Below are 70,998 nucleotides of genomic sequence, written 5' to 3' on the forward strand. Positions count from 1 at the left end.
CATCGGGGTCTTGGTCACCTCCCTGACCAATGCCCTTCTACCCCGATTGCTCAGTTTGGCTGGGCGGCCAGCTCTAGGAAGAGTCTTGGTGGTTCCAAACTTCTTCCATTTAAGAATGATGGAGGCCACTGTGTTCTTGGGGACTTTCAATGCTGCAAAAATGTTTTGTTACCCTTCCCCAGATCTGTGCCTCGACACAATCATGTCTTGGAGCTCTACGGACAATTTCTTCGACTTCATGGCTTGGTTTTTGCTCAGACATGGATTGTCAACTGTGGGACCTTATATAGACAGGTATGTGCCTTTCCAAATCATTTCAAATTAATTGAATTTACCACAGGTGAACTTCAATCAAGTTGTAGAAACATCTCAAGGATGATCAATGGAAACTGGATGCACCTGAGCTTAATTTCGAGTCGCATATAGCAAAGGTTCTGAATACTTATGCAAATTAGGTATTTCTGTTTTTATATTTAACAAATGTGCAAACATTTCTAATGTTTCGCTTTTCCATCATGGGGTATTGTATGTAGATTGCTGACAATTTTGTTTAATTTATTATTTAATCTATTTTAGAAATAAGGCTGTAACCTAACAAAATGTGGAAAATTAAAGGGGTCTGAATACTTTCCAAAAGCACTCTATGTGTAAATTATATATATATATTTAAATATTTCATGAGTTTTCTTATATCTCCTAGATAAACGACAAACACTTAAAAACCTTGTTTCTAATTATAAAATGTTTTGTCTTTTTTTTCATTTATGAATGTGTTATTTAACGTGTTTCTCTGGGCTATAGCTGTAAGCCAGATTCAATATTTTATCAAATTACTTATTTTTATACCTAAATTTCAAATCAAATAGCTAAATGATCCATAGTATGACCGTCTTAAAGAAATTTAGAACACCACAACCACAACCCTAACCTTGGTTTACGCTACTTTTCTCTTTGGCTCCTCCCTTTGACCCAAGGTGCAGGAGTCCGGCTCAATTTAACACTGAATATGCTCATCCAATCCATGTTGATGGATTGTGTTTATGTTTCTTAGCCACACTCATAGAAATAGAAAGTCATAGCAGTAGAAAGTTTAATGAACATTTGGTTAAATTATTTATTAATTCAAGATCATACAGGCTTTGCAAAGAGGGGCAGTTCTTCCGTTCAACAGTTACATCTAGCACACATAGTGATACATTTTATAGATAGACAGGTCATACGTAAGATCATAGTCCAGATATATGCAAAAATTGTAGATTTTCACATTTGTGCTTTACATCAAGTAAATACACCAATTATCACTCAATCTATCAATGAAATTCTGGTTAGAATGGATTTAGATATGGCCTTAACCCTTTCATAATCATTGCACAACACCTTACACATTTAAAATACATATTTGTTTGCCCCAAACTTGGAGATTATGATAGTCAGTCAAAGATATTAAAGCTGAGATCTGCGAAAGGTGAAACAGTGCAATGTTTTCGGCGCATTTGTTATTGTTTTGATTTTGAGACAGAGGATATGAGCATCCAGCATTGTGGTAAAAAAAAAACTGCCGTTCCATCATGATTGCATTACAGAGGAGACTGGTGGGAGGAGCTGTAAGAGGATGGGCTCATTGTAATGGCTGAAATTGAATAAATGGAACAGTATCAAACATGGAAACCATATGCTTGACTATGTTCCATTGACTCCATTCCAGCCATTACAATGAGCTCATCCTCTTACAGCTCCTCCCACCAGCCTCCTCTGCCATGCAATGATGTCTGAGGGGAAAAAAACAGTGTTCATTGTTTGAAGTAACTTCTTTGTTGTTGTAATAGAGCAAACAAGACGTTTCACCGATAAGGATTCCAGCTTTAACATTGTAACAATTTTCACACACACATTCACACATTACAGTATGTGTACACGGTGACTACCACAAGTCCCCAGCTTTTTTTCAGTCTCTTAAAACATTGTACACAAATATCACATAAATGTTATATTTCCTTTTGATATATTTACAATATCTTACAGCTTTCAACACAACCAATAAATAGGCTTAACTTTTATAGAGATTGGACACAAATTAACGTCTGATGTTCTCCTTAAACCATGTCGGTCCCATCAGAGTTTGAACAGTGATATGTTTGTGAGCTGCTGTGGCTGCTTCTGAGTAAAGACATTGAAAACAAATGTCCTGTGTGTGTCCATTGGCCTGGCTCTGTGACTGATCAGTCCTCTCTGCTGATGTCACTTGTATTCCCTGGCGACACGGACTGGAGCAGTAGTCAGAGAGAGAAAGGCCTGGAGGAGAGTAGCTCTGTGACAACCCAGATAGCTCCGTGACAACCCAGCCCACATTTTTACACAGGGTCTCTCCAGAAGTAGTCCAAGTGCAGGGGTCAAGAGTCACAGGGCAGTCCTCCAAAGGCCTGAGTGTGCAGAGACTGTTAGATTTACATCGGGGCCTAGAGAGAGATGTAACTGTTAACCTATCTTTAAGTGTTCTAAAAATCATAAATCAAGGAAATCACAGCAGATGATCAATTGAAGGAACACTCAACACTTGAAATACACATGTAATTGCAAACAGCCACACTGCTTTCAGTACAGGTTTAACAAAATTAACTACTTACCTGGAGACATGGGTACTCTGTGTCTTAGAGCTAGGTTAGCATTAGCCTTTAACAGTTGCACTGATCTCTGCCCTGTGCTGAGCCAGCCTGTGGCGACTGGCGAAGCTGCCTCACCGTTGTGTCACCATACTGGATCCCTGAGCCCATCCGTTCCGGGTCTAACTCACCTACAGATGAGACACATCCACATATTAAACACATTAGAAAATCAATGAATAGATATACAGTACAGTTCACAGTTCCACAGTTCAGTACAGTTCACACACAGTTGTCAATTTAAGTCATGTGAATGCATTTTTTACATTTTTTATTTCACCTTTATTTAACCAGGTAAGCTAGTTGAGAACAAGTTCTCATTTGCAACTGCGGCCTGGCAAAGATAAAGCATAGCAGTTCGACACATACAACCACACAGAGTTACACATGGAATGAACAAAATATACAGTCAATAATACAGTATAAAAAAAAGAAAACAAAGTCTATTTACAGTGAGTACAACTGAGGTAGGATAAGGGAGTTACGGCAATAAATAGGCCATGGTGGCGAAGTATAGCAATTAAACACTGGAATGGTAGATGTGCAAAAGTTGGATGTGCAAGTAGAGATACTGTGGTGCAAAAGGAGCAAAATAAATAAATACAGTATGGGAATGAGGTAGATAGATGAGCTGTATACAGTTGGGCTATGAGCAGGTGCAGTGATCTGTCGGTTGTAACAGTGTTTCCTAGCCTCAGAGCAGTGGGTAGCTGGGATGAGGTGCTCTTATTCTCCATGGACTTTACAGTGTCCCAGAACTTTTTTGAGTTTGTACTGCAGGATGCAAATTTCTGTTTAAAAAAGCTAGCCTTAGCTTTCCTAAATGCCTGTGTATATTGATTCCTAACTTCCCTGAAAAATTGCATATCACGGGGGCTATTCAATGCTAATGCAGAACGCCACAGGATGTTTTGCATGCAATTCCCTAGTGCAAAACATGGCTCCTCGTGCAGCTATTAGTAAGAAGTGAGTATAAGTGTGTGTGTTATTACCTGAATCTATCTTGTTGAGGATAGTGCGACCACATTTAAGGAAGGCCTCCTCCACATTCTCTCCTGTGAGGGCACTCGTCTCCAGGAACATCAGTTCTGTTTTTATAACAACAAAGAGAGACAACATGGATAAAAGGACCAATCTCCTTTATCTATAGTCACAAACATCACCAGTCTTTAAAGTCGCAAACATCACTTGTCTTTAAAGTCGCAAACATCACCCGTCTTTATAGTCACAAACATCACCCGTCTTTAAAGTCGCAAACATCATCCGTCTTTAAAGTCGCAAACATCACCCGTCTTTATAGTCGCGAACATCACCCGTCTTTATAGTCGCGAACATCACCCGTCTTTATAGTCACAAACATTACCCGTCTTTATAGTCACAAACATTACCCGTCTTTATAGTCGCAAACATCACCCGTCTTTATAGTCGCAAACATCACCCGTCTTTAAAGTCGCAAACATCACCCGTCTTTATAGTCACAAACATTACCCGTCTTTATAGTCGCAAACATCACCCGTCTTTAAAGTCGCGAACATCACCCGTCTTTATAGTCGCAAACATCACCCGTCTTTATAGTCACAAACATCACCTGTCTTTATAGTCACAAACATCACCTGTCTTTATAGTCACAAACATCACCTGTCTTTATAGTCACAAACATCACCTGTCTTTATCGTCACAATGGGGCGGCAGGGTAACCTAGTGGTTAGAGCATTGGACTAGTAACCGAAAGGTTGCAAGTTCGAATCCCCGAGCTGACAAGGTACAAATCTGTCGTTCTGCCCCTGAACAGGCAGTTAACCCACTGTTCCTAGGCCGTCATTGAAAATAAGATTTTGTTCTTAACTGACTTGCCTAGTAAAATAAAGCTAAAATAAATCAATAAAAAGTCGCAAACATCAACCGTCTTTCGAGCACTACGCAGGGTCAAATCAAATTATATTTGTCACATGCGCCAAACACAACAGGTGTAGACTTTACCGTGAAGTGCTTACTTACGAGCCCTTTCCCAACATTGCAAACTTAAAAACGAAGAAGATTTACTAATAAAAATTGAAAATAGTAACACAATAAATAACAATAACGAGGCTATATAGAAGGAGTACTGGTACCGGGTCAATGTGCAGGGGTACGAAGTAATTGAGGTAATGTAAGTAGGGATAAAAGTGACTATGCAATCAGGATAGATAATAAACAGATTAGCAGCAGCGTATGTGGAGTATGTGAAAGTGTGTGTGGCGTCAATATGCATGTGTGTGTGTGTGTTTTGTGTGAGTTATTGTGTGCAGTGAGTCCAGTGAGTGTGCATTGACTCAGTGTAAGAGAGTCAGTGCAAAAAAAGAGTCAATGCATTAGTCCGGTTAGCCATTTGATTAACTATTCAGCAGTCTTATGGCTTGGGGGTAGAAGTTGTTCAGATGCCTTTTGGTCCCAGACTTATATAGTCATCAGGCTACATTATCACAATGCATGGTCATTAGGCTACATTACCGTTCTCCTGGGCGAAGCGGGCCGCCTCAAGGAAGGTGACCTCTCTGTCAGCCTCCAGGTCTTTCTTGTTCCCACACAGGATGATGACGATGTTTGGACTGGCCAGCGTTCGAGCGTCTGTTAACCAGTTGGTCAGGGCATTATACGTTTCCCGACTTGGTTACACAGACAGATAGACACAGAGGTATAATTATGTTTAAAATTCACTGACATGGCTGCAACGGAATAAAGTGATATTATGAACTGTGACTGTTGACTTGGAATTGGTCTAAATCAGAGTCTTACCTGGTGATGTCATAAACCAGGAGAGCCCCTGCTGCCCCTCTGTAATAACTGCGAGTCACTGACCTGAAAGTATGGGGGGGAAAGAGTCAGAGCAGACTCTTAGAACATCCACAAATACTATCTCATGATCTAATATATTATTATATTATTATTATTATTATTATTATTATTATATATATTAATCCAATCTATCTGATGATCTCATCCCAGTCATTTGAATGTCTCTCAAATGACCCCAGTAACAACCTCTCTCCGATCAAATGAACATCCTGCTGAGATAACATTAGACAGTCATGCACAGATAACATGCTTCCTGTTAATGTGCACTATTTAACTTATTTTAAATTAAATGTTTATTTAACTAGGCAAGTCAGTTAAGATCAAATTATTATTTACAATGACGGCCTACCCCGGCCAAACCCTAACCACGACAACGCTGGGCCAATTGTGCCCCACCCTATGGGACTCCCAATCACGGCAGCTTGTGATACAGCCTGGAATTGAACTGGTAGTGACGCCTCTAGCATTGAGATGCAGTGCTTTAGACCACTGCCCCACTCAGGAGCCCAGTAAAGCTACCTACCGGAATCGTTCCTGTCCAGCTGTGTCCCAGATCTGCAGCTTGATCGTCTTACCGGCGACCATCACCACCCGGGAGCCAAACTCCACCCCAATGGTGTGGCTGGAGTCCTGCTTGACTACATGGTACAGAACAGAAAACACAGTACAGTACAGACACCATAGTTAATTACACTCTCTGTTACATTTGGTAGAGGAGCATTGCTGTCATCTTTCATGTTGTGTGATACAGCTTAATGTAAAAGTAGAGTAAACTTATCCAGAAACCTGGTAGTGAATACCATTACAGTACCCTACGTTAACATTACAGTACCATGTCCGTGGGGGCAGTGATCTTTAAGACATGACCTCTTTCTGGAAGTTCAACATAATCACTATAATAACAATTTGACTTACACTTGTTTTCTATAAATTGATGGAGAAGACAGGATTTCCCTGATCCTGCACTTCCAATCACCAAGAATTTAAAAAGGAAATCTGGAAAAGAATAATGGGGGGAAAAAATCAATAATACATTTACTACATCACACGACGACAGACTGACCACAAGGCGGAAGCCATGAGCAGGGTGTTGTTGAAAGCCACGAGCAATGTAATTAATTTTCTCACAATTTAAACAGAAGCAGTGGTTAGGGTTCCTGGCGACGACTGATAAAGATTTAGAAAACTAGATGTTGTAAGTAATGGTTGACAACTTGCTATAGGCGGCTGTCTAGCTTGCAAGCTTCATCTTGTTTCTTGTCCCAGACGAAAGAACGGACATTAACGTTAGGAGACAGTGAAGCCAGATATTGCTTTGCTTACCATACGTTTCTGTCATTTCCTTTGATGTCTTCAAGCTCTTCAAGTGCCGCAATGTCAATTACAAACTATTTTCTTATCAAATATGAAGACTATATTTCACAAATTGGCATAAATCCCATTTAATCAGAAGAGTTCATCTAATTTACCATCCAAGACAGAGGCATAGGGTTGACAGGACGTGATGACGAAAATTGCAACGCTCTTGCTACGTAAAATTATTTGTTTACCGAGGTTGTAACAAGTTACCACAGTCACAAAGTCAGAATTGTATATCGTTAAAATTCATAAAAACAAAAAGTAGCTTTTTGGTATTAATTTAAGGTTACGGTTTGGCATAAGGTTAGAAATGTGGTTAAGGTTAGATTTTAAATCAGATTTTAAGAACATTCATTGTAAAATAGGCGGGGTTTATGACTGTGGCTGTGCTAAATAGTGACGACCGTTTTCAGAGAGGTGTCAAGATAACTGTGGTGCATAATCTTGGACATAGCTTCTGTTGCCTGTAGCTGTTTGATCTATATTTTACGCTGACTCAACCTGTCAGTTGCAATACTTTTGATGATAACATGTATTCAGCTATTATTTGTGGATCATTTAGTTATATTAATTGCTACATTGTAATTACTTCGTCACTCCGACCTATTTATTGCCTTACCTCCCTAATTTTACCTCATTTGCACACGCTGTATATAGACTTTTCTATTGGGTTATTGACTGTACGTTTGTTTATTCCATGTGTAGCTCTGTGTTGTTGTTTGTGTCGCACTACTTTGCTTTATCTTGGCCAGGTCGCAGTTGTAAATGAGAACTTGTTCTCAACTGGCCTACCTGGTTAAATAAAGGTGAAATAAAATAACAAAAAATATTTCTGATAATTATTTAGGCCTACATAATCATAAAATGTTGTAGAATTATTTATTTTTATGAATAATTAAACTATATAGCCTAATGTGCATGTGTGTTTGTCTGTCTATCTGCCTGTCTGTCGTCTTTCTGTCTGTCCTCATCCTTTGACAGTGACATTCTGAGATGCCAAAAAATATGAATTAATAGGAGCCGTTAAGAAATTGTGAAACATTTATTCAACAATTTAAACAAAAATCCCCCCAAAAGTTTGCCACTTTTGAGTAAGTACCCATTCACCCATTCTCACACTTACTTTGAGAAGTACCCATTCTCACACTTACTTTGAGTAAGTACCCATTCTCACACTTTGAGTGTACTCTCAAAGTCAATTACAGTTTTGGGCATGTGGTTAGATAGCCAGTATTCACCCTGTGTTGTCTTAAGATGGCATGTGTTATGTGGTATAAAAACAAATATTTGACTCATGACAAGGCAAGCTTGTTGTCTTTTAGATTTAAATTTTAAAAATCCTCCTGACTTGACCTGGAGGCATAAGTGAGCGATTTCCTCTTAGATAGGCCAGCTGTAAAGTCGTAATTGGCTATAATTTATTTTAAAAATGAACAAAAACAAAAATGTACTTTTTGGTCTTAATTTAAGGTTAGTGTTAGGCATTAGGGTTAGCAGTGTGGTTAAGGTTAGGTTTAAAATCTGATTTTATGACTTTGTGTCTGTCAGCTAGTGCCTCGAGAACAAGATTTGTGACGAAGAATGATGCATTTGTCTGTAAACATCTTCAGTAGGCCTATATGTACCAAGACCAAACATTGGATTTGAAATCTTGCTTCCAAGATTTCAGACACCACAAAAAAAATGGAAATATGGAAATATAAAAGCACCAGTAGCCTCCCAAATCCCCCCCCCCCCCCCCCCCGCATGTACCCCAACTCCCCTCGTCAGAGTTGCCTAGCCCCTGATCCCAGGTGGCATGATAAGATAAGAAGTATGAGTGACCCCCCTCTTTTCCCATAGATCCCCCTCTCTCTGTCTCATCACTTTGACTTGAGTTTGTGTTTTGGGGCCGGGGTGGGAGTGGGGGTTGTGGCAGATGTAGTCGCAGGAGAGGGTCTCAGTTTACTGTACAACATCTTAAACCTGCAAAGACAAAAGGGATCCTTTCAAAATGGGGAAGTCAGTGTTTTTTTGAATGGCGTCAAAAAATGACATACATTAAGAGATATTTGTAATGTGGCTAGCAAAGGTTTGTTGGGTTATTGTGACATGAATGTTCTAGAACAGGATATTAAATGTCCCTGTAGGGTTTAGTGATAAAATTAGCCATATAAAAGATGAGAACAGTCATATCAGTCATTTGAACAGGCTTGTGCAGCACTTACAAGTTTTTGATTTTCCTCAGGAGGCCTCTGACCGCTTTGCTAATCCTTTTCATTCGCCCCTGTCGTCCAAACACGTGTAGATTAGACACAGTCCTTTGTTTGCGGCTGTTATGTGGATTACATTATAATAATCTCTCAACAACTAGTCTATGAACAATAGGAGCTCACTGCCTCACCTGCATTTGTTTGTAGAACAGAGGAAGAGAGAAAACACAGATGACACCTGCGAAAGAGACAGAGAAGGAAATCAGATCAACAAACTATGTTCACGTTATTATTTACAGATCAGAGCAGTTAGGGGAGTTTCAAGTATGAATGAAACAGGACTTATTAGGAGATAATTATCAGATGTATGAGGATGGTTCTGTAGGACCGTGTGGTGTAAGACAGTCATATAGACAGGTGTTGAGTGGATTAGTAGGGTCTCACCAACTATCACCAGGGTCAGACCATTGGTCGTGATGCCCATATAGGTCAACACGTACAGCAGCACCACAAACTGAAAACAGAGCAACAGCTTTTTAGATTGGCATTGTTTGGCAACATAAGCAATAGCATGTGAGCTTATGAAGCAATGATTATGTTTTGTTGATGTATTGTTTAATGTTACTGATGTAAGAGCTCAGGAGAACCAGTTATGTTGTCTGATTCAAGTGCTGGTGATTATGTGACTTTGACTTCTACCTTCCTCCATAGTCCCCACACACATTTGAATTTGTATTATTTATGGTAAAAGGCAGCAGCTACTCTTCCTGGGTTCCAGCTAAATTAAGGCAGTTATACCATCTTTAAAACATTACAATACATTCACAACAGATTTCAGAACACATTAAGTGTGTTCCCTCAGGCCACTACACGACTACCACATATCTACAACACAAAATCCACGTGTAGGTGTGTGTATGTTATTGTTTCTGTGTATGTATGTGTCTGTGCCTGTGTCTGTGTTTGTGTTGCTTCACAGTCTCCGCTGTTCCATAAGGTGTATTTTTATCTGTTTTTTAAATCTAATTTTACTGCTTGCATGAGTTACTTGATGTGGAATAGAGTTCCATGTAGTCATGGCTCTATATAGTACTGTGCGCCTTCCGTAGTCTGTTTTGGACTAAGGGACTGAAGAGACCTCATTACGGTATAGTACAGTAATACACTGAATTTTCTCTTAGTTTTCTGAGGGACATTGGTAATGGCCTCTGACCTTGATGGAGTCCATGATGCTGTCGATGAAGAGCAGGCGTTTGATCTCTGTGATGGCGAAGGCCATCATTAGCACGACCTCCTCCACCACCAACACAGTCTCCTCATCTGTCAGAGAGCTGTCGTCTCCTATATAAGACCTAGTACCACACACACACAGACACATGCACAAACACATCATCAAACAAATACCTAGTTTCAAGAAGAATGTTCTACCAACAGATGCACAGAGCCATTCACAGATGAATGTTGGTTTTTCATGCTCCAATGATTACATATTGAGGTTGAATCATGTTTCTCTAAACTACAGCATTATAACTGCTGTAAACTGTGCTTACTGAAAGGGGTGCACTCCTTCAGGGATCTTCCGTATCAGCTCTAGGAGTTTGTAGTAGAGGCGTAGGGGGAAGGTGAGACACATGATGGAGATACACAGGTAGGACAGCATGGTGACGGAACTGAGTTGGAACAGGCTAGCCAGGCCTATCACCAGCCCTGTGACCACCAGCCCTGTCTTCCCCACATCCCGCCAGTAGATCAGGTCCATTACTGCAAAGAGACAGTGAGAGGATGGAGCGGCTATAGATAATTAAGACCATTATTTATTCATTCATTAATAAGTGGTGGAAGACAATAAGTGAATGAGATGGAGAAATAGATGAGTCGTAGAGATTAACAAGTGACTTCCATTCTGTGAGGATTTTTATTTGTAGTATTTTTGCAGCCACCATTTCAAACATCAGAGTCTGTTGTTCCTCATTGGATGATCTTAGAACAGACTCTGAGCAGCCAAAGAGAGAAAGTTCTGGGTCAAGTTCAATGGCCCTCTCATTTACCTTTGAATACCAAAGATGTTTCTCCAAAAATGATTGAGTAGGGGCAGAGCCAAAAGAGATGAGTTAAAATGAACCCTCTGAGGCTTTGCATTTGTCACACAGCGGGGAGACCTGGGGGTAAAGTCTATGCAATTTGGTTTTGGAGTAGTGAAGTCTATGCATGACTTTGTATTGTATCAATTGATATCTGCTATTGATGGAACAGGAGTGAATTCTAGAAAGGGCTTCTCCCCATAGATCATCTGAGATCTCAATATTTAACTATTTACTCCATGTCTCCTTGAAATGACTAGTAAAAGCCTCTGTACAGTTGGAAAAAAGGAGACTAACTGAGATGAGGTGTTTTGAATTGGGGGGACGCTGTAGCAAATCATACAAAATAATGTTGTACAGGGAGGGTGTCAACATTTTGAATTTTCCCTTTGATATAGTGTCTGACTTGTAAATAACAGGAAAAAACGTGAATGGAAGAGTTTGAATGTATTATTTAATTCAAATCGAATTTTATTAGTCACATGCGCCGAATACAACAGGTGAACAGTGAAATGCTTACTTACGAGACCCTAGCCAACAATGCAGTTTAAACAATATATGAATAAGAATAATAGATAAAAGTAACAAGTAATTAAAGAGCGGCAGTAAAATAACAATAGCGAGACTATATACAGGGGGGTATCAATACAGAGTCAATGTGCAGGGGCACCGGTTAGTTGAGTTAGTATGTACATGTAGGTATTAAAGTACATGTAGTTATTAAAGTGACTATGCATAGATGACAACAGAGAGTAGCAGTGGTGTAAAGAGGGGAAGGGGGGGGCACTACAAATAGTCTGGGTAGCTATTTGACTAGATGTTCAGGAGTCTTATGGCTTGGGGTTAGAAGCTGTTTAAAAGCCTCTTGGACCTAGACTTGGCACTCCAGTACCGCTTGCCACGCAGTAGCAGAGAGAACAGTCTTTGACTCGGGTGGTTGAAGTCTTTGACAATTTTTAGGGCCTTCCTCTGACACCACCTGGTATAGAGGTCCTGGATGGCTGTTTGGCCCCAGTGATGTTCTGGGCCATTCGCACTACCCTCTGTAGTGCCTTGCGGTCGGAGGCTGAGCAGTTGCCATACCAACCAGTCAGGATGCTCTTGATGGTGTAGCTGTAGAACCTTTTGTGGATCTGAGGACCCATGCCAAATCTTTTCAGTGTCCTATGGGGGAATAGGTTTTGTAATGCTCTCTTCAAGACTGTCTTGGTGCGCTTGGACCATGTTAGTTTGTTAGTGATTGGACACCAAGGAACTTGAAGCTCTCAACCTGCTCCACTACGGCCCCGACGATGAGAATGGGGGCGTGCTCTGTCCTCCTTTTCCTGTAGTCCACAATCATCTCCTTTGTCTTGATCACGTTGACAGAGATGTTGTTGTCCTGGCACCACACGGCCGGGTCTCTGACCTCCTCCCATTAGGCTGTCTCGTTGTTATCGGTGATCAAGCCTACCACTGTTGTGTCATCGGCAAACTTAATGATGGTGTTGGAGTTGTGCCTGGCCCTGCAGTCATGAGTGAACAGGGAGTACAGGAGGGGGCTGAGCACGCACCCCTGAGGGGCCCCTGTGTTGAGGATCAGCGTGGCAGATATGTTGTTACCTACCCTCACCACCTGGGGGCAGCCGGTAAGGAAGTCCAGGATCCAGTTGCAGAAGGGAGGTGTTTAGTCCCAGGGTCCTTAGCTTAGTGATGAGCTTTGAGGGCACTATGATGTTGAACGCTTAGCCTTAGTCAATGAATAGCATTCTCACACAGGTGTTCCTTTTGTCCAGGTGGGAAAGGGCAGTGTGGAGTGCAATAGAGATGGCATCATCTGTGGATATGTTATATTCAAATTGGAGTGGGTCTAGGGTTTCTGGGATGATGTGAGCCATGACCAGCCTTTGAAAGCACTTCATGGCTACATACATGAGTGCTACGGGTCGGTAGTCATTTAGACAGGTTACGTTAGTGTTCTCGGGCACAGAGACTATGGTGGTCTGCTTGAAACATGTTGATGAATGATACTAATTGCTTATTTATGTATAACTATTCAATTGTGGTCAGACACTTCTCCATCCATTCAACAAACACCTTATCAGACCGAGATGGAACAAAATAATTATTAAAGAATATTACATTTAAGTCATTTAGCAGACGCTCTTATCCAGAGCGACTTACAAATTGGTGCATTCACCTTATGACATCCAGTGGAACAGTCACTTTACAATAGTGCATCTAAATCTTAAAGGGGGGAGGTGAGAGGGATTACTTATCCTATCCTAGGTATTCCTTAAAGAGGTGGGGTTTCAGGTGTCTCCGGAAGGTGGTGATTGACTCCGCTGTCCTGGCGTCGTGAGGGAGTTTGTTCCACCATTGGGGGGCCAGAGCAGCGAACAGTTTTGACTGGGCTGAGCGGGAGCTGTACTTCCTCAGTGGTAGGGAGGCGAGCAGGCCAGAGGTGGATGAACGCAGTGCCCTTGTTTGGGTGTAGGGCCTGATCAGAGCCTGGAGGTACTGAGGTGCCGTTCCCCTCACAGCTCCGTAGGCAAGCACCATGGTCTTGTAGCGGATGCGAGCTTCAACTGGAAGCCAGTGGAGAGAACGGAGGAGCGGGGTGACGTGAGAGAACTTGGGAAGGTTGAACATCAGACAGGCTTCGGCGTTCTGGATGAGTTGAAGGGGTTTAATGGCACAGGCAGGGAGCCCAGCCAACAGCGAGTTGCAGTAATCCAGACGGGAGATGACAAGTGCCTGGATTAGGACCTGCGCCGCTTCCTGTGTGAGGCAGGGTCGTACTCTGCGGATGTTGTAGAGCATGAACCTACAGGAACGGCCCACCGCCTTGATGTTGGTTGAGAACGACAGGGTGTTGTCCAGGATCATGCCAAGGTTCTTAGCGCTCTGGGAGGAGGACACAATGGAGTTGTCAACCGTGATGGCGAGATCATGGAACGGGCAGTCCTTCCCGGGAGGAAGAGCAGCTCCGTCTTGCCGAGGTTTAGCTTGAGGTGGTGATCCGTCATCCACACTGATATGTCTGCCAGACATGCAGAGATGCGATTCGCCACCTGGTCATCAGAAGGGGGAAAGGAGAAGATTAATTGTGTGTCGTCTGCATAGCAATGATAGGAGAGACCATGTGAGGTTATGACAGAGCCAAGTGACTTGGTATATAGCGAGAATAGGAGAGGGCCTAGAACAGAGCCCTGGGGGACACCAGTGGTGAGAGCGCGTGGTGAGGAGACAGATTCTCGCCACGCCACCTGGTAGGAGCGACCTGTCAGGTAGGACACAATCCAAGCGTGGGCCGCGCCGGAGATGCCCAACTCGGAGAGGGTGGAGAGGAGGATCTGATGGTTCACAGTATCGAAGGCAGCCGATAGATCTAGAAGGATGAGAGCAGAGGAGAGAGAGTTAGCTTTAGCAGTGCGGAGCGCCTCCGTGATACAGAGGAGAGCAGTCTCAGTTGAATGACTAGTCTTGAAACCTGACTGATTTGGATCAAGAAGGTCATTCAGAGAGAAATAGCGGGAGAGCTGGCCAAGGACGGCACGTTCAATAGTTTTGGAGAGAAAAGAAAGAAGGGATACTGGTCTGTAATTGTTGACATCGGAGGGATCGAGTGTAGGTTTTTTCAGAAGGGGTGCAACTCTCGCTCTCTTGAAAACGGAAGGGACGTAGCCAGCCGTCAGGGATGAGTTGATGAGCGAGGTGAGGTAAGGGAGAAGGTCTCCGGAAATCGTCTGGAGAAGAGAGGATAGGGTCAAGCGGGCAGGTTGTTGGGCGGCCGGCCGTCACAAGACGCTAGATTTCATCTGGAGAGAGAGGAGAGAAAGAGGTCAGAGCACAGGGTAGGGCAGTGTGAGCAGAACCAGCGGTGTCGTTTGACTTAGCAAACGAGGATCGGATGTCGTCGACCTTCTTTTCAAAATGGTTGACGAAGTCATCTGCAGAGAGGGAGGAGGGGGGGGGGGAGGATTCAGGAGGGAGGAGAAGGTGGCAAAGAGCTTCCTAGGGTTAGAGGCAGATGCTTGGAATTTAGAGTGGTAGAAAGTTGCTTTAGCAGCAGAGACAGAGGAGGAAAATGTAGAGAGGAGGGAGTGAAAGGATGCCAGGTCCGCAGGGAGGCGAGTTTTCCTCCATTTCCGCTCGGCTGCCCGGAGCCCTGTTCTGTGAGCTCTCAATGAGTCATCGAGCCACGGAGTGGGAGGGGAGGACCGAGCCGGCCATATCAGGGTGTATACAGAGGTATCAGGCACCTTATAAACATGCTTAATCTGGTTTAGAATTCTTCTGGTTCATCTGGTTTAGACTTTCTCAAAACAAAGTTGTTGCCTGTCAGTTTGTTTGGGCACTCTTCTTTAGAGAAATGCAAGGCTGGAAGAGAGGAATGTTACAGACTTGACTTCCATATGTAGCCACAGGGGGACGGACATCCATGTCCAACTTATCAGGAAAACACAGTTCCCAGTAAGTTCATGTTTAAAGATGGGTAGGCTAGTTTCCTTGGGCTTTTCCAAGTGAGCATTACAAATACAATGTTTTTTGTAACCCCAGACAAATGGCAAGATTGGTGAGTCTAATGTCTTAAAATATGAAGAGGTAAGAAACATTTGAAGATTCTGGCAAAGCTACGGGTACCTGGGAAGAGAAAAACATGTTATGGCATTAATGTGCGCCGTCATAGAAAGAGGAAATATTATCCAGCTCTCTATTTTGTTTTAGCTTTGCAACCTGCTCACTTTAGTTAAACTTGAAGATGAGCTGTGGATTTCTAGGTATTTTTGGTACCAGGTAAGTTAAGTGGTCATGCACCACTTTAAATGGTATCCTCTCTAGCTCACTTGCTGTAATATTATCTGAGATACACGTGAGATGCTTTCCCACACTTTATTGAATAGCAAGATAGTTTGCCAAATGAATTGATTAAGTCTAGTAGGTTAGAGACGGATGCTACTGGGTCCGAGAGGTAAGGAAAGCACACCATCTGTGCATAACGAAATGAGGCTTTCTATGTTTCCTACTTGAACTTTAAGATCTTGGATATTAGGATGATCCCTTATTTGTATCGCTAGGGGTTCAAGGGCGACAGCAAAGAGCAGAGGACTGAGTGGATAGCCCAAAGGGACTTGATTTGTCTCTGTTGGTCAGAATAGAGGTTGTTGGACAGACATAAAGCATTTTGACCCAGACGATAAATGAGTCGCCAAATCCGAACCTACTGATTGCTTGAACTTGTATGACCATTCTATTTGGTCAAACGCCTTTTGAGCATCTAGCGATGTAATAGCCCGCCTTGAAGCCTTTCCCATGATTTGCATATAGACTGTTAAGCAGCCTACGCACATTAGAAAAATAGAACCTGCCGGAGATAAACCCTGTGTCTGATCCGGAGGAATAATGGCTGTTACATGTTTGTTCAACATATTAGCAGGCACTTTGGTCGAAATTAAGCAATGCTATAGGTCTATATTTAGCAGGATCTGTTACCTCTCTGCCTTTATTTAAATCTCTCTGCCTTTATTTAACATAAGGCAAATATTGGCTTCATACAATGATTTAGTCAAAAACTTAGTATCAAGATTTGTTCTGTCTGTATCGATAGTCTAAGAGTTTAACCACGTGTGGAGGCAAACTGGTCTGGTCTCAAACCTTGGCCCCCTCGTGGTGAGGTAAACTGGTCTCAACCTTCGTCCTCTCTGGAAATTGAGAGATACATGGTCTCTTGATAGTAAACCCGGGTGGGAATTTTATTTGGAAGAGCAGAAAAGGGCCTATCCGAGGATGCAAGACCATAACTGTGCTCATGTCCGGTCCTCTGATTTAGTTAATTTAGTCCTCTGATTTAGTTAAACTAAGGGAATTGGAGTTTCCTTCATTAAACAGTCCAAAATCACATTACAAAATTTCACAAACAGTATCATCCTCCCTCATTCATCTCATTCAACAATTAGATGTAAGCCTCATATCTGAGGCTATTGTATAAACAATGTTATGGTAATGTGGCCATATTGTCTCCCATGAGTTTCACAAAATTGTACCAAATGGACCAGTTCGTAGCTGGATTCTTCGCCGATCTTTTATACCGTCTCCAGAACATAAATGTTGTTCGGACCTCAAGTTTTGTGAGGTGGAAGAAATTCCTTTGTTCTCTATATGAAAACTCACTATCTCTCTACACTGTGGCCATGAGGAGATCATCTCCTCCAGGAATGTACGACCTCTCTGACCACAGCAGCCTGGGTGTAAGAGACAGAGAGAGGGGGATGGTGCTCATTGTACCCAAAGAGGGCAACATCATGACAGTGCTCTCAAGCGGCTAGATGTTCTTTACCTTTCAGCCATCATATTTACCACCAATGCTCCTTATAGGACACATCACATCACTGCACTCTATACTCCTCTGTAAACTGGTCATCTCTGTATACCTGTTGCAAGACCCACTGGTTGAAGCTTTTTTATAAAAATCCTCTTAGGACTCACTCCCCCCTACCTGACATATCTACTGCAGCCCTCATCCTCCACATACAACACCCATTCTACCAGTCACATTCTGCTAAAGGTCCCCAAAGCACACACATCCCTGGGTCGCTCCTCCTTTCAGTTCACTGCAGCTAGCAACTTGAACGAGCTGCAACAAACACTCAAACTGGACAGTTTTATCTCAATCGCTTCATTCAAAGACTCAATCATGGACACTCTTACTGACCGTTTTGGTTGATTTGCGTGATATATTGTTGTCTCTACCTTCTTGCCCTTTGTGCAGTCATCTGTGCCCAATAATGTTTGCACCTTGTTTTGTGCTGCAAACATGTTGTGTTGCTACCATTTTGTTGTCATGTTTGTGTTGCTACCATGCTGTGTTGTCATGTGTTGCTGCCTTGCTATATTGTTGTCTTAGGTCTCTCTTTATGTAGTGTTACAGAAACCCATGTACTGTCTTTATGGTTCTGTTCACAACACATCAGTTCATAGGGTGGTGAGGCGACACACACACACACACACACACACACACACACACACACACACACACACACACACACACACACACACACACACACACACACACACACACACACACACACACACACACACACACACACACACACACACACACACACACACACACACAATATACATTAGACAGTAGAGAGTTCAAATGCACAGCAGATCTGCAGTGAAACTGACATGTCGTTTCGGTGACAGCTGAAACTTCCAGTGAGCTCACTAACACCAGTGTAAATTTAGAAGGCAATTATCTGATTACAACCAACATCCATGAATGTTTCATAGATAGAGCCGAGTTCCCTCCTATCCCCAACCATTGACCCTAAATACCCAACAGCTGTGCCCATAATGATTCACCAACATTCGCCAAAACAGATTATATCTTAGTCATCACTCCTCACAGGTATGTAAGAAGAAAGAGGCTTGCTAAACACCATTCTGTCAGCAACTAATTTTGTTTTTGTTGTCTATCCCTATCTCCACCAACTGTAGCTCTCTATCAGAGAACTGATTAGAATTAATCTTCCTGCCCTGTAATTCTCCACCTGCCCAGTAGTAGAGCCCCTCTCACTGGTCCCAAACCAGCTGGAGACCTCAGCCCATACACAAAAGTCAAGTCTACCTAAGACCAAGTCACATATTTACACCACCTTACCTTTGATGGCCATTTTAGCAGCTGATTGCTGTGCAAACTACCCACCCCACTCGCTTCCTCTTGCTGCTCGCTGCTCTCCTAGAACCCCCTGCACTCCTATGGTCCTCGCTAGGATCTTTTTTTGGCCCTACCAGCCCCGTCAGCAGTATAGGGCCTTGCTGGCCTAATTTTATCCTGCCAATTGGATACCCCCTCTTTAAGGGCACACAGGCACACACACAGCCAGACACTTGCACATTCACATAACGTGGGGAACCTAAGACGTCTGCATGTTTTTAAGTGTAGACAGTTCCTTAGTCTCCAGAGAGACCCTTGGTTCCTTGGCCTGTCTGTTATAGAAAACAAGATCCCTAAGCCAATCATAGGAACAGGTTTTCAACATAGGCCTATCACTCTACCAGAGGTCAGTATTTATGTATAGGCATTTAATCCTTATAGGAGTTACGGGTTGATTGATTTTAGGATGTTAAGAATACATAACCCATATAAAACAAAGCCCTTATGGTCGTTCGTCTTTTCAGTTTGATGCAGCTAGCAACTGGAACAAGCTGCAACAAACACTCAAACTGGACAGTTTTATCTCAATCTCTTCATTCAAAAACTCAATCATGGACACTCTTACTGACAGTTGTGGCTGCTTTGTGTGATGTATTGCTGTCTCTACCTTCTTGACCTTTGTGCTGTTGTTTGTGCCCAATAATATTTGTACCTTGTTTTGTTCTGTTGTCTGTGCCCAATAATATTTGTACCTTGTTTTGTGCTGCAACTACGTTGTGCTGCTGCCATATTGTGTTGCTACCATGCTGTGTTGTCGTGTGTTAATGCCAAGTTGTCTTATAGGTCTCTATGTAGTGTTGTGTTCTCTCGTGACGTGTGTTTTGTTCTATATTTATTTATTAAATAATCCCCTTTTGGTAGGCCGTCATTGTAAATAAGAATTGGTTCGTAACAGACTTGCCTAGTTAAATAAAATGAAATGTTACATTCATACACAAAAGCACTCTCGTGAAGACAAAATAAGATTCCCCTTCATCATTGTGTATTTTTCTATTACAAAATTACAAATGAAATAAATTATATATCATGTGTTTGCAAAAGTATTCAGACCCCTTTGATTTCTACACATTTTGTGTTTATCATATATTTTTTGATAAATAAAACATTAATAACTAAAATATAGTAGTTGCATAAGTATTCAGACCCTTTGTTTAGGCAAGCCTAAATTAGTTTAGGAGTAAAATTCAGCTTAACAAATCACATAAGTTACTTGGACTCACTCTGTATGAAATAATAGGGGATGACCAACTCCTACCTCTGTCCCCCATACATACAACATCTGTAAGGTCCCTCAGTCAAGTATTGAATTTCAAGCACAGATTCAAATACAAAGGCTTTTCGAAAGCCTCATAAAGGGCAGTGATTGGTGGATGGGTAACAATAACAATTCAGACATTGAAGATCTCTTTAAGCGTCGTCAAGTTAATATGTATGCTGTGGATTAAACCACCCAGACATCAAAGATACAGGCATCCTTCTGAACTGAGCTACAGGACAGGAATGAAACTGCTCAAGGATGTTACCATGAGGTCATTGGTGACTTTAAAACAGCTACAGAGTTCAATAGCTGTGATGGGAGAAAACTGAGGATGGATCGACATTGTAGGGACTCTACAATCTTGACCTAAATGACAGAGTGAAAAGAATGCAAATGTACAGAATAAAAATATCCAAAACATGTATCTTGTAGGCAATTAGGCACTAAAGTAATTAATGAGGGGGTGGGGGGGGGGGAACAGCAAAGGAACATGCTTTTTGGCCTAAATGCAGAGCCTTATGTTTGGGGCAAATCCAACAACAAATCACAGAGTAACTGCCTCCTTATTTTCCCAGAGTGTTGGTGGCTGCATCATGGTATGGGTATGCTTGACATTGGCAAATACTGGAGAGTTCCCAGATTAAAAACAAAACAGGATGGAGCTAAGCACAGGCAAAATAGGAAAACCTGCTTGTCTGATTTACACCAGACACTGGGAGAGGAATTCACCTTTCAGCAGGATAATAACCTACAACACTATGCCAAATTTAAACTGGAGTTGCTTACCAAGAAGACAGTGAATGTTCTTGAGTCACCATTAGTATAATAATTGAGCCATGTTGTGAAGGAGCTGGTCCCAATGCATTAGGTTTTATCTTTACCTTGTCAGCTCAGACAGGATGAGATAATAGGGGAGTTATGAACAAATGTTTTTGTTCCGTGGTGGCCAAGTTACAGATTTGACCTGTGCTAGAAAATCTATGGCAAGACTTGAAAATTGCTGTGTAGCCATGATCCCCAACATCTTGACAGAGCTGAAAGAATTTTTAAAAGAATGGGCAAATATTGCGCAGGTGACACACACACACACACACACACACAAACACACACACAACACACACACACACACACACACAACACACACACACACACACACACACACACACACACACACACACACACACACACACACACACACACACACACACACACACACACACACACACACACACACACACACACACACACACACACACACACACACACACACACACACACACACACACACACACACACACACACACACACACACACACACACACACACACACACACACACACACACACACACACACACACACACACACACACACACACACACACACACACACACACACACACACACACACACACACACACACACACACACACACACACACACACACACACACACACACACACACACACACACACACACACACACACACACACACACACACACACACACACACACACACACACACACACACACACACACACACACACACACACACACACACACACACACACACACACACACACACACACACACACACACACACACACACACACACACACACACACACACACACACACACACACACACACACACACACACACACACACACACACACACACACACACACACACACACACACACACACACACACACACACACACACACACACACACACACACACACACACACACACACACACACACACACACACACACACACACACACACACACACACTTTTCCTTCCCCTTTGGCATTAGAGTATTTTGTGTAGATTGTAGCACAATAAAATGTGAAGAAATCCGAGGAGTCTGAATACTTTTGCAAGGCACTGTGAATCTCACAAATAAAAATGTTTTGTGATAACTTGTGAAAGAGAAGGGTTAATATCACCAGCTTAAATGTCCTCCCATTAATTATTGCTTAAAATGACTGCTAGAGCTGCCCAGTGACACGAGATGAGCTAAATAACATCTATACTCACTTCGAGGCAAATAACACTGAAACATGCATGAGAGCATGAGCTGTTCCGGACGACTGTGTGCTCACGCTCTCCGGAGCCGATGTGAGTAAGAAATTTAAACAGAATATCATTCACAAGCCTGCAGGGCCAGATGGATTACCAGGACGTGTACTCCGAACATGCGCTGACCAACTGGAAAGTTTCTTCACTGACATTTTCAACCTCTCCCTGTCCGAGTGTAACGCCAACATGTTTCAAGTAGACCACCACAGTCCCTGTGCCCAAGAACACTAAGGTAACCTGCCTAAATGACTACTGACCCGTAGCACTCACATCTGTAGCCATGAAATGCTGGTCATGGCTCACATCAACACCATTATCCCAGAAACTCTAGACCCACTTCAATTTTCATACTGCACCAACAGATCCACAGATGCAATCTCCATTGCATTCCACACTTCCCTTTCCCACCGGGACAAAAGGAACACCGGTGTGAGAATGCTATTCATTGACTACAGCTCAGCGTTCCATACCATAGTGCTCTTAAAGCTAATCACTAAGCTAAAAACCCTGGGACTAAACACCTCCCTCTGCAACTGGATCCTGGACTTCCTGATGGGCCGCCCCCAGGTGGTAAGGGTTGGTAACACATCCGCCACGCTGATCCTCAACATGTGGGTGCATACTCAGTTCCCTCCTGTAATCGCTGTTCACCCATGACTGCACGGCCAGGCACGACTCCAACACCATCATTAAGTTTGCCGATGACAACTGGTAGGCCTGATCACCGACAATGATGAGACAGCCTATAGGGAGGTCAGAGACCTGACCACGTGGTGCAAGGACAACAACCTCTCCCTCAACGTGATTGTTACGCACGCCTCGAAGGGAACACACTACCCTGCTACAACTCAACGTGAAGCAAAAGAGGTATGGACTGTAGGTGCGAGTAAGGATGACAAGGCAGAATTTACCACTTACTAAGAATTTATTCCTTCACACGGTAATATGGGCTGGACGGAACCAAAGCAAAGAAAGTAAATATCAAAGCCCCCTCTCCTCTTACCTGCCTAACCACTACTTACCTAATTTAGTACCACCTGGTGCACTAACCAAAATCCAGGGTGTGGTCCGCCCAGGTCTTACCTAGTGTGCCTAGACAATGAATATACTACGGGTATATGTATGCCCGTGGGCCTCTTGCCTAAGCACTCCCTAGGTGCCTTCCCCTTTCCCCCCTGGGAACAAATTAAACAGAATGTTAAACAATCCACTTCACAACAAAACTGAGAAAAGAACTCAGGCCATTAAAGAAGCTCTAACAAAGCAACAAACACAGAACATAACAAAGCTGCTACCAACAACTAACATAGTACATACCAACAACTAACATAGTACATACCAACGACCAACATGCTATACCCCCTCAGCCCTCAACCTCCTCTCTCAGCAATGATCTATATCACAATCAATCTCTCTGCAATGATCTCTCTTCTGAACAGAACACTGACTTTTATATAGCTTCAGAAGTAATGGATAATTGGCGACAGCTGCGTCTTGACGAAGGGGCGGGGTCAGCTCTCCAATTAGCCATGGAGTCGACCAATCAGCTGCTTGGGGAGAATTTAGGAAGCCGTCTCCTGAAACACACACTCAAATACACAAGCTATAACACAGAAACTGGGGAACGTAACAGTGATCAAGACAAAGGAGATGATTGTGGACTACAGGAAAAGGAGGACCGAGCACTCCCCCATTCTAGTCGACGGGGGGCTGCAGTAGAGCAGGTTGAGAGCTTCAAGTTCCTTGGCGTCCACATCACCAACAAACTAACATGGTCCAAGCACACCAAGACAGTTGTGAAGAGGGCACGAAAAAACCTATTCCCTCTCAGGAGACTGAAAAGATTTGGCATGGGTCCTCGGACCCTCAAAAGCTTTTACAGCTGCACCACCGAGAGCAGCTGTGGTTGCATCACTGCTCGGCCTCCGACTGCAAGGCACTAAAGAGAGTAGTGCGTACGTACGTCACCGGGGCCAAGCTTCCTGCCATCCAGGACCTCTATACCAGGCAGTGTCAGAGGAAGGCCCCTTAAAACTGTCAAAGAATCCAGAGAATCCAGCCACCATAGGCTGTTTTCTCTGCTACCGCATGGCAAGCGGTACCGGAGCGCCAAGTCTCGGTCCACAAGGCTTTTAAACAGCTTCTACCCCAAAGCCATAAGACTCCTCCTCAGCTAATCAAATGGCTACCCAGACTATTTGCACCCCCCCCCCCCTCTTGATCGCTGCTGCTCCTCTCTGTTATTATTATAAGTGCATTGTCACTTTAATAACTCTACCTATATGTACCTCGATGCCGGTGCCCCCGCACATTGACTCTGTACCGGTACTCCCTGTATATAGCCCCGCTATTATTTACTGCTGCTCTTTAATCATTTATTATTCTTATAGCTGACTTATTTGAGGTATTTTCTTAAAACTGCATTGTTGGTTAAGGGCATGTAAGTTAGTATTTACCTGTTGTATTCGGCGCATGTGATAAAACATTTGATTTGATTTGAATCAATCAAATCTAGTCTACACCAGGGTTCAGTATTTATTTGCATATGAATAATGGGTATGAATAGTGTCAGGCAAGTTCTAAATGAATACTGGCCAAGGCCAGAGCTAAGTGCGTCATTCACAGATTCAGCTTAAGGCAAAGTAAAACACAAAAAATGAACCACCGCATGGCTCATAATGGGTTTCAAAGGGAGCATCAATGCATAATGTAAATTAGCCTTCTTTCGCTCTCTCTTCCTGTCTCTCTCTTTCCCTGCCTCCTTCACTTCCTTACTCCCAGTCCCTCCCTCCCTCTCTCCCAGTCCCACCCTCTCACATGCTGTCTGTGCTGCTATTATAAAAGGCTGACACTCCTCTAATCTGCAGGCGTAGAAGCTTGATAATCCAGACTCATTAAAGGTTGAGATTAGCAGAGAGCTGGAAGGGGAGGAATGAAAATCATAGGCACAGATAGGAAGACAGGCAGGGAGAGAGGGAGAATGACAGTGCATGCATGACATGGATGAGCTATGCTGCTCTGGGATTGGTGAACATAAATAGCCAAGCAATCACAGAGGAGGCAGTGAAAATAACAAGGCTATCGAAAATATGGAGAATGAGGAAGAGCTATGAAAAAAAGATAGAGAAGGTGAAATCAAAAGACTACAGAGTAGAGGCAGCGCTAACAAAGACAGAGAAGGTATAAAAATGGCAGAGAGTGCAGATCAGTGAGATTTCCAGAGAAAACAGGAAGAGAGAAGAGAGAGAAGGGGGTGAGCAGCTAGAAGCATCAACACAGAGAAAATACGTCAGCCAGACCAACAGCATCAACCTGGGCACCCATACGCTGAGAGGCCTGGAGCAACGGGCCTATACAGGCAGCACACAGCAGGGCACAGGCCTAGCCAACGGCCCACAGGAGGGAGAGAAGACGCCCAGTCCACACTGTCAGCTGCTGTAGCCATGAGGACTGCACGGAAGGGGAGCATGGAGATGCCTGCATTTGTCCGGCAGCTGGTGAAGGAGACAGAGAAGAGGGTCAGCTCCTTCTTCAAAGGAGGGGGGCATGGAGGGGCAGGGCACACAGACGGGGAAAGAGAGGAGGTGATCCCCAGCCCCTACCTAGACCGTCCCATCCTGGACAAGTTGACTGAGGAGGGATGCTCCTGCTGGGGCCTGACCTACGCTCTGTGCAGCATGCAGGGCTGGAGGGCAAACATGGAGGACTACCACAACTGTGTGCCTCAGCTGGGCGCAGGGCTGACAGACTGGAGCTTCTTTGCTGTGTTTGACGGGCACGCGGGAAACAACGTGGCACAGTACGTTTCACAACACCTGCTGGATCAGGTCCTAGCTACAGGTGAATTTTTTTTGACAGACTTATCATGTTACTTACCAGACAGTTTTATCTCTTAGTTTAAAAAGATGCTTGCTTCAAAATAGATGCATGAACAGATCTTGAAACAATGATGGCTCATTCGAGAGCAGATATTTATATGCAGCATTATACTCTTAGGAGTAAAGCATGTGACTCCTCAAATATGCATTGAATAGTGTGTTAGAGAGAGGTTTATACCTGGTAATAACTATAAAAGATCACTACATTTTAGAATAATATTACTGGTGACTGCCATTTTATCTTGCCAGTGTTGATGTGGTTATATAAATTATGTATATAAATGAATAACACCATTTAAAATTATACTGCCTGTGTGCACTGTGAACTAACTTCCTGTGTGTACTTACTGCTTGTGTACTTACTGCCTATTTATGCTTACTGCATGGGTGTACTTACTGTACTGTCTGTGTCTTGTAGGAGGGATCGGGCCAGAGGACCACCCTGATCGAGTGAGAGGGAGCTTCATAGATGGCTTCCTACACACAGACAAACACCTGCTGACTGCAGCCCGCCGTGAGGGCTGGGAGCGGGGTGGCACCACCGTGACCTCCACACTCATCTCACCACGATACATCTACTTCGCCAACTGTGGAGACTCGCGTGCCATGCTGTGCCAGGCAGGGCAGGTGTGCTTCTCCACTGAGGACCACAAGCCCTACAGCCCTCTGGAGAGGGAGCGCATCGAGAGCGCCGGCGGCTCCGTGTCCCTGCAGCGCATCAACGGCTCCTTGGCCGTGTCCCGAGCCCTGGGGGACTTCAGCTACAAGGGGACAGTGAACCGGCCGCCCACCCAACAGATGGTGTCTCCGGAGCCAGAGGTGTGTGTGGTGGAGCGGTCACCCGGGGATGAGTTTCTGGTGCTGGCCTGTGATGGGGTGTGGGACACGGTCTCCAACGAGGAGCTATGTGCCTTCATCCAGAGTCGGCTGCGCGTCTGCACTGACCTCAGAGATGTCTGTTCCCAGGTCATTGACCTCTGCCTCTACAAGGTCAGTACTCATGGTCATAGATCACCTGTAGATCAGTGCATGTGGACCACATCAGTGACCTTTATAAATAATCCCTACATGTACATGTTGGAGCATAAGTGTATCAATTCGCTGTCAAAATGTGGATGCACTTTCCTTAATGTAGACAGGGCAACATTCTCTGATCTGGTTAAACATGAGCCACACGGACATGTTGTTATTTAAACAATCTGTGATTACATTATTTTAGTAGAGGCTTTATTTTCTATTTCATCATCTTAATCCTGTAAAATAATCATCAAATCAAATCAAATGTATTTATATAGCCCTTCGACAATCAGCTGATATTTCAAAGTGCTGTACAGAAACCCAGCCTAAAACCCCAAACAGCAGGAAATGCAGGTGTAGAAGCACGGTGGCTAGGAAAAACTCCCTAGAAAGGCCAAAACCTAGGAAGAAACCTAGAGAGGAACCAGGCCATGTGGGGTGGCCAGTCCTCTTCTGGCTGTGCCGGGTGGAGATTATAACAGAACATGGCCAAGATGTTCAAATGTTCATAAATGACCAGCATGTCAAATAATAATAATCACAGGCAGAACAGTAGAAACTGCAGCAGCAGCATGGCCAGGTGGACTGGGGACAGCAAGGAGTCATCATGTCAGGTAGTCCTGAGGCATGGTCCTAGGGCTCAGGTCCTCCGAGAGAGCGAAAGAAAGAAAGAGAGAAAGAGAGAATTAGAGAGAGCATACTTAAATTCACACAGGACACCGGATAGGACAGGAGAAGTACTCCAGATATAACAAACTGACCCTAGCCCCCCGACACATAAACTAATGTAGCATAAATACTGGAGGCTGAGACAGGAGGGGTCAGGAGACACTGTGGCCCCATCCGATGACACCCCCGGACAGGGCCAAACAGGAAGGATATAACCCCACCCACTTTGCCAAAGCACAGCCCCCACACCACTAGAGGGATATCTTCAACCACCAACTTACCATCCTGAGACAAGGCCGAGTATAGCCCACAAAGATCTCCGCCACGGCACAACCCAAGGAGGGGGGCGCCAACCCAGACAGGAAGATCACATCAGTGAATCAACCCACTCAAGTGACGCACCCCTCCTAGGGACGGTATGAAAGAGCCCTAGTAAGCCAGTGACTCAGCCCCTGTAATAGGGTTAGAGGCAGAGAATCCCAGTGGAAAGAGGGGAACCGGCCAGGCAGAGACAGCAAGGGCGGTTCGTTGCTCCAGAGCCTTTCCGTTCACCTTCACACTCCTGGGCCAGACTACACTCAATCATATGACCCACTGAAGAGATGAGTCTTCAGTAATGACTTAAAGGTTGAGACCGAGTTAGCGTCTCTCACATGGGTAGGCAGACCATTCCATAAAAATGGAGCTCTATAGGAGAAAGCCCTGCCTCCAGCTGTTTGCTTAGAAATTCTAGGGACAATTAGGAGGCCTGTGTCTTGTGACCGTAGCGTACGTGTAGGTATGTACGGCAGGACCAAATTAGAGAGATAGGTAGGGGCAAGCCCATGTAATGCTTTGTAGGTTAACAGTAAAACCTTGAAATCAGCCCTTGCCTTGACAGGAAGCCAGTGTAGGGAGGCTAGCACTGGAGTAATATGATCAAAATTTTTGGTTCTAGTCAGGATTCTAGCAGCCGTATTTAGCACTAACTGAAGTTTATTTAGTGCTTTATCTGGGTAGCCGGAAAGTAGAGCATTGCAGTAGTCTAACCTAGAAGTGACAAAAGCATGGATTAATTTTTCTGCATCATTTTTGGACAGAAAGTTTCTGATTTTTGCAATGTTACGTAGATGGAAAAAAAGCTGTCCTTGAAACAGTCTTGATATGTTCTTCAAAAGAGAGATCAGGGTCCAGAGTAACGCCGAGGTCCTTCACAGTTTTATTTGAGACGACTGTACAACCATTAAGATTGATTGTCAGATTCAACAGAAGATCTCTTTGTTTCTTGGGACCTAGAACTCTGTTTTGTCCGAGTTTAAAAATAGAAAGTTTGCAGCCATCCACTTCCTTATGTCTGAAACACATGCCTCTAGCGAGGGCAATTTTGGGGCTTCACCATGTTTCATTGAAATGTACAGCTGTGTGTCATCCGCATAGCAGTGAAAGTTAACATTATGTTTTCAAATTACATCCCCAAGAGGTAAAATATATAGTGAAAACAATAGTGGTCCTAAAACGGAACCTTGAGGAACACCGAAATTTACAGTTGATTTGTCAGAGGACAACCATTCACAGAGATAAACTGATATCTTTCCGACAGATAAGATAAACCAGACCAGAACTTGTCCGTGTAGACCAATTTGGGTTTCCAATCTCTCCAAAAGAATGTGGTGATCGATAGTATCAAAAGCAGCACTAAGGTCTAGGAGCACGAGGACAGATGCAGCGCCTCGGTCTGATGCCATTAAAATGTAATTTACCACCTTCACAAGTGCAGTCTCAGTGCTATGATGGGATCTAAAACCAGATTGAAGCTTTTTGTATACATTGTTTGTCTTCAGGAAGGCAGTGAGTTGCTGCGCAACAGCCTTTTCTAAAATCTTTGAGAGGACTGGAAGATTCGATATAGGCCGATAGTTTTTTATATTTTCTGGGTCAAGGTTAGGTTTTTTCAAGAGAGGCTTTATTACTGCCACTTTTAGTGAGTTTGGTACACATCCGGTGGATAGAGAGCCGTTTATTATGTTCAACATAAGATGGCCAAGCACAGGAAGCAGCTCTTTCAGTAGTTTAGTTAGAATAGGGTCCAGTATGCAGCTTGAAGGTTTAGAGGCCATGATTATTTTCATCATTGTGTCAAGAGATATAGTACTAAAACACTTGAGTGTCTCTCTTGATCCTAGGTCCTGGCAGAGTTGTGCAGACTCAGGACAACTGAGCTTTGAAGGAATACGCAGATTTAAAGAGGAGTCCGTAATTTGCTTTCTAATAATCATGATCTTTTCCTCAAAGAAGTTAATGAATTTATTACTGCTGAAGTGAAAGCCATCCTCTCTTGGGGAATGCTGCTTTTTAGTTAGCTTTGCGACAGTATCAAAAAGGAATTTCGGATTGTTCGTATTTTTCTCAATTAAGTTGGAAAAATAGGATGATCGAGCAGCAGTAAGGGCTCTTTGATACTGCACGGTACTGTCTTTCCAAGCTAGTTGGAAGACTTCCAGTTTGGTGTGGCGCCATTTCCGTTCCAATTTCCTGGAAAGACATCAAGGAATCTTTGTGTTGTCTGTGAATTTATAGCACGACTTTTGATGTTCCTTGGTTGGGGTCTGAGAAGATTATTTGTTGCAATTGCAAACGTAATGGTCCGATAGTCCAGGATTATGAGGAAAAACATTAAGATCCACAACATTTATTCCATGGGACAAAACTAGGTTCAGAGTATGACTGTGACAGTGAGTAGGTCCAGAGATATGTTGGACAAAACCCACTGAGTCGATGATGGCTCCGAAAGCCTTTTGGAGTGGTTCTGTGGACTTTTCCATGTGAATATTAAAGTCACCAAAGATTAGAATATTATCTGCTATGACTACAAGGTCCGATAGGACTTCAGGGAACTCAATGAGGAACGCTGTATATGGCCCAGGAGGCCTGTATAGGCTGCATAGATTTCATGACTAGAAGCTCAAAAGACGAAAATATTTTTGTTTTTTTTGTAAATTGAAATTTGCTATCGTAAATGTTAGCAACACCTCCGCCTTTGCGGGATGCACGGGGGATATGGTCACTAGTGTAGCCAGGAGGTGAGGCCTCATTTAACACAGTAAATTCATCAGGCTTAAGCCATGTTTCAGTCAGGCCAATCACATCAATATTATGATCCGTGATTAGTTCATTGACTATAATTGCCTTTGAAGTAAGGGATCTAACATTAAGTAGCCCTATTTTGAGATGTGAGCTATCATGATCTCTTTCAATAATGACAGGAATGGAGGAGGTCTTTATCCTAGTGAGATTGCTAAGGCGAACACCGCCATGTTTAGTTTTGCCCAACCTAGCTCGAGGCACAGACACGGTCTCAATGGGGATAGCTGAGCTGACTACACTGACTGTGCTAGTGGCAGACTCCACTATGCTGGCAGGCTGGCTAACAGCCTGCTGCCTGACCTGCACCCTATTTCATTGTGGAGCTAGAGGAGTTAGAGCCCTGTCTATGTTGGTAGATAAGATGAGAGCATCCCTCCAGCCAGGATGGAGTCCGTCACTCCTCAGCAGGTCAGGCTTGGTCCTGTTTGTGGGTGAGTCCCAGAAAGAGGGCCAATTATCTACAAATTCTATCTTTTGGGAGGGGCAAAAAACAGTTTTCAACCAGCGATTGAGTTGTGAGATTCTGCTGTAGAGCTCATCACTCCCCCTAACTGGGAGGGGGCCAGAGACAATTACTCGATGCCGACACATCTTTCTAGCTGATTTACACGCTGAAGCTATGTTTCATCCTAACATCGTTGGTGCCGACATGGATAACAATATCTCTATACTCTCTACACTCGCCAGTTTTAGCTTTAGCCAGCACCATCTTCAGATTAGCCTTAACGTCAGTAGCCCTGCCCCTGGTAAACTGTATGATCGCTGGATGATTCGTTTTAAGTCTAATACTGCGGGTAATGGAGTCGCCAATGACTAGAGTTTTCAATTTGTCAGAGCTAATGGTGGGAAGCTTTGGCGTCTCAGACCCCGTAACGGGAGGAGTACAGACCAGAGAAGCCTCGGCATCTGGCTCCGACTCGTTGCTTAAAAACCGGTTGAAAGTTTCTGTCAGATAAACCATCATGTTAATGTTACTACTTCACTTCGGCTGTTGGAGGTCCTGACAAACCACGTCCAGATAAAGCATCATGTTAATGTTACTACTTCGCTTCGGCTGTTGGAGGTCCTGACGAACCACGTCCAGATAAAGCATCATGTTAATGTTACTACTTAGCTTCGGCTGTTGGAGGTCCTGACAAACCACGTCCAGATAAAGCATCATGTTAATGTTACTACTTAGCTTCGGCTGTTGGAGGTCCTGACGAACCACGTCCAGATAAAGCATCATGTTAATGTTACTACTTAGCTTCGGCTGTTGGAGGTCCTGCGAACCACGTCCAGATAAACCATCATGTTAATGTTACTACTTAGCTTCGGCTGTTGGAGGTCCTGACGAACCACGTCCAGATAAAGCATCATGTTAATGTTACTACTTAGCTTCGGCTATTGGAGGTCCTGACGAACCACGTCCAGATAAAGCATCATGTTAATGTTACTACTTAGCTTCGGCTGTTGGAGGTCCTGATGAATTGAGGGAAAAAACAAAAATATAAACGGTTATTAAAAAGTAAAAACCGTAAAGTTGTCAGGTAGCAAAGTAAGGTTGGCAACAAAACGCACAGCAACACTTAAACGAGTCTGCAAGTTGTGACCGGAAATGGCGTCAAAAATGGCGATAAGAAATAAGATCATTGAGGATATACCAGCAGGTTTAGACAGACTACTTGGAATTGAATATGTGGTGCCACAAGACCTTTACAAACACATACACACCAGCACACACCCATTAAACACATACTCTGTGTGTACACAAGCTAAGTGAGCTTAGCTGGGCTGGCTTGTGGTTGTATAACAGTGTTCTAGTTTAGAGGTGCTACCCAACAACCTGACAATGTCACAGTTTCTAACCCTCTCACACACTTCACCACACTTCACCTTAGTAATCATTTCGAGAATCAGTTCAGTTCTGCATGAAGGAGGAAGTAGGCTATTCATGTTCCTGAAAGGAGACACAGTGCTTTAGCTTTGCTGTGTGGACGGCCAGTGTTAAACAAAGGCTAAGGTTGCCTACAGCATTGGTACATTAGACTTATATTGGCCCACTCAGGTCACATCAGGGAAGCCAATGCTGCTTGCTCACATTTTACGGACAGACACACATAATCTAAAGCCAACACAGTCACCAACGGCTAACATCAGTCACTGAAAACAGCTACCTGTGGCTAACAATCTATTCTAACACACCTACTATCAGTTGAGAATGGGTGACCTCTTCGACAAAAGGGGCTTTATTTCGTAAGGATCAGATGAATACAGAAGAGAAGTGGTCGTAATTGGAGGTAAAAGGTCACTACTTAGCACCTGCCCTCAGAGCAGGCATCTGTTGTAATCCTGCTAGTAGCCTAGTAAGCCTTGTTTGGCACTCACCTGATTTGGCACTTGACCAACAAGAACATCTACAGCGCAGGTGATTTTCACCATTATCATAATGGTTGGAAAGATTATCCTATCACACACTCTGTTCAGAGGTCAGCATGGTGGTCCTGTAGCTCAGTTGGTAGAGCATGGTGCTTATAACGCCAGGGTAGTGGGTTCAATCCCCGGGACCACCCATACGTAGAATGTATGCACACATGACTGTAAGTCGCTTTGGATAAAAGTGTCTGCTAAATGGCATATATTATTATTATTATATTATTATTATTATTATTATTAGCATACATCACTAAGATTCACTAATAACAGTCAACCCTGTCTACAAACGTAAGACGTACTCATGTCAGGTCTGTACTGTACCCTAACATGAGGTCATCTCCTAACATGAGGTCATACTGTAGCTACTAATCTTGGTTGGCTTGTTCTCCTCTGCAGGGCAGTCTGGACAATATCAGTATCATCTTGGTCTGCTTCCCTGGTGCCCCCCAGCTCTCAGCAGAAGCAATACACCAGGAGGCAGAGCTGGAAGACCTGCTGGAGTCCAAAGTGGCAGGTGCAGTGATGTGGCGGTCGTTGTGTGCATACTTATATTCCCCCACTTCAGTTTATCCATGAGTTTACAACAGGATTTACACTGCTATAGTTAATTGCCCCTGATCATTGTTTTTTTTGTAACTACTGCCTTCTTCCTTTGATAGAGATTTATGAGGAACTGAGTACTCAGGGGAAGGAGCCTGACCTGTTCTCTGTCCTCACTGTTCTGGCAAACACTGATGTCCCAGGCTTACCACCTGGAGGCGGTCTGCAGAGCAAGTAAATTCATCTGAATGCATGGTGCTAAAAGTTCATTACAGTACAAGAGGTACTAAATAACAAAGTGCAGTAAGGATCATCTGAGTAGAGAAACTGCTTGTCCTTAAACCTGTTTCCTGTGTGTTGCAGAAGGAACTGTATCATCTCCGCCTATTACGAAAAGAAAGAGGCACACAATCCTACTACACCTAATGTAAGGGCTTGTATTTATATCAAACTGTCTCAGTTACTATACCAAAACTATATAATCTCAGACTTTGTCAGAATGTATGCACAATCACCTCACTGCAGTCTACATTTTTCTCCAGGGGCTTGGTGGTTCTGAGAAGCTTGTCTAGGTTCTGTCGCTTGGGAAACGTCTCTGGAAGACAGTCAATGCCAAAAAACTGTTTTCATTATGTGGCAATTCAACAAATCACAAATGGAATTTTGTCTCTCATCCCTCACGCCAAGTAAAATCCTGATGTAACAAGTACAATGCAATTTGTGAAAGCTGAAACTATAGATTTTATATTTATACAATATGGGGAACATTTTATTTTATAGGACCTGGCGCTTTGAAACACAGAGATTCTGGCTCAGCAATATGATTCAGTAGTTGACAAACCATCTGATATACAGTGGGGAGAACAAGTATTTGATACACTGCCGATTTTGCAGCTTTTCCCACTTACAAAGCATGTAGAGGTCTGTAATTGTTATCATAGGTACACTTCAACTGTGAGAGACGGTATCTAAAACAAAAATCCAGAAAATGATTTTTAAGTAATTAATTTGCAATTATTGCATGACATAAGTATTTGATACATCAGGCACAGAAACCTTTGTTTGTAATTACAGAGATCATACGTTTCCTGTAGTTCTTGACCAGGTTTGCACATACTGCAGCAGGGATTCCGTCTCTCACAGTTGAAGTGTACCTATGATAAAAATTACAGACCTCTACATGCTTTGTAAGTTGGAAAACCTGCAAAATCGGCAATGTATCAAATACTTGTTCTCCCCACTGTATATTCATCCAATATTATCTATAACAATGTCAAATTCTAAAAACATTTATTTACGTATTTCAGGTTGATGTTTAGTTTTAAGAGTCATCAAACCTCTCTCTCTCAGTCCTGTGTTTGGTATGATTTGCATGACCTGTACTGTGCTGCATTACTTACCTTGATGACATTAGTTTTAGCATGTTACAGTGATATGACATATGACCAAGACAAACCCAAGAATGGTCAGTAGATCCATGAATTTGTTAATATATTATCAAATGTGATTTAAATCTGTATGTGATTTAGTTACATACTGTTTAGACATTACATGTTCTGACTGTTTTCAGACAGAATAAAGATTATGTGATTAAGAACTTGTTTAGGATTTACCAGGGAGCACCACAACATCCAGTTATATCTCCATCATGCAGATACTCAAGCTACTTATTTATTATGAAAAAATATTTTATAGTTTATGTGATTAACTGATATGCAAGACCATTAAATGTTTTCGTGTAATAAATTATTACTGACGTACGGTAAATCACAGACAACGAAGAGACTCCATTTTATTCATGTCCACTAGGAGGATTTGTTTCTCTAGATAAAATAAAAGTGTTCAGCACATTTCTCTTTGAAAAAAATGTGTAATGAACAGTGGCGATTTTAGCATGTAAATCTTGGTGAGCCAAACTCAACATTTTTAGTTGCCTGCTAGCAAAGCCACTACACAACACTAAATAATAAATTATAGCACTATAATGGAGAAAAACGGTGCCCACAAACCTTTAGGGCCTACATACAGTGGGGCAAAAAAGTATTTAGTCAGCCACCAATTGTGCAAGTTCTCCCACTTAAAAATAATAGAGAGGCCTGTAATTTTCATCATATGTACACTTCAACTATGACAGAGAAAATGAGAAAGAAATCCAGAAAATCACATTGTAGGATTTTTAATAAATTTATTGGCAAATTATGGTGGAAAGTAAGTATTTGGTCACCTACAAACAAGCAAGATTTCTGGCTCTCACAGACCTGTAACTTCTTTAAGAGGCTCATCTGTCCTCCACTCGTTACCTGTATTAATGGCACCTGTTTGAACTTGTTATCAGTATAAAAGACACCTGTCCACAACCTCAAACAGTCACACTCCAAATGGCCAAGACCAAAGAGCTGTCAAAGGACACCAGAAACAAAATTGTAGACCTGCACCATGGTTGGGAAGACTGAATCTGTAATAGGTAAGGAGCTTAGTTTGAAGAATTCAACTGTGGGAGCAATTATTAGGAAATGGAAGACATACAAGACCACTGATAATCTCGATCTGGGGCTCCACGCAAGATCTCACCCCGTGGGGTCAAAATGATCACAAGAACGGTGAGCGAAAATCCCAGAACCACACGAGGGGGGGGGGACCTAGTGAATGACCTGCAGAGAGCTGGAACCAAAGTAACAAAGCCTACCATCAGCAAGGGCATTGAAGATGAAACGTGGCTGGGTCTTTCAGCATGACAATGATCCCAAACACACCGCCCGGGCAACGAAGGAGTGGCTTCGTAAGAAACATTTCAAGGTCCTGGAGTGGCCTAGCCAGTCTCCAGATCTCAACCCCATAGAAAATATTTTGGAGGGAGTTGAAAGTCCGTGTTGCCCAGCAACAGCCCCAAAACATCACTGCTCTAGAGGAGATCTGCATGGAGGAATGGGCAAAAATACCAGCAACAGTGTGAAAACCTTGTGAAGACTTACAGAAAATGTTTGACCTCTGTCATTGCCAACAAAGGGTATATAACAAAGTATTGAGATAAACTTTTGTTTTTGACCAAATACTTATATTCCAACATAATTTGCAAATGAATTCATTAAAAATCCTACAATTTGATTTTCTGGATTTTCTTTCTCATTTTGTCTGTCATAGTTGAAGTGTACTGATGATGAAAATTACAGGCCTCTCTCATCTTTTTAAGTGGGAGAACTTGTACAATTGTTGGCTGACTAAATACTTTTTTGCCCCACTGGTAATCTGTCCCAACAGCATAGCTTTTCTTTCAGCACCATGGAGTGAATCCTTACCACCGCTACACCTGGCTATTATCGGAGACGTGTCTGTCAGAGAAACAGTTCATTCAGCTTCACTTACTGCTTTAAAAAAAACATAGCTGATGATATGACTGACTTGCTTAAACAAATGTGGTTACTACTCACTCCTTGTAGATTTGTGCAAGTCGATAACCCTTATGAAAAAGATTGCAGTAATAGTGCAGTATAATTGCAGTACAACTTCAGTTAGAGTGCAGTATGCTGCAAACACTGCATCCAAAATAAGTTTTATTGCAGTAATTTTGCAACTGCAGTTCAACTGCAATACACTACAGTTATTCTACAATTACTTTAGCCAACTTTTTTCTACAATTACACAGCCGACTGCAGTTGTTGCACTTTTACTGCAGTTTTAATTTGTAAGGGCATTCTCCTTAAATAAAAATGAATGCCAAAATTAGTTTTCACTTTTGAACCATACACAAACATTATTACATTTATTTTCAGTAAATTCATAAAGTTTATTATTATATCATTAACACTTAGCTCTAAGTATAAGCAATTGCAAGCAAAAGAGCTGCGACAATGTAGGACTATTCGTTCAGCACTTTCAAAATGGACATGACAGAAATTCAGATAGATGTTAGTTCAGATAAATTCAGCGAGATGTTGAGGCCTTAACTTTGCTCTTCTTTAAGTCACCACACAGAAAGAAAGAGAGAGAGAGAGGGAGAGGGAGAGACTGTATTTTATTAGGCCTATGTAGTCTAAAAAGGAAGGACAATACAATCACGAGAATCCACTTTTATATACAACATACTGACGCTGTCACGACTTCCTCCGAAGTTGGTGCCTCTCCTTGTTCGGGCGCCGTTCGGCGGTCGATGTCACCGGTTTTCTAGCCTCCACTGATCTACGTTTCATTGTCCATTTGTTTTATCTTTATTGTACACACCTGGTTTCCAATCCATTATTATTTATTCCCTATTTAACCCTCTGGTTCCCACATGTTGTTTTGCGTGTTTGTTCTGTGTTTAGCAGTCGATACCATTTTGTGAGCTGGATTGTTTTCCCTGCGTGGAATTTATTTTGCTGTCTTCTAGAGTAAAAGTGCGTTATTACTCATCCTGTGTCCTGCGCCTGATTCCGTCCCACCTGCTGCACATTGACCCTTTACAGCACAGCGCACAGACAGCGCATTGCACAAACCTAACAACACTCGAAATATCAACTGGAATTACATTGGTCTATTACTGAACTTTTTGCTGAAAACAAATATTTGAATGGAAAGAGTCCCTGGCAAACATGGTTACAGACCCAACAACATTATATAGTATCGCCTTCTCGTCAAGAAAAGCACATGAGCTAATTATAATACACAAAGAAAGCAAAACAATGAAAAATGATGAATAAGTTACTAATGAGATAGACCTATATAAGCAATAGGCCTATATCAACTGAGATGTACACACTATGGCATAAGGGATCGATGAGCGTATCAGAGGCAATCCGTCATTTCGATTAAGACATTAATGAGCGAGCCAAGATGGACGTAGTCAATATAACTATTTGTTCAGCACTTATGAAATGTACAGTGACAGATTTCAGAACAAGGGACATTCTTACAGTATTCTCCCTTTACACCAAGTCAAAACCGTAGAATAAATAAAGGGGGCATAAAATCAGACAAAAAAGCTCTTACAATATTTAATTATGACATTTCTCTAAAACAGGCTATAGGCCAGGAGCACAACTTTCACTGGGGATGGGGGGACATGTCCCCCCCCCAGTTTTATCATTGGAATGTGATACAAAATGAGGCAATGGTGTGTGGTCGCGTAGGCTGTTTGGAGTGTTTATCCAACTGGATAAACAATAATAATGATAATTATTATTATTATGCCCCCCACCTTTAAAATCCAAATTGCACCCCAGCTATAGGCCAAATTTGACGTCCAAGAGAACAGTAGGCACATGGACTACTAACAGCTTACTATGCAACATACTGTATGCTTAGTATTTCTTTCTTAGCTACAGTATACGTTTTACATCATTTATGCAGCAGCATACAATACATTTTGGGACTCCGTTGTTGTGCTGTCCTTCTTGTGGGAATATTTTGTCATCAAACTTTGTCTTCAACTTCTGGCATTCTCTGGATTTATGGTGCTTTCAAGACAAACTGGGAACTCTGAAAAAAACAAAGTCGAATCATGACGTCAGTCACCTTCAGGTCGGAGCTCTAGAAAGAGGCCCGAGTTCCGACTTGGAATTTTGAGTTGGATGACCGTTCAAAACGTATTTTTCCAGTCGGAGATTGTTTTTTTCCAGAGTTCCCAGTTGTCAAGAACGCAGCAGAAGTCATGCTGGATTGACAGCATGGCCAATGTATTCAACCTTTTCTGGCCTATGGTGTTCCGTGTGAATCCTTTTAAACTTGGAAAAAAGACCCTTTCAGACAGATGTTTTAAATCCTTAACCCCGTTTGGACAACACACCCTCTCCACCGAATAGCAGGCAGGTGGGAAAAAATTGTGATTGATTTTTGCAACACTTGCCGTTTTTTACATTTATTTAACTAGGCAAGTCAGTTAAGAACAAATTATTATTTACAATGACGGCCTACCCCAGCCAAACCCTAACCCGGCTGATGCTGGGCCAATTGTGCGCCGCCCCACGGGACTCCCAATCACAGCCAGTTGTGATACAGCCTGGAATCGAACCCGGGGTCTGTAGTGATGCCTCTAGCACTGAGATACAGTGCCTTAGACAGCTGCACCACTCGGGAGCCCCAAGTAAGCCACTGATTCCTTCCAAACCACTCATTGTTGAATTTGCGATTTCTGATCTGTTATGTAACGTTCATGTCCAATGGCCGATGAGCACTGATACGTTTTATCTATAATTTCTCTTCATATGACAAGGATTGAAAAGGATTTGCCAGTAGATTGTTGACGTGATTCATGATGATGACTGCTTGTCTAGCTTGATAGCTAAGATTTTGAAAGTATGATGTTATGATCAGTCCAATCGAAGCTTCAGGAAATATAACATGATTTGACGGAATTTAACTGTGGCCAATGACCTTGAGCTTTCTTCGATGGCCACTTCTAATTTAAATCTATGGCAGCACCCAAGGGGGCTTGAACTGCCTAGCTCTCCCTGTAGATCCTGCGATGACGTAGTGTCCCAATGAGTGACAGAACACTAAGTCAATCATGGCGCAGCTAGAGAAGATTACCATCGCCTACACTATGTATTTTCCGCTGATTGCCCATCCACCACAGAAAGCACTGAGCTTGGCTGAAACACCTTTTTGGAGCTGCCTTACTCAAGAAAGCAAGAAAGAAACCTTGTTTGTATGTGGCTTTAATTTTACATTGTTTGCAAACTGATATTTGACAAGAATGAATGGCAAAATAACATGCAAAACAGCCAACCAAAAAATATTCACATATATAAATATATATTTTTTTTAGCTAAATAAGTGGGGCTCAAACAGGCTCAAACAGGCTCTGCCCTACCTGCCCTGAATGACTGGTTGCCACTGGTAATGAACAGTGGTGGAAAAAGTACTAAATTGTCAAAGTAAAGAGACCTTAATAGAAAATGACTAAAGTAAAAGTAAAAGTCACCCAGTAAATGCTACTTGAGTAAAAGTTTAATAGTATCTGGTTTTAAATGTACTTAAGTACAGTGGTAGAAAAAGTACTCTATTGTCAAAGTAAAAAGTAAAAGTATTAAGCAAACCAGACGGCATGATTTTCTTTTTTTGCATACGGAGAGACACGGGCACACTCCAACACTCCAACACTCCAACATAATTTACAAACGCAGTATTTGTGTATAGTGAGTCCGACATATCAGAGGCAGTAGGGATGGCAATGCGTTATATTGATAGGTGCGTGTATTGCACCATAATCCTGTCCATCCTGAGCATAAAAAATGTAATGAGTACTTTTTGGTGTCAGGGAAAATGTATGGGAGTAAAAACTACATATTTTCTTTAGGAATAAAGTGGAGTAAAATTGAAAGTTGTAAAAAATTGTCATGTTTTGTCATTTATTATCTTGTCTTGTCCCTGTGCTTCCCATTCTATTCGTTTCCCTCTGCTGGTCTTATTAGGTTCTTTCCCTCTTTCTATCCCTCTCTCTCCCCCTCCCTCTCTCACTCTCTCGCTCTCTCTTCTCTCTATCGTTCCGTTCCTGCTCCCAGCTGTTCCTATTCCCCTAATCAATCATTTAGTCTTCCCACACCTGTTCCCGATCCTTTCCCCTGATTAGAGTCCCTATTTCTTCCTTTGTGTTCCGTTCCTGTCCTGTCGGTTCCTTGTCTAGAATTCACCGTGCTGTGTTTGTGTATCGCCCTGTCGTGTCGTGTTTTCCTCAGATGCTGCGTGGTGAGCAGGTGTCTGAGTCTGTCAGGTTCAAGTGCCTTCCCGAGGCAACCTGCTGTTCACCTGCTGTTCAAGATCGAGTCTCCAGTTTGTCCTCGTCATTTCGAGTGAAAGTTGTGTTTTTTGTTTGTATTTACTTTACTGGATTAAAGACTCTGTTTTCGCCAAGTCGCTTTTGGGTCCTCTTTCACCTGCATGACAGAAGGAACCGACCAAGGAATGGACCCAGCGACTTCAGACGCTCGTTACACTGCCGTCGAGATCCAAGGAGCCATGCTCGGCAGACACGAGCAGGAATTGTCTGCTGCTCGCCATGCCGTGGAGAACCTGGCCGCTCAGGTTTCCGACCTCTCTGGACAGTTCCAGAGTCTACGTCTCGTGCCACCTGTTACTTCCTGGCCTGCCGAGCCTCCAGAACCTAGGGTTAATAACCCACCTTGCTACTCCGGGCAGCCCACTGAGTGCCGCTCCTTTCTCACGCAGTGTGAGATTGTGTTCTCTCTCCAACCCAACACATACTCTAGAGAGAGAGCTCGGGTTGCTTACGTCATTTCACTCCTTACTGGCCGGGCTCGAGAATGGGGCACAGCTATCTGGGAGGCAAGGGCTGATTGCTCTAACAAGTTCCAGAACTTTAAAGAGGAGATGATTCGGGTTTTTGACCGTTCAGTTTTTGGTGGGGAGGCTTCTAGGGCCCTGGCTTCCTTATGCCAAGGTGAACGGTCCATAACGGATTATTCTATTGAGTTTCGCACTCTTGCTGCCTCTAGTGAGTGGAACGAGCCGGCGCTGCTCGCTCGTTTTCTGGAGGGACTCCACGCAGTGGTTAAGGATGAGATTCTCTCCCGGGAGGTTCCTTCAGATGTGGACTCTTTGATTGCTCTCGCCATCCGCATAGAACGACGGGTAGATCTTCGTCACCGGGCTCGTGGAAGAGAGCTCGCATCAACGGTGTTTCCCTGCTCCGCATCGCAACCATCTCCCTCCTCTGGCTCAGAGACTGAGCCCATGCAGCTGGGAGGGATTCGCATCTCGACTAAGGAGAGGGAACGGAGGATCACCAACCACCTGTGCCTCTATTGCGGAGTTGCTGGACATTTTGTTAAATCATGTCCAGTAAAAGCCAGAGCTCATCTGTAAGCGGAGGGCTACAGGTGAGCGCAACTACTCAAGTCTCTCCATCAAAATCCTGTACTACTTTGTCGGTCCATCTACGCTGGACCGGTTCGGGTGCTACATGTAGTGCCTTGATAGACTCTGGGGCTGAGGGTTGTTTCATGGACGAAGCATGGGTTCGGAAACATGACATTCCTTTCAGAGAGTTAGAGAAGCCTACGCCCATGTTCGCCTTAGATGGTAGTCATCTTCCCAGTATCAGATTTGAGACACTACCTTTAACCCTCACAGTATCTGGTAACCACAGTGAGACTATTTCTTTTTGATTTTTCGTTCACCTTTACACCTGTTGTTTTGGGTCATCCCTGGCTAGTATGTCATAATCCTTCTATTAATTGGTCTAGTAATTCTATCCTATCCTGGAACGTTTCTTGTCATGTGAAGTGTTTAATGTCTGCCATTCCTCCCGTTTCTTCTGTCCCTACTTCTCAGGAGGAACCTGGCGATTTGACAGGAGTGCCGGAGGAATATCATGATCTGCGCACGGTCTTCAGTCGGTCCCGAGCCAACTCCCTTCCTCCTCACCGGTCGTATGATTGTAGTATTGATCTCCTTCCGGGGACCACTCCTCCTCGGGGTAGACTATACTCTCTGTCGGCTCCCGAACGTAAGGCTCTCGAGGATTATTTGTCTGTGTCTCTTGACGCCGGTACCATAGTGCCTTCTTCCTCTCCGGCCGGGGCGGGGTTCTTTTTTGTTAAGAAGAAGGACGGTACTCTGCGCCCCTGCGTGGATTATCGAGGGCTGAATGACATAACGGTTAAGAATCGTTATCCGCTTCCCCTTATGTCATCAGCCTTCGAGATTCTGCAGGGAGCCAGGTGCTTTACTAAGTTGGACCTTCGTAACGCTTACCATCTCGTGCGCATCAGAGAGGGGGACGAGTGGAAAACGGCGTTTAACACTCCGTTAGGGCATTTTGAGTACCGGGTTCTGCCGTTTGGTCTCGCCAATGCGCCAGCTGTTTTTCAGGCATTAGTTAATGATGTTCTGAGAGACATGCTGAACATCTTTGTTTTTGTCTATCTTGACGATATCCTGATTTTTTCTCCGTCACTCGAGATTCATGTTCAGCACGTTCGACGTGTTCTACAGCGCCTTTTAGAGAATTGTCTCTACGTAAAGTCTGAGAAGTGCTCTTTTCATGTCTCCTCCGTTACTTTTCTCGGTTCCGTTATTTCCGCTGAAGGCATTCAGATGGATTCCGCTAAGGTCCAAGCTGTCAGTGATTGGCCCGTTCCAAGGTCACGTGTCGAGTTGCAGCGCTTTTTAGGTTTCGCTAATTTCTATCGGCGTTTCATTCGTAATTTCGGTCAAGTTGCTGCCCCTCTCACAGCTCTTACTTCTGTCAAGACGTGTTTTAAGTGGTCCGGTTCCGCCCAGGGAGCTTTTGATCTTCTAAAAGAACGTTTTACGTCCGCTCCTATCCTCGTTACTCCTGACGTCACTAGACAATTCATTGTCGAGGTTGACGCTTCAGAGGTAGGCGTGGGAGCCATTCTATCCCAGCGCTTCCAGTCTGACGATAAGGTTCATCCTTGCGCTTATTTTTCTCATCGCCTGTCGCCATCTGAGCGCAACTATGATGTGGGTAACCGTGAACTGCTCGCCATCCGCTTAGCCCTAGGCGAATGGCGACAGTGGTTGGAGGGGGCGACCGTTCCTTTTGTCGTTTGGACAGACCATAAGAACCTTGAGTACATCCGTTCTGCCAAACGACTTAATGCCCGTCAAGCTCGTTGGGCGTTGTTTTTCGCTCGTTTCGAGTTTGTGATTTCTTACCGTCCGGGTAGCAAGAACACCAAGCCTGATGCCTTATCCCGTCTGTTTAGTTCTTCTGTGGCTTCTACTGATCCCGAGGGGATTCTTCCTTATGGGCGTGTTGTCGGGTTAACAGTCTGGGGAATTGAAAGACAGGTTAAGCAAGCACTCACGCACACTGCGTCGCCGCGCGCTTGTCCTAGTAACCTCCTTTTCGTTCCTGTTTCCACTCGTCTGGCTGTTCTTCAGTGGGCTCACTCTGCCAAGTTAGCTGGTCATCCCGGTGTTCGAGGCACTCTTGCGTCTATTCGCCAGCGCTTTTGGTGGCCGACTCAGGAGCGTGACACGCGCCGTTTCGTGGCTGCTTGTTCGGACTGCGCGCAGACTAAGTCGGGTAACTCTCCTCCTGCCGGTCGTCTCAGACCGCTCCCCATTCCTTCTCGACCATGGTCTCACATCGCCCTAGACTTCATTACCGGTCTGCCTTTGTCTGCGGGGAAGACTGTGATTCTTACGGTTGTCGATAGGTTCTCTAAGGCGGCACATTTCATTCCCCTCGCTAAACTTCCTTCCGCTAAGGAGACGGCACAAATCATTATCGAGAATGTATTCAGAATTCATGGCCTCCCGTTAGACGCCGTTTCAGACAGAGGCCCGCAATTCACGTCACAGTTTTGGAGGGAGTTCTGTCGTTTGATTGGTGCGTCCGTCAGTCTCTCTTCCGGGTTTCATCCCCAGTCTAACGGTCAAGCAGAGAGGGCCAATCAGACGATTGGTCGCATACTACGCAGCCTTTCTTTCAGAAACCCTGCGTCTTGGGCAGAACAGCTCCCCTGGGCAGAATACGCTCACAATTCGCTTCCTTCGTCTGCTACCGGGTTATCTCCGTTTCAGAGTAGTCTGGGTTACCAGCCTCCTCTGTTCTCATCCCAGCTTGCCGAGTCCAGCGTTCCCTCCGCTCAAGCGTTTGTCCAACGTTGTGAGCGCACCTGGAGGAGGGTGAGGTCTGCACTTTGCCGTTACAGGGCACAGACTGTGAGAGCCGCCAATAAACGCAGGATTAAGAGTCCAATGTATTGTTGCGGCCAGAGAGTGTGGCTTTCCACTCGCAACCTTCCTCTTACGACAGCTTCTCGTAAGTTGACTCCGCGGTTCATTGGTCCGTTCCGTGTCTCCCAGGTCGTCAATCCTGTCGCTGTGCGACTGCTTCTTCCGCGACATCTTCGTCGCGTCCATCCTGTCTTCCATGTCTCCTGTGTTAAGCCCTTTCTTCGCACCCCCGTTCGTCTTCCCTCCCCCTCCCGTCCTTGTCGAGAGCGCACCTATTTACAAGGTACATAAGATCATGGACATGCGTTCTCGGGGACGGGGTCACCAATACTTAGTGGATTGGGAGGGTTACGGTCCTGAGGAGAGGAGTTGGGTTCCGTCTCGGGACGTGCTGGACCGTTCACTCATTGATGATTTCCTCCGTTGCCGCCAGGATTCCTCCTCGAGTGCGCCAGGAGGCGCTCGGTGAGTGGGGGGTACTGTCATGTTTTGTCATTTATTATCTTGTCTTGTCCCTGTGCTTCCCATTCTATTCGTTTCCCTCTGCTGGTCTTATTAGGTTCTTTCCCTCTTTCTATCCCTCTCTCTCCCCCCCCTCTCTCACTCTCTCGCTCTCTCTTCTCTCTATCGTTCCGTTCCTGCTCCCAGCTGTTCCTATTCCCCTAATCAATCATTTAGTCTTCCCACACCTGTTCCCGATCCTTTCCCCTGATTAGAGTCCCTATTTCTTCCTTTGTGTTCCGTTCCTGTCCTGTCGGTTCCTTGTCTAGAATTCACCGTGCTGTGTTTGTGTATCGCCCTGTCGTGTCGTGTTTTCCTCAGATGCTGCGTGGTGAGCAGGTGTCTGAGTCTGTCAGGTTCAAGTGCCTTCCCGAGGCAACCTGCTGTTCACCTGCTGTTCAAGATCGAGTCTCCAGTTTGTCCTCGTCATTTCGAGTGAAAGTTGTGTTTTTTGTTTGTATTTACTTTACTGGATTAAAGACTCTGTTTTCGCCAAGTCGCTTTTGGGTCCTCTTTCACCTGCATGACAAAAATATTAATAGTAATGTACAGACCCCCCCCCCCAAAAGACAACTTAATGAAGTACTTTACACCACTGGTAATGGTAATGTGGTATGGTACAGGAAAATGGTAAAGAGAACTATGGATGAACAAGGTCATGCTTGAGGGAAATATTTGCATAGGTATGAGGGGGCCCGAACCAGTTAGGCACTGTGAAAATGAGCACAGAATATTGGCAAAACGTAGCTCACTCCAGATTATTGTGGATGTCACACTTTCATCCCATTTATTGACATAAATACCTTTCCCAGGGCTAGATTATATTTGATGAAAATGAATAGGTTTTGTTTTCCCTTTTACAGCTCTCATACTGTGTGTCTGAGGGCTTTCTATCTAATTAATGCAACACAATTCAACTGTGATACATATTCAACAGGTTCTCTACCAGAGGCCTAGACATTAGGTGACCGAGGATGCATATACATAATATGGATAAATATCTATGTTCACTGATCCCGGATACCACCCCATACAAATCCATTGTGTTGTGGTGGAGCTCAGGATACATCTGCAAAGCTCTCATAAATCAGTGGGTCTTCTCAAGAGGCCCTCCACGTCTCCATACTCCACACAAAGCCTGATTGCATTCAGCATTGTATTTGAGCCAATCACTTGAGCATTTCAAACCTATCTCCAGACAGACGCTGTTTAAATGAAAGGCATCTGTCCATTGCATCTCACCACTGAACCAAACAGGAACATTCAAGCAGTGTATTAATAGGAGATCAGTGATCAATGTTCCGTCAATTTTTTTTCGCCACTGAGCAAATTTCAGGTCTGCTGAGCACAAACTTGAACATTGTGAGAATTCTGTGCAACTTTTGGCGTGCATTTACTTCTTTAAGTTACAGTTTTAACAGTGGCCAAGTAGGCTACTGTGGCTATTTGTTCATAATGTAGGCCTACCAGAGTGGCCTACCATCAAAAACAATGGAGAAATATGCATCCCATAACATGGTTGTTCAAAGTAGGCCTACATTCCATAAGATTTTTGAAAAACATGCAGGGCTTGACATTAACCTGTTTATCCACTTGTTCTTCAGACAATGTGACTGAACAGTTGTGTTTGATGCAAGAAACCACTTTACAAAATAAAATTAATTGTTATTCCCATACCATTATTACAGAGAATCAGACAAATTATGCTACCCTCTTCCTATCGATTTAGCTTATTCAAGACCGTCTCAAAATATAACACTGACCCTTTAAGCTCTTCACCTGACTTGATTTTCAAAGATGGCTAGAAATGCACACATTTTGGAAGCAACCACTCCCAAATGATTGACTAGGAATTCACTATAACTCGGCTAATAACTCACAAACTAGCAAAGAATATGAACAAATGTGCGCAGGTGGCTACACAGCTCTCGCTTTGATCTCAAAACAAGTGCATCTACCCACAACCCTCATGCAGCCAATATGTCTACTGCAGCTCTGATTGGTTATGGCACAATGGCCTGCGGAGAGTAGGGGCCTCTGTCATGCATGTCAATGCAACAGAATCCTACTCCAATGCGTGCTGCCTACAATAACATCTCTTGCACAGTTAGCTTTGCATAGTTCATTTTGTTTCGAAATGTTACATTGAAAGTGGCTAATATTGCGTTGATTTGAGCACAATTCCCACAGCAGAGCGAAACGTTGATAGTGTTAACAGAAGGGGAAAACTCTAGAAAGTTGAGAAAAGTTCAATCTGTGCGGCAGTCTGAGGGGAGCTGTGCACCAGTGCGCAGTTTAGAGGGACCATTGTCAGTGATCATCATGAATGTCTGGCATTCTGAAAAGCTGTCAGATGGAATAGAGGTCTGCTTTGGGCTATCATCATGTCTAGAACTAAGAACCTAGCTACCCTCAACATGAGTTACATTGAAAACGAATGAGTTTTATGTGAATATATTTACATTTGGCAAATATGTATGTCCAGCTGTAGCATCCAACTGTTATGTTTCACTACTGTACTTTGATCTACAAACAAGGCTAATTCTGAGGATGAAACATCACTAGTTTTCTAGGAATAACAGAAGAGGATCCAGCATCCAGTCTACCATTCGGTAATATTACAATAACCCTCAGAAAACAGTGCTTTATTTCTGTGAGTTAGTATGACTGGGGCCAGGTGTCATTACCTGTCCACACTGGTCTCCTGCAGGCGGTTGTTCATGATGGCAAATGCGCCCACCCCTCCAGAGAAGCCATTGTGACGAGGAACGTGGCTCTGACGGGGGCCCTGGTGGGCTGTCTCACACAGCTGCTTCTGCAGCAGCGCCAGAGACACCTTATTGGACTCTGTGAAGTCATTCACCGAGATCATCTCCCCAGAGAGACGCCGGCCTCCAGCGACCCCGTCCACCCCCATCCCAGCATCTGTCTCGCTGTTACACACTGTCTCCACCGAGGCATCTGTGTAGCGGTGTCGCCTCACAGGGGGGTGGGATGGGGTGGGCTGCACAGCGTTGCGTTTGAGCTGCTGCTGGCGGAGCCGTGCGGGTGGAGGCCTCAAGCCGGCGTGTTTGTTAGGGAGGCAGGGGCAGCAGAGCCGCCGGCAGAGGCCCCTCTTAGGGCAAGAGCAGGGACAGCGCCGGCCTGGGCAAGCCAGCCGGGTCAGGATCCAGTTGAGAGTCTGTTTGATGATGATGGAGATAACGTTGAACAGGGAGTAGATGCAGCACACGCCCATGAGGATGAAGAGACAGTTGCCCAGGCGATAGGCATCCTGGGCCTCATAACGCTCCCTCTGGCTACTCACCAGGTCCCCGAAGCCGATAGTGCTGAAGGCCACAAAGCAGAAGTAAAGGGAGTCCATGTAGCTCCAGTCCTCCATGGAGCAGTACAGAGAGGAGGCACTGCAGGCGATCAGCACAGACGCCACTCCCAGAATCAGCATCACGTAGTAGACAGAGGGCTTCCAACCCTCCAGACTGTCCTCCTCACTGCGGGGCTCCCCGACCCCAGACACAGGCCCTACCCCTGAGCGCCTCATCCTCCGCTCGTGGCACCAGCGCATGATGTAGGCTAGCATGGTGATGATCCTCTCCAGGAAGAGGTTGAAGAAGAGGATGGTGGCGGCACAGCCGATGAGGCCGTAGAAGATCAGGAATATTTTACCAGGGATGGTAGCTGGGGTGTTCATACCAAAGCCTGGTGGGAAAGAGTACAAAAGAGAAGGGTCAATGTGCCAATTGTTTGTCAAATAAGTGCCTTTACATTCGTTCTTACTTAGCACTAGATGTTGAGATGATAAAAGATGTGGAGTGGCTATTGATATAGGTCTTTTCATTTCATACTATGAATGCAATTTATATTAGAGTAAGGGATCATCATTTTACAGTACTGGACACTTTATGTTGACAAACTCAAAATAAGAGAGACTGAATGAGTCATGAAAACAGAAGCTGAGAGAAAGAAGGGATGAGATGGAAACATTAACAATGTTCAGTCATTAGTAGTGATCGTATAACAAAACACTAAAGTCCCAGAAATGTAAATTGACCTCACATGCCCAGATGTACATTGAAATTGAACTAATTTGACAAATAATGCCTCGGAGTCTCGCCGATCATCAATCTAATCCCGTCCCAGCTTCCTCTCCTCTCTCTTGTCATCCCCTTCATCTACTCAAATAAATATTCTACATTATACTGTGTATCTGTTGAAACAGTTGTGTTCAGTTTGCATCTACATGACAGCAAAACTCTTTGCATCTTAAATACCCTGACTCTGACCCTCACACAGAGCAGCTGTCCAACTCACCGATGGTGGACACAACCGTGCCGACAAAGTAGAAGGCTCCAGAGAAGTCCCAGCGGGGCCTAAGAGCGTCCACTCTGATCCCAGCCCCATTGGCCTCTTCATACTGTCGCAGCAGCGCGTGCAAGGCTCCCAGGCTTACCTGGTGACTCAGGGTGAAGTTGGCCAGCTGCTGGTCCCAGAGGTGGTGGGCACGTAGCTCAGAGGGGCGCTCCAGGGCGGAGAACACAGCCGCCCCACACAGCAGGTAGAGCAGGATAAGCCCTGCCAGCAGGCAGAAGCGGGCATTGTCCTCATTGAGGGGCGGCCGGGGGCAGCAGCCTCCACTCCGTTTACGAGCCATGAGTGCAGCTAGCCCAGCACAGATACAACACCGCACTAACATACACTGCCTGTCTGAGCCTGCCTTATTTACACCGCTCACTACACACACATCACACACACCAAACTACAGCACAAACACAAAAATACAAGCTTAACATACCCTAATATGCTAACAAAAAAGTGGGTACCCACACAGAGAACCTACACACACAGCTGCCCCCCGATGCCAGGGGATGTTGGTGGTTGATCCATCCAGAGCGCTCTCAATGTGTTGTAATGTCCTGAGTGGTCATTCACCTCTATGAGTTCTGAATCTGATGATGTGCCCACTGATAGAAGAGGACTCCTGACTGTATGGTCACAGTTTATGACTATGAAATCCTGAACTGGTCTGTGAACAAGATACAGGTACTACTGGGTAATTAACTTGGTATTGGAATTGTTTTCAATCAACAAGTAGAAATCCCCTTTTCGATCTTTTCTCAAAATGTGTATATTAATTTACTGACATCTGTCTTGTAAAGTAAAACTATCATGAATCGCTAGAGCTATTTACTTTCCCTAAATATCAGAGTATCATCAAAACCTACACCTCTCATATTTTTATTTTTTTACACGAATTGCTCAAAGCTTTTCGATAATTCACATCACATATTATCTGAATAATAAAGAGAGACAAAACATACCTGATTTTTGAGATCTTGATTAATCCGATAATTTCACACTTTATTCAAACAGTTTTTGCACATGGCCATGGTGAGACTTGATCTGCGGTTTAAGGTACCTGCACTGAGCGTGCTTTTCCAAGGATCTGATGATCAGTGACCATGTATGTGTAGTGAGTAGTGAGATGAGAGCGAGAGAGAGCAGGAGAGAGAGAGAGAGAGAGAGAGAGAGAGAGAGAGAGAGAGAGAGAGAGAGAGAGAGAGAGAGAGAGAGAGAGAGAGAGAGAGAGAGAGAGAGAGAGAGAGAGAGAGAGAGAGAGAGAGAGAGAGAGAGAGAGAGAGAGAGAGAGAGAGAGAGAGAGAGAGAGAGAGAGAGAGAGAGAGAGCGAGAGAGAGAGAGAGAGAGAGAGAGAGAGAGGGAGAGAGAGAGAGAGAGAGAGAGAGAGAGAGAGAGAGAGAGAGAGAGAGAGAGAGAGAGAGAGAGAGAGAGAGAGAGAGAGGGAGAGAGAGAGAGAGCAAATAGAACCCATGTTTGCAAGCAAACCTTGATTGGTGTAAACATTTCTTGATTTTAGAAGCTTTTCTATTCATGTCCTCCTGTAATCAACATTCAATCTAATATTCTCTCTCACTGGGCAGACAGTAACAGATGGTCTTCAATATATTATTGATATGCAAATACTGTATCTAAACTGATTAAAACACTGGATTTGAGCTGTAAACTGATTAAAACACAGCAACTTCTTATGTGCATGGTATTTATCCATGCAACATCTGACTGCAAATGTGGAATTCAAATACATCAGACCTTCAGAGGTCTTCTGAGATGGTTCAGAGCTCATTGATTATACTCTTATCAGGCTTTACCAAGTGATTAACTGAGTCTAATTTTCAGACAACCAGATATGTTCTCCTCTCTCCTTTGGTTTAGTACCAAGTGTCTCAGGTACAAGGTGTGCCTCCTCTCTGTTGTAGTTTGTGTGGGAGGGATGGATTTGTTGTTCCTGACTGCTCTTTTGTGTTTGTCCGTCTGCCTTTAATCTTGGATGAGGGCTGAGGGGTACTAGAGGGGCATTGGTTCATGCTACGACACTGAAGTACTGAGTATCCAGGTGCAGAAGAAAGAGGCTGTGCATGAATGAGACACCGGCCTTTACACCTTGTGATGGAAATGTGTATAATGTGAAGAGACAGTCTTGAAAATGTTCATCTTGTCCTAGTGTCATAAATAATTATTGGTTCCTGCCTGTGCTTGGTAAAGATATGAGGGGGGGGGGGGGGCTCCTCCTCCTTAGGACCATCTGCACCCTGCATCCCACTGCTGGCTTGCTTCTGAAGCTAAGCAGGGTTGGTCCTGGTTCGTACCTGGATGGGAGACCAGATGCTGCTGGAAGTGGTGTTCAAGGACCAGGAGGCACTCTTTCCTCTGGTCTAAAAAAAAATGAAACAAATATCCCAATGCCCCAGGGCAGTGATTGGGGACACTGCTCTGTGTAGGGTGCTGTCTTTCAGGATGGGATGTTAAATGGGTGTCTCGACTCTCTGAGGTCATTAAAGATCCCATGGCATTTATTGTAAGAATAGGGGTGTTAACCCTGGTGTCCTGGCTAAATTCCCAAGCTTTCCCTCATATCATCCCCAGCTTACAATTGTCTCATTCATCCCCCTCCTCTCCCCTGTAACTATTCCCCAGGTCGTTGTTGTAAATGAGAACATGTTCTCAGTCAATTTACCTGGTAAAAAAATCTAATCTGGCAGAATGCCTAGAATATGTTCTATAAGTTAAGATAGGAGATGGTACCAACCCTACGAACTATGCCTATGTAACATGTCTGTAACAAGTATTTAAGGAACTAACGGGACTGCCCCGAGTAGAGCTCCTGATTGACATGTGTACTTGGTGCATTGAGTTGGTTGGAACCTTTCCAGCACGCTGATAATAAAAGTTGATTAATTTAATATTGACTGAGTGTCCCTAAGTAGAATTTTGACAGAAATTTGGCGTCACGATGTTGATGATTGATGCTGCCTGCGGAGCTTTCCACTGGGGATCTATGAGGAAAACCGGTGGTGCATTTTATGAAGCATGAGGGACATTCCCCACTGACCAAAAGACGATGAGATCCGCTAAGGCCAGACCCTTACAGTGAGCTGCCCAGGAGGAGACACATCATCTGCAAACAATTGAGGGACGGCAACTGATAAAATCAATCAAATTAAGGTGAGTAACGCATAAAAAGGTACTCATAGTCTTATAGAGAGAAGGCTATTTACTAGTCTAATGAGAAGACTAGAAGGAGGGTGTAATGGTACGATGAAAAGCCCCACTGACAGCTGTCTGTATGCATTTATAAGAAGTGACTACATGGTCCGCAGCCACTAACAATAACACGAGGTGTTAATATCTATATATAGGAGATACATTTGGTATATAACACGTAACGACAAGAGAATCGTTGAAGATGCACATGGGATCCTCAAGGGGTACCTCAGGGGTGTGTGCTCAGTCCCCTCCTGTACTCATTGTTCAACAATGACTGCATGGCCAAGCACGACTCCAACACCATCATTAAGTTTGCCGACAACACAACAGTGGTAGGCCTGATCACTGACAATGATGAGAAAGCCTATAGGGAGGAGATCAGAGACCTGGCAGTGTGGTGCCAGGATAACAACCTCTCCTTCAACACAATCAAGACAGACTATTGTGGAATACAGTAAAAGGAGGACCAAGCACACCCCCATTCTCATCAACAGGGCTGTGGTGGAGGAGGTTAAATTGATCAGAAATACAGTGTAGACATTGTTAATGTTGTAAATGACTATTGTAGCTGGAAACGGCTGATTTTTTATGGAATATCTACATAGGCATACAGAGGCCATTATCAGCAACCATCACTCCTGTGTTCCAATGGCACATTGTGTTAGCTAATCCAAGTTTATAATTTTAAAAGGCTAATTGATCATTAGAAAACCCTTTTGCAATTATGTTAGCACAGCTGAAAACTGTTGTGCTAATTACAAAAGCAATAAAACTGACCTTTAGACTAGTTGAGTATCTGAAGAATCAGCATTTGTGGGTTCGATTACAGGCTCAAAATGGCCAGAAACAAAGTACTTTCTTCTGAAACTCGTCAGTCTATTCTTGTTCTGAGAAAAGAAGGTTATTCCATGCAAGAAATTGCCAAGAAACTGAAGATCTCATATAACACTGTGTAGTACTCCCTTCACAGAACAGCGCAAACTGGCTCTAGTCAGAATAGAAAGAGGAGTGGGAGGCCCCGGTGCACAACTGAGCATAGGACAAGTACATTAGAGTGTCTAGTTTGAGAAACAGATTCCTCACAAGTCCTCAACTGGCAGCTTCATTAAATAGTACCCACAAAGTACCAGTCTCAACATTAACAGTGAAGAGGCGACTCCGGGATGCTGGCCTTCTAGGCAGATTTGCAAAGAAATTGTCTGTAGCCATTTATAAGAGAAGTGTGCACGTGGTCGAGAACCTCTGGAAGCGTTGAAGATACATATGGTGTCCTCTACCGCCTGTCGAGCTACAGGTAGTGAGCACTGACCGGAGAAGCCATTGTGTACCTCTCGGGCTGCTGTGCTGTAATCGTTGCTCATGATGTGGATGTCAAAACCTAAAGATCTATAACGGTATAAAGGGATTCTGTATAGAGATATGGAAGGAGAAAGTAATATTCCCAAATATGCTGTTAAATAGAACTCTAACGTGAATATATATATATATATACACCTTTATTTAACTAGGCAAGTCAGTTAAGAACACATTGTTATTTTACAATGACGGCCTATTTCAGCCAAACCCTCGCCTGTGTGCTGCCCTATGGGACTACTGATCACAGCCGGTTGTGATACAGCCCGGGATCGAGCCAGGGTCTGTAATGATGCCTCAAGCACTGAGATACAGTCCCTTAGACCGCTGCACCACTCCGGAGCCTATTTAAACCCCTGTATGAATAGAACACTTGTGTAGAGGAGGAATTTGTGATGTAACACACATTTATAATGGGTTACTAGAGATAAAGTAAGATAATATTGAGTAAAATGGGTTACTACAGATCTGATGATGTAACAATAGAAATAATAATAATAACTTACCCACACGTAGACGTACGTAAGTGGTGTAAAAGGTATTCTGAGAAATGTTCAGTGGTCACTTTATGAATAATTTGATAAAGATAAGTTTAAAGCGTTGTACGGGACTTGACTTACCCCTAACCAACACAACTATAAACAGATTTCCCCCACCCTTGTAAATAAACCCTTACCCTGTTAAAAAGACCCATTGATTTTCTGTATTCACCTACTCAACCGTATAACTTGCTATGGTAGAGACTTATTATGGATAGATCACCACCCACTACATGGGAGTAATAGACAGTGCCAGCCCATTTAATACATATTGATCCCTCCAAAGTATTACATATGAATCTTAAAATAATAGACATTTAATAAGTGTGAAGCAGAAAGTGAATATTCAACAGAGATTGGTAATAAAAATAGAGCATTGTTAGGGTAGACTCAAATTAAAACAATGCCTTCCAATATGGAGAAAGTTATCATGTTTGTTTTGTTTTAAACCTTGCAATAGGGGGAAAAGCAGAACGTTGTTTGAGAGTGATCCTTGTGTATTAGAAGTAGTAGATTGAGATGGTCTTCCTATTGGGAAGAAGGGAGTCCTAGTTGAAGGAAGCATATGGAGACTAGTGAAAGTAACAAAGCTAATGGTAATTGGCTTTCAGATAGCACTCTAATAATGCAATATCTTAGTAATTTGAAGAAGTAAATGTTTTAATACAAGATCACATGACACACAGAGGTATGAGGGTGCCATCTTGTGTTTGGGTAAGAGATAATCTTCCAGTGGAACAATAGATCGTACACACTGAACTCAAACAGGCTGTAAGGAACACAGTGGGTGTAAGGGACACAGTGGGGCAATTTGGGACAGAGGTATGAATAATTGAATAACACACATTTTTGACAATTTATTGCTCAATTCTATAGTTTGGGTAGCACAAATGATTTAAGTAAGAAGGTAATGTCATCTAAAACAATAATCTGTTTCCATTAAGTGGAACTGTGTCCAGCGATTTACATATGTAATGTCATCTAAAACAATAATCTGTTACGTGGAACAGTGTCTAGAAGTAGAACCAAGTAAAAATGTAGGTACCGAATATTGAGCTGATAAACCTGCACCAACTTTTTGAAGGTCCTAGCAGATGTGTTAAACAACAGATTAAGATTACAAGAGGGGCTCTGGAATTGTTTACTTTAGAAGGTTTAGAAGGCTTTAGCCTAATTCAGCAATACGGGACACTGTATCATTTGATGTGTTTGAAGTATAAATGTGTATGAAGTATAATTCTGTATACACATGGTTTTATTAAGACTTCCTGCTCAAGATGCAGTAAACCCAATTAATGGTTAAGAATTTTTAAGACTGATTCAAATGTAGCGTAATGAAAACTATATACATGTTTATTTTATTTCTTCCAGCACTGATGGAATGGCCTCTAGCAAGTTTTATTTTTACATTCAACAATAATTAGCTGTATTACTCCCTTTGAAAGACTTCCTGAGGAAAGGATGCAGCTTAAAGGGCACACAAAGGAAAATCTCTGAAGTTGCTAATGTCGGAGTTTTGGTTGCACACATGTAAATTCTCGTGATAAGAAATGTACTGAAAAACCCAATGTAATCCTGATACACAACATTTAAAAAATGTTTGAAATATAGTTAAATAATTTGGTGTACTTTGTGCATTGAGTTGGTTGGAACCTCTCCAGCGCACTGATAATAAAGGATGATTAATTTAATATTGACTTTCAGAGTCCCTGTGTAGAATTTCCACAACAACCTATAGTGCTTTCAGAAAGTATTTATACCCCTTGACTTTTTCCACATTCTGTTGTGTTACAGCCTGCATTTAAAATTGATTCCATTTAGATTTGTCACTATGTTACGACTTCTAGGAGTAGTGGGTGCGGAGTCAGGCGCAGAGAGCTGAGGGTAAAGCACAACTGCATTTATTCCGGAGAAAGGTAGGTCATGCCAAAACACCAGGCGCATACAATGACCGGCCCAAAAACAGGACACAAACAGTCCGGAGAAATACAAAAATACCACATCCACAAAACGAACAGAGAAACAAGCCGGCATAACAGCCGGCGGGCCTACTGGGTTTAAATAGCCCACAATCAAAACCCAAAACACAAAACAGGTGCAACTAATCAGACACAACTAAATGAAACAGAAAAGGGGATCGGTGGCAGCTACTAGGCCGGCGACGACGACCGCCGAGCGCCGCCCGAACAGGCACCATCTTCGGCGGGATTCGTGACACACTGGCCAACACACAATACTCCATACTGTCAAAGTGGAATTATGGTTTTAGACATTTTTACAAATGAATTATAAATTAAAAGCTGAAATGTCTCGAGTCAATATGTATTTAACCCCTTTGTTATAACAAGCCTAAAAAAGGAGTAAAAATGTGCTTAACAAGTCACATGATAAGTAGCATGGACTCACTCTGTGTGTAATAATAGAGTTTAACATGATTTTTGAATGAGTACCAGATCTCAGTACCACACACATACAGATAATTGTAAGTCGAATTTCAAAAACAGATTCAACCACAAAGACCAGGGAGATTGTCCAATGCCTCACGAAGAAGGGCACCTATTGGTAGATGGGTAAAAACAAATCATACATTGAATATCCCTTTGAGCATGGTGAAGTTATTAATTACACTTCAGATGGTGTATCAATACACTCAGTCACTACAAAGATACAGGCATAGTTCCTAACTTAGTTGCCAGAGAGGAAGAAAACCGCTAAGGGATTTCACCATGAGGCCAATGGTGACATTGAACAGTGTTCAATGGCTGTGATAGGAGAAAACTGAGGATGGATAAACAACATTGTAGTTACTCCACAATAATAATCTAAATGATAGAGTGAGAAGAAGGAAGACGGCACAGAATATTCAAAAATATGCATCATGTTTACAGTAATGCACTAAAGAAAAACTGCTGCAAATGTGGAAAATAAATGAACTTTTTGTCCTGAATATAAAGCGTTATGTTTGGGACAAATCCAACAAAACAAATCACTGAATATCACTTCATATTTTCAAGCATGGTGTTGGCTGCATCATGTCATGGGTATGCTTGTGATCGGCAAGGACTAGGGAATTTTCTGTGGAATAAAAATAAACGTAATAGAGCTAAACACAGGCAAAATCCTGAATCAGGAAAACCTGGTTCTGTCTGCTTTCCACCAGACACTGGGAGACAAATTTACCTTTCAGCAGGACAATAACCTAAAACACAAGACCAAATATACAGTGGAGTAGCTTACCAAGACAACATTGAATGTTCCTAAATCACCTAGAAACAGTTTGGACTTGAATTGTCTTGAACATCCATGGCAAGACTTGAAAATGGCTGTCAAGCAATGATCAAAAACCAACTTGAGAGAGCTTGAAGAATTTTAAAAAGAATGTGTCAAAATTTTACAATCCAGGTGTGCAAAGCTCTTAGAGACTTACCCAGAAAGACACATAGCTGTTATTACTGCCAAAGGTGATTCCAACATGTATTGACTCAGGGGTGTGAATACTTATCTAAATTACATATACAGTGCATTCAGAAAGTATTCAGACCTAGAGCTGGCCTCTCGGCCAAACTGAGAAATCGGGGGAAGATGGCCTTGGTCAGGGAGGTGACCAAGAGCCTGATGGTCACTCTGACCGAGCTCCAGAGTTCCTCTGTGGACATGGGAGAAATTTCTAGAAGGACAACCATGTCTGCAGCATTCCACCAATCAGGCATTTATGGTCAAGTGACCAGACAGAAGCCACTCCTCAATTAAAGATACATGACAGCCCGCTTGGAGTTTGCCAAAAGGCACCTAAAGGACTCTCAGACCATGACAAACAAGATTCTCTGATCTGATGAAACCAAGACTGAACTCTTTGGCCTGAATACAAAGTGTCACGTCTGGAGGAAACCTGGCACCATCCCTACGGTGAAGAATGATGGTGGCAGCATCATGCTGTGGGGATGTTTTTTAGCAGCAGTGACTGAGACTAGTCAGGATTGAGGGAATGATGAATGGAGCAAAGTACAAAGAGATCCTCGATGAAAACCTGCTCCAGAACACTCAGAATCTCAGACTGGGGCGAAGGTTCACCTTCCAACAGGACAACAATCCTAAGCACACAGCCAAGACAACGCAGGAGTGGCTTCGGGACAAATCTCGGAATGTCCTTGAGTGGCCCAGCCAGAGCCTGAATTTGAACCCGATTGAACATCTCTGGCCTGAAAATAGCTGTGCAGCGATGTTCCCCAACCAACCTGATAGAGCTTGAGAGGATCTTCAGAGAAGGGCAGATACTCCCCAAATACAGGTGTGCCAAGCTTGTAGGGTCATACCCAAGAAGACTTGAGGCTGTAATCACTGCCGAAGGTGCTTCAACAAAGTACTGAGTAAAGGGTCTGAACATTTATGTAAAAGTGATATTTAAGTTTAAAAAATGAAATTAACTTGCAGAAATGTGGAAAAAGTCAAGGTGGCTGAATACTTTCCAAAATCACTGTATTTCCTTTTCAAAACATTAGAAATAAAATAAAAAAACATGTTTTCACATTGTCATTATGTGGGGTATTGTGTAGATGGGTGAGAAAATATTTAATCCATTTTGAATTCGGGCTATAACAACAAAATGTGAAATAAGTCAAGTGGTATGAATACTTTCTGAAGGCACTGTACAAAATACCCTTCAACTGACACTTCTTTTAGTGATTTCAGATCGTATATCAATGTGTCCAGGAAAGCCTATTTTAAGAGGATATCTGCTAGCACAAGTTTGGTGCTGTAGTCTTGCGTTCAGAAGTTTTTTTGCATCCATTATTTTTCATCTTAAAATGCTCATGTGTCACTTACCACACTGACACTTATCATGCTGTTATGCACAGAATGAAACATGGCAATATCCCCAAATCATACAACCCATTCCTTTTCTTTATCCTGTGTTCAATAATTTGCCAAAAAAAGCATCAGAAGAGTCTCCCTTTTAATATCAATTCATTACAATAATTAAAATAAGGCAATATGTATAATATTAGACAATATATGAAGACAACATAAAACAGATAGATAACAATTACATCTGCCTTAGATAAGGCTATCTAAGTTATGAAAATTATATCAAAAACATGGTTTAGATTAAATTAGGTTCGATAACAATCTAAACAGACTGGCTGGTGGAATTATTGGAATGTTACCAAAATGTACAGTTGTCTGGTCATCTCCTGGTCCATGACATAAAGCTTTTTATCCAGTATTCTTTGTACTGTAGCACAACATTGCAATAGGGTTGTTTGCAATACAGCATGAGAGAGAGAGAGCGCAGATAGAACCCATGTGTGTAGGCATACCTTGATTGGTGTAATAATTTCATAATTTTAGAAGCGTTTCTATTCAGACACAGTGGTCAGTCAGCGATAGTGAGCTACAACAAAGAAGCTGTGTGTAAGCTGTGTGGGACTCATAGTAGGGGTGCAGAATCAAGGGCCTGTACTCGAGCAGCAAAAAGCAAGACATGCTTCTCAACTTCTGTGTTGATTTCCTTTTGTGAGGCACGTGGATTCTTCTGCACAAAGTCTGCAATGCTCTGGATACATTCTTTCTGTGAGGACAGAAGTAAAGCAAGCAGGTCAGCAAGTGTCTACCCAGACACATAAACATGAACCACATGAACACTACAGTCAGAGCCGGCTCTACGGGTTGGTAAAGCCGGGCATGGACACCCCCCAGTTTTGTTTCCCCATAAACATAAAAAATGGTATATGTACCCTACCCGGTTTTGCCAGGCCTGCCAGAGACACAGACCGGGACAGAGGCTATATGCCGGGTGTACGCTCATGATCTGAGGAGGGGTGAGGGAGGGGGTATGCAATAATGTAATATTTAGTATTTAATTTTTTAAAATGCATTCAATTGGGCACCTAGCCATGCAATGTCACAAGGTACTGCCTTTATTGCCTTGTTTAGGAAGCTCATTGGATCCCAGGGTCGGTTTTATTTTTTTACAGAGAGGGGGAAAAAGTTATTCACTTTTGCAGACAGCGGCAGCTAATAATAGCCTAGCTAGTAGCTTTGTTAAGTTTTGGTAATGGCGCGTTGAATAATTATAGCTAGTTGGCTAAGCTTTTATCAGCATGGATATCCAAAAATGGCTGGGCACTACCAAGAGCAAAAAAACTGATGACCACCATGTCGAGAGTAGAGGTTGACCAATTAATCGGAATGGCCGATTAATTAGGGCCGATTTCAAGTTTTCGGAAATCAGTATTTTTGGACACCGATTTGGCCAATTATTTTATTCATTTTTTACACCTTTATTTCATCTTTATTTAAGTAGGCAAGTCAGTTAAGAAAACATTCTTATTTTCAATGACGGCCTAGGAACGGTGGGTTAACTGCCTTGTTCAGGGGCAGAACGACAGATTTTTACCTTGTCAGCTCGGGGATTCAATCATGTAACCTCTTACAGTTGACTAGTCCAAAGCTCTAACCACCTGATTACATTGCACTCCATGGGGAGCCTGCCTGTTACACGAATGCAGTAAGCCAAGGTAAGTTGCTAGCTAGCATTAAACTTATCTTATAAAAAACAATCATAATCACTAGTTAACTACACATGGTTGATGATATTACTAGTTTATCTAGCGTGTCCTTCGTTGCATATAATCGATGTGGTGCGTATTCGTGAAAAAGGACTGTCGTTGCTCCAATGTGTACCTAACCATAAACATCAATATCTTTCTTAAAATCAATACACAGAAGTATATATTTTTAAACCTGCATATTTAGCTAAAAGAATTCCAGGTTAGCAGGCAATATTAAATCAAATCAAATTTTATTTGTCACATACACATGGTTAGCAGATGTTAATGCGAGTGTAGCGAAATGCTTGTGCTTCTAGTTCCGACAATGCAGTAATAATCAACAAGTAATCTAGCTAACAATTCCAAAACTACTGCCTTATAGAGACACAAGTGTAAGGGGATAAAGAATATGAACATAAAGATATATGAATGAGTGATGGTACAGAGCGGCATAGGCAAAATACAGTAGATGGTATTGAGTGCAGTATATACATATGAGATTAGTATGTAAACAAAGTGGCATAGTTAAAGTGGCTAGTGATACATGTATTACATAAGGATGCAGTAGATGATATAGAGTACAGTATATACGTATACATATGAGATGAATAATGTAGGGTATGTAAACATTATATTAGGTAGCATTGTTTAAAGTGGCTAGTGATATATTTTACATCATTTCCCATCAATTCCCATTATTAAAGTGGATGGAGTTGAGTTATTGGCAGCAGCCACTCAATGTTAGTGGTGGCTGTTTAACAGTCTGATGGCCTTGAGATAGAAGCTGTTTTTCAGTCTCTCGGTCCCAGCTTTGATGCACCTGTACTGACCTTGCCTTCTGGATGATAGCGGGGTGAACAGGCAGTGGCTCCGGTGGTTGTTGTCCTTGATGATCTTTATGGCCTTCCTGTGACATCGGGTGGTGTAGGTGTCCTGGAGGGCAGGTAGTTTGCCCCCGGTGATGCGTTGTGCAGACCTCACTACCCTCTGGAGAGCCTTGCGGTTGTGGGCGGAGCAGTTGCCGTACCAGGCGGTGATACAGCCTGCGAGGATTCTCTCGATTGTGCATCTGTAGAAGTTTGTGAGTGCTTTTGGTGACAAGCCAAATTTCTTCAGCCTCCTGAGGTTGAAGAGGCGCTGCTGCGCCTTCTTCACGATGCTGTCTGTGTGGGTGGACCAATTCAGTTTGTCTGTGATGTGTACGCCGAGGAACATAAAACTTACTACCCTCTCCACTACTGTTCCATCGATGTGGATAGGGGGTTATTCCCTCTGCTGTTTCCTGAAGTCCACAATCATCTCCTTAGTTTTGTTGATGTTGAGTGTGAGGTTATTTTCCTGACACCACACTCCGAGGGCCCTCACCTCCTCCCTGTAGGCCGTCTCGTCGTTGTTGGTAATCAAGCCTACCACTGTTGTGTCGTCCTCAAACTCGACGATTGATTTGGAGGCGTGCATGGCCACGCAGTCGTGGGTGAACAGGGAGTACAGGAGAGGGCTCAGAACGCACCCTTATGGGGCCCCAGTGTTGAGGATCAGCGGGGTGGAGATGTTGTTGCCTACCCTCAGCACCTGGGGGCGGCCCGTCAGGAAGTCCAGTACCCAGTTGCACAGGGCGGGGTCGAGACCCAGGGTCTCAAGCTTGATGACGAGTTTGGAGGGCACTATGGTGTTAAATGCCGAGCTGTAGTCGATGAACAGCATTCTCACATAGGTATTCCTCTTGTCCAGGTGGGTTAGGGCAGTGTGCAGTGTGGTTGAGATTGCATCGTCTGTGGACCTATTTGGGCAGTAAGCAAATTGGAGTGGGTCTAGGGTGTCAGGTAGGGTGGAGGTGATATGGTCCTTGACTAGTCTCTCAAAGCACTTCATGATGACGGAAGTGAGTGCTACGGGGCGGTAGTCGTTTAGCTCAGTTACCTTAGCTTTCTTGGGAACAGGAACAATGGTGGCCCTCTTGAAGCATGTGGGAACAACAGACTGGGATAGGGATTGATTGAATATGTCCGTAAACACACCAGCCAGCTGGTCTGCGCATGCTCTGAGGGCGCGGCTGGGGATGCCGTCTGGGCCTGCAGCTTTGCGAGGGTTGACACGTTTAAATGTTTTCCTCACGTCGGCTGCAGTGAAGGAGAGTCCGCATGTTTTAGTTGCGGGCCGTGTCAGTGGCACTGTATTGTCCTCAAAGCGGGCAAAAAAGTTATTTAGTCTGCCTGGGAGCAAGACATCCTGGTCCGTGACGGGGCTGTAATCCGTGATTGACTGTAGACCCTGCCACATACCTCTTGTGTCTGAGCCGTTGAATTGAGATTCTACTTTGTCTCTATACTGACGCTTAGCTTGTTTGATTGCCTTGCAGAGGGAATAGTTACACTGTTTGTATTCGGTCATGTTTCCAGTCATCTTGCCCTGATTAAAAGCAGTTTAAGTTTAAATTCAGTTTCACGCGAATGCTGCCATCAATCCACGGTTTCTGGTTTGGGAATGTTTTAATCGTTGCTATGGGAACGACATCTTCAACGCACGTTCTAAAACTCGCTCACCGAATCAGCGTATTCGTCAATGTTGTTGTCTGACGCAATACGGAACATATCCCAGTCCACGTGATGGAAGCAGTCTTGGAGTGTGGAATCAGATTGGTCGGACCAGCGTTGAACAGACAGGAGCTTCTTGTTTTAATTTCTGTCTGTAGGCAGGGATCAACAAAATGGAGTCGTGGTCAGCTTTTCCGAAAGGAGAGCGGGGCAGGGCCTTATATGCGTCGCGGAAGTTGGAATAGCAATGATCCAAGGTTTTTCCAGCCCTGGTTGCGCAATCGATATGCTGATCAAATTTAGGGAGTCTTGTTTTCAGATTAGCCTTGTTAAAATCCCCAGCTACAATGAATGCAGCCTCCGGATATATGGATTCCAGTTTGCAAAGAGTCAAATAAAGTTCGTTCAGAGCCATCGATGTGTCTGCTTGGGGGGGAATATATACGCCTGTGATTATAATCGAAGAGAATTCCCTTGGTAGTTAATGCGGTCGACATTTGATTGTGAGGAATTCTAAATCAGGTGAACAGAAGGACTTGAGTTCCTGTATGTTGTTGTGGCAACACCACGTCATGTTTAACCAGGTGAAATTGTGTCACTTCTCTTGTGTTCATTGCACGCAGAATCAGTGTATATGCAACAGTTTGGGACGCCTAATTTGCCAGAATTTTACGTAATTATGACATAACATTGAAGGTTGTGCAATGTAAAAGGGATATTTAGACTTATGGACGCCACTCGTCAGATAAAATACGTAACGGTTCCGTATTTCACTGAAAAAATAAACGTCTTGTTTTCGAGAGTTTCCGGATTCGACTATGACCTAAGGCTCGTATTTCTGCGTGTTATGATGTTATAACTAAGTCTATGATTTGATAGAGCAGTCTGACTGAGCGGTGGTAGGCACCAGCAGGCTCGTAAGCATTCATTCAAACAGCACTTTGTGCATTTTGCCAGCAGCTCTTCGCAAAGCATCAAGCCTATCAACTCCCGAGATTAGGCTGGTGTAACCGATGTGAAAATGCTAGCTAGTTAGCGGGGTGCGCGCTAATAGCGTTTCAAACGTCAATTCGCTCGGAGACTTGGAGTGGTTGTTCCCCTTGCTCTGCATGGGTAACGCTGCTTCGAGGGTGGCTGTTGTCGATGTGTTCCTGGTTTGAGCCCAGGTAGGAGCGAGGAGAAGGACGGAAGCTATACTGTTACACTGGCAATACTAACGTGCCTGTAAGAACATCCAATCGTAAAAGGTTCATGAAATAAAAATGGTATAGAGAGAAATAGTCCTATAATTCCTATAATAACTACAACCTAAAACTTGTTACCTGGGAATATTGAAGACTTGTGTTAAAAGGAACCACCAGCTTTCATATGTTCTCATGTTCTGAGCATGGAACGTAAATGTTAGCTTTCTTACATGGCACATATTGCACTTTTACTTTCTTCTCCAACTCTTTGTTTTTGCATTATTTAAACCAAATTGAACATGTTTCATTATTTATTTGAGGCTAAATTGATTGCATTGATGTACTATATTAAGTTATAATAAGTGTTCATTCAGTATTGTTGTAATTGTCATTATTACAACAACAAAAAAGTTTTTAAAAATAGACCGATTAATCGGTATCTGCTTTTTTTTGGTCCTCCAATAATCGGTATCGGCATTGAAAAATCAGAATCGGTCGACCTCTAGTCGAGAGTGATGCCAAGCTCACCGACCAGCCTGCAGGCCCCACCACCATCAGTGTTCTTCAAAGATATGGCGGGCCTTTGTCAGAAATGCCTACTGTGCTGTTGGCACTGAAACATGACTAACATTTTTGGGGAATCTACAGCAATGTGTGAAAATTCGTTCTCCACCCTAAAGAACATAGTCAGTGAAGACAGAGCATGTTACATCAATGAGAAGCCCAGCTTATCCAGCTAGCCTTTGAGAGGGACCTCATATTGCTCAAATGAACAGCAAACGTGGTTTCTAAAAGCAGATAAAGCAACACCTCATGGCACAACGCCTCTACAGTCTTCCGGCACTACGGGGTGCCTGAGGAGTGGGGAGAACAAGTATTTGATAACTTGCAAAATCGGCAGTGTTTACTTACAAAGCATGTAGACATCTGTAATTTTTTTATCATAGGTACACTTCAACTGTGAGAGACGGAATCTAAAACAAAAATCCAGAAAATCACATTGTATTATTTTTAAGTAATTAATTTGCATTTTATTGCATTTAGGGATTCCGTCTCTCACATTTTATTGCAGCAGGGATTCAGTCTCTCACAGTTGAAGTGTACCTATGATAACAATTACAGACCTCTACATGCTTTGTAAGTTGGAAAACCTGCAAAATCAGCAGTGTATCAAATACTTGTTCTCCCCACTGTACCTTATTTGACCTCGATAGTTTGTGTGTATGTATTGATATGTAGGCTACGTGTGCCTTTTTTAAATGTATGTAGTTCTGTCCTTGAGCTGTTCTTGTCTATTAAATGTTCTGAATTGTCATGTTTCATGTGGACCCAAGAAAGAGTAGCTGCTGCTTTGGCAACAGCTAATGGGGATCCTAATATAATACAAAAAATAACTGACAAGTATATTTTTCCAGGAAGGAGAATGAAAGTTTGAGAGGATAAACATAGCATCGAGGAGACTGCAACTCTTCTATGCATCTTTTAGATTTATCTGTGATTCTTAATGTCATCGATTGCTTTTACGGGTCTAATTGCTAATGATAGATATACAGCTTTGAGTTATTTGAAGGGTATAAGGACAATGACCAATGTAGCCTAATTGGTTGTGTTATGAGGTGAGCCCTGGCGCAGTGCTCCTGTTGTCCTGGCTGTCCACTTCAACATCACATGCTTTCTTGTGTGCAAAATGACATGTTTTGTGTATATGGCTGCATTTCACATAGGCCTACATTTAGGACCAATACCATGTGTAGCCTACTAAAAGAAGCAGGCAAACGTTCATTCTTATCATTCATTTGCATTACACAGTCATTGTGTGATAGGCTACTGTAAAGGTGATGTCAATACTATGAAAACGACACACAGCCTACTTTTTCACCCCCCTCCCTGCTCTCTTGCTATAGTGTGTGTGTGTGTGTGTGTGTGTGTGTGTGTGTGTGTGTGTGTGTGTGTGTGTGTGTGTGTGTGTGTGTGTGTGTGTGTGTGTGTGTGTGTGTGTGTGTGTGTGTGTGTGTGTGTGTGTGTGTGTGTGAGAAACTCTCCCACACAGAAAATATTGTGCACCTGGAGAAGTGGCAGCTTGGTTATGCTTATTGCGTAGTGTCACAATTTCAACAGCAATGTAGCCTATAGTTGTAATGATTGAAGTTGATGCTATGAAGCCTGTAAGAATCTTTGATAGCCTAGTGGTGCTCATTCTGTCGAGCTGATCTGTATGTGTTGGCCTTAGACAGCAACGGCTGCATTTCGGATACACTAGTATGTCTAGTGGGGTGCATATATTTCTTGTTTTATTATATACAACAAAGGTTGTTGATGTGTATGACCATGGACTTAAATGCCTTTAGGCATGTCATCCTCGAGCGGGGCCTGACTAGAATATGTTTGACAACTTCTGCCAAGATTGTTTAGTATGTAGACTGCTCCTATAGACTATAAGAATTGTCTTTCCATTCTGTTTAATCAATTCACCTTAAAAGCGTCCACTTCTCTTTGTCCTGTGAGACGGTTAATGAGCTCTCGTGCCACCTGAATGCCTGTGATGGCCGTTAAGATCTCCTTGTCTTTTTCGCTGTCTGAACGGAGCCAGCCCAAAAGCGCTAACTGGGAAAATAGAGGGCAGGTTAGCAGCTGAGTATATGTTACAGCAACCACATATTTAATCTTACAGTACAATTCTTAATGCGTTTTTCAGCCAAAAGAAAGCCCTGCCCTCCCACTTAGTTTACTATAGCTGAGCTATGGGGCTGGATAAATAACCACTCTCAAATTCAAAGACGGACCGATAGACGCAAGAACTGACATTGTTTATAACCATCTGAGTAAAATAACCTTGTATTTTGGGATATAATGGAATAATGAAAATGCTATATGAAGTACCCTGCCCGGTTTTGCCAATGAATGTAGCGCTAGGGATATCATTAATTGAAATAGCCATTGAACAGATCAAACAGGCTCCAACCAATAATGTATATGCCTATGACCAGAGCCATGTATTAAGATACATCTAAATATAGCTATGGCTCTGACTAACCAATCTATCTGCATGACATTATATATATTATAATTTGTAAACTAAATACGTCCAGGCTTTATCAATCGAAAATACTGACCTGCTGGAACAACTGCGAATTGGACATTTCACCTGGCCTCGATGATCCGGACATGTTAAAATATTTTACGTAAAACAAATATACAAGCTACTATAAAAATAATTCTGTAGATATGTAATTATCCGATTAAAATGAACAAAAATGTAGTCTCAATCTCAAAAGACTCACAGGCCAAGAACGAACCCCGTGTATCCACTTCCTGTTTACATTTAACTACGCTACTTAGTGTGCTAAGATCTGCTACGCAAGTTACCACCACCTTGTGGCTATAGCGAGAATCTTACATAGTAATATAGAATAATAAAATAATTAAGCAATAAGACCGAGAAGCCCCTGACTGCAGTGTGCAGTTCCGGTCCGGGATCAATGTGGGCCGAGTCAAACGCGTTTAATCCGAACCCCTCCTTTCGGGTGACCTAAATAGTTTGGTTCACGTCGAAGGTATCAACGTCAACGAAATTGAGTCTTAATCGAGTTACATGGATAAACACATTGGACATTAGGTGTTAGTAAATTTAGTTTTGCCTTTGTTATTGTTTGTTTACTGTAAAACGAAGTTGCTCATTGCCGCTCTTATTCTTTTCTAGAATTACAATGCGTTATAGCTGTTTCATTAACCTCTATAGTTTTTAAGTATAAATCCTACTATTTTAAAGTAATAGGTTTGAAAGTTGTATGTCAAAGTGTGTCTGTTCATATTTGAACACATTTAACAGATACTGAGGCCACAAGCTAGGGAGATTTTCTTTCTAGATCCCCTCCATGGCACTGGCTGGAGAGAAAAGTCGCACCCAACCATTCAGGTTTTTCGGGCACCCGGTTTCATCCCATCTGGATAGTGGTAGTTCAGTTTAAAAAACTATGGCTCTGTTTAATTTGAAGTAAAATGTAATATGTAAAATATGTTTGTACTTGCATACAGCCACCTGAATGCCTTAAACAGATGGAAACAAAACCATAGACAACATTATCAGTGGGGCAGTTCTCTATGAACTCATTATGACCCCTTAAAAGAATTGAGTTCGAGCCTTTGGGCAAATTCAGTTCCAACTGTGTTCAAAACTGCATGCTGGAGTATAAAAAGCTGTTGAATTGTACTTTTTCTTAACTTTCACATACACTGTGTTCACAGAAACATTGCTCGACATTGGACATTGGAAGACTTTTGGTGTGGATGATGTTCAGGTCAGATATTTCTTGAAATGATTCCACTGAACTGTCATTCCTTTATTGAAAAGTGTACCTTGTTCACACCACAGGGCCTACCAACGCAAAGTTTCTCAAATAAATGTGGGGTGTTTGTTTTGATGGTAAGATGCTGGTTATTCAGTATTTTATATTAGTAATATTTTCTGTTGTGAACAATTATTATTTGCAGCACTCTATTGTGGTGCCTAGTTCTCCTGCAGAACTTTCCATGTCTTAAGTCTTTTTAAATTTGACCTTTATTTAACTAGGCAAGTCATTTAAGAACAAATTCTTATTTTCAATGACAGCCTAAGAACAGTGGGTTAACTGCCTGTTCAGGGGCAGAACGAGAGAATTTGTACCTTGTCAGCTCGGGGATTTGAACTTGCAACCTACCAGTTACTAGTCCAACACTCTAACCACTAGGCTACCCTGCTGCCCCAAAGTCTTGAACATTATACAAACTTTTCATTTGCTTCCTTAAAATCATTTGTTTCACTGTAGCCAGACTGACCTGAATATATTTTATGTATGTAATGTACATCATTCACTCACTAAGGTCTGAAGAAGTGAGGTTGAAAGATCGAAAAAGGAGGCGAAAACAAAACACAGGTAGGAGGTATTATATGATGAGTGGTATAGTCTTAAACAAATGTTTAAAGACTTAACCCCCCCCCCTCCAATATATTTCAGGATGATGTATATGACTCTCCCCCAAGAAGTTACAGCATGTCACATCAGTCTCCAGCTCTGCAGGATCAGGTACTGTATAGACTATTAGCTAAAGTAAGATGCATTCCTGTACACACATCCCTAGAGGTTCCCTTACATTACTTAATGACAACAATCTGTTTTCTTTCTAGACAATACTGAAAACAAAATGCACGGCGAACTGGGAGCTGTGAACTGTGTTTGTAGTCTACTGTGTGTAATGCTGAAGGCTTGATGCATGGCAAGATATAATAGACTTGTTGAGTAGTTATAGATATCACTGAAAACCTCTTTAGTAATAGTGG

The 70,998-nt window shown here is 43.2% G+C and overlaps 5 protein-coding genes and 1 long non-coding RNA gene across 8 annotated transcripts in view; 2 read left to right on the top strand and 4 right to left on the bottom strand.

Annotated features, from left to right (window-relative positions):
• Positions 1-1,096: 1,096 nt before the first annotated feature.
• Positions 1,097-7,561, bottom strand: LOC123998852 (ras-related protein Rab-4B-like). 2 transcript variants are annotated; one of them, XM_046304056.1, is made up of 8 exons: positions 6,819-7,561; positions 6,411-6,491; positions 6,019-6,133; positions 5,436-5,498; positions 5,151-5,305; positions 3,653-3,748; positions 2,625-2,791; positions 1,097-2,420 (listed from the first exon to the last, which is right to left on the bottom strand). In XM_046304056.1, exons 1-7 carry the CDS (start codon positions 6,832-6,834, stop codon positions 2,673-2,675), a joined length of 645 nt encoding a protein of 214 aa, XP_046160012.1. In that variant the 5' UTR covers positions 6,835-7,561; the 3' UTR covers positions 1,097-2,420; positions 2,625-2,672. The 2 variants fall into 2 exon arrangements, with proteins under 2 accessions (XP_046160012.1, XP_046160011.1); XM_046304055.1 differs by having other exon boundaries at positions 1,097-2,456; positions 6,819-7,558.
• A 1,051-nt stretch (positions 7,562-8,612) lies between these two features.
• LOC123998853 (reticulon-1-A-like) lies at positions 8,613-18,957 on the bottom strand. Its single transcript, XM_046304057.1, has 7 exons — positions 18,776-18,957; positions 10,597-10,807; positions 10,260-10,398; positions 9,491-9,560; positions 9,238-9,284; positions 9,062-9,120; positions 8,613-8,819 (listed from the first exon to the last, which is right to left on the bottom strand). Exons 1-7 carry the CDS (start codon positions 18,786-18,788, stop codon positions 8,717-8,719), a joined length of 642 nt encoding a protein of 213 aa, XP_046160013.1. The 5' UTR covers positions 18,789-18,957; the 3' UTR covers positions 8,613-8,716.
• Positions 18,958-25,052: 6,095 nt separating this feature from the next.
• On the top strand, positions 25,053-34,774 carry LOC123998844 (protein phosphatase 1A-like). 2 transcript variants are annotated; one of them, XR_006832357.1, is made up of 6 exons: positions 25,053-26,011; positions 26,468-27,039; positions 33,670-33,787; positions 33,933-34,096; positions 34,177-34,240; positions 34,356-34,774. XR_006832357.1 is itself a non-coding variant. In XM_046304042.1 (6 exons), exons 1-6 carry the CDS (start codon positions 25,615-25,617, stop codon positions 34,383-34,385), a joined length of 1,296 nt encoding a protein of 431 aa, XP_046159998.1. In that variant the 5' UTR covers positions 25,053-25,614; the 3' UTR covers positions 34,386-34,774. The 2 variants fall into 2 exon arrangements, 1 of the variants encoding a protein (XP_046159998.1); XM_046304042.1 differs by having other exon boundaries at positions 33,933-34,047.
• A 13,869-nt stretch (positions 34,775-48,643) lies between these two features.
• On the bottom strand, positions 48,644-50,611 carry LOC123999804 (potassium channel subfamily K member 13-like). Its single transcript, XM_046305827.1, has 3 exons — positions 50,272-50,611; positions 49,094-49,659; positions 48,644-49,003 (listed from the first exon to the last, which is right to left on the bottom strand). Exons 1-3 carry the CDS (start codon positions 50,609-50,611, stop codon positions 48,644-48,646), a joined length of 1,266 nt encoding a protein of 421 aa, XP_046161783.1.
• A 9,738-nt stretch (positions 50,612-60,349) lies between these two features.
• LOC124000261 lies at positions 60,350-69,024 on the bottom strand. Its single transcript, XM_046306513.1, has 3 exons — positions 68,795-69,024; positions 68,154-68,285; positions 60,350-60,981 (listed from the first exon to the last, which is right to left on the bottom strand). The coding sequence occupies exons 1-3, from the start codon at positions 68,846-68,848 to the stop codon at positions 60,841-60,843; spliced, it is 327 nt and encodes a 108-aa protein (XP_046162469.1). The 5' UTR covers positions 68,849-69,024; the 3' UTR covers positions 60,350-60,840.
• A 156-nt stretch (positions 69,025-69,180) lies between these two features.
• Positions 69,181-70,998, top strand: part of LOC124000263 — a 2,271-nt gene continuing 453 nt past the window's right edge. Inside the window, exons 1-4 of the long non-coding RNA XR_006832562.1 lie at positions 69,181-69,235; positions 69,927-69,979; positions 70,542-70,594; positions 70,676-70,744. This is a non-coding gene — a long non-coding RNA (uncharacterized LOC124000263). The remainder of the gene's footprint in view (positions 69,236-69,926; positions 69,980-70,541; positions 70,595-70,675; positions 70,745-70,998) is intronic.

Source organism: Oncorhynchus gorbuscha, linkage group LG16 (assembly GCF_021184085.1).
Source record: "Oncorhynchus gorbuscha isolate QuinsamMale2020 ecotype Even-year linkage group LG16, OgorEven_v1.0, whole genome shotgun sequence".
NCBI classification, from domain to species: Eukaryota; Metazoa; Chordata; class Actinopteri; order Salmoniformes; family Salmonidae; genus Oncorhynchus; species Oncorhynchus gorbuscha.

Bases quoted from the DNA above. Each gene is read 5' to 3' on its own strand.
- LOC123998853 (XM_046304057.1), bottom strand. The intron at 10,399-10,596 runs GTAAGCACAGTT...GTGTGGTACTAG, and splicing joins GAAGGAGTGCACCCCTTTCA to GTCTTATATAGGAGACGACA. The intron at 9,121-9,237 runs GTGAGGCAGTGA...TTTGGACGACAG, and splicing joins TGTTCTACAAACAAATGCAG to GGGCGAATGAAAAGGATTAG.
- LOC123999804 (XM_046305827.1), bottom strand. From the start codon at position 50,611: ATGGCTCGTAAACGGAGTGGAGGCTGCTGCCCCCGGCCGCCCCTCAAT. The intron at 49,660-50,271 runs GTGAGTTGGACA...CTTTCCCACCAG, and splicing joins CACGGTTGTGTCCACCATCG to GCTTTGGTATGAACACCCCA. The intron at 49,004-49,093 runs CCCTGCTCTTGC...CCTCCACCCGCA, and splicing joins CTTGCCCAGGCCGGCGCTGT to CGGCTCCGCCAGCAGCAGCT.
- LOC123998844 (XM_046304042.1), top strand. From the start codon at position 25,615: ATGAGGACTGCACGGAAGGGGAGCATGGAGATGCCTGCATTTGTCCGG. The intron at 33,788-33,932 runs GTGCAGTGATGT...TTCCTTTGATAG, and splicing joins GCTGGAGTCCAAAGTGGCAG to AGATTTATGAGGAACTGAGT. The intron at 34,048-34,176 runs GTAAATTCATCT...TGTGTGTTGCAG, and splicing joins GGAGGCGGTCTGCAGAGCAA to AAGGAACTGTATCATCTCCG.
- LOC124000261 (XM_046306513.1), bottom strand. From the start codon at position 68,848: ATGTCCGGATCATCGAGGCCAGGTGAAATGTCCAATTCGCAGTTGTTC. The intron at 68,286-68,794 runs GTCAGTATTTTC...CTATTTTCCCAG, and splicing joins ATTCGCAGTTGTTCCAGCAG to TTAGCGCTTTTGGGCTGGCT. The intron at 60,982-68,153 runs GTGAATTGATTA...CTGTCCTCACAG, and splicing joins GAGAAGTGGACGCTTTTAAG to AAAGAATGTATCCAGAGCAT.
- LOC123998852 (XM_046304056.1), bottom strand. The intron at 6,134-6,410 runs GTAAGTCAAATT...TGTACCATGTAG, and splicing joins TCAATTTATAGAAAACAAGT to TCAAGCAGGACTCCAGCCAC. The intron at 2,792-3,652 runs GTAATAACACAC...TCTCATCTGTAG, and splicing joins CCTCAACAAGATAGATTCAG to GTGAGTTAGACCCGGAACGG.